This window comes from Lolium perenne, chromosome 2 (genome assembly GCF_019359855.2).
Source record: "Lolium perenne isolate Kyuss_39 chromosome 2, Kyuss_2.0, whole genome shotgun sequence".
In the NCBI taxonomy this organism is placed as follows: Eukaryota; Viridiplantae; Streptophyta; class Magnoliopsida; order Poales; family Poaceae; genus Lolium; species Lolium perenne.
Genome location: NC_067245.2, coordinates 245,960,856 through 246,032,944, shown reverse-complemented (window position 1 = coordinate 246,032,944; position 72,089 = coordinate 245,960,856). Strand labels below are relative to the sequence as shown.

Sequence of the window (72,089 nt, the reverse complement as noted above, 5' to 3'; positions counted from 1 at the left end):
AGAACGAAGTTTGCCATCACCAATTATGATTTCCTATGCACCTTTATTTGTGATTTCCCTTTACTTGTTTCAAGTTGAGTTATATGAGGAAGTTGTTTACTAGAATGTCTTGTGTGAATTAATAAATGTGATGCTTCTTGTCCGTATTTTATTTATCGACTCTTCACTCCGTAAACATGTGGTCTTGTTTACTAAGTTCAGTTTCGCTTGGGGACAAGCGAGGTCTAAGCTTGGGGGGAGTTGATACGTCCATTTTGCATCACTATTTTATATCATAATTTACTGTTATTCATTGATATATTTCATATTTAGAGATGATACTTATGTTATTTCACCTATTTTGCATGTTTCATGATTATTGGAGAATTACTCACCGGAGTCAGGATTCTGCTGGAAAAAGCACCGTCAGGATACAATATTTCTGAAGATCAACAATTGACGGAAAATATACCGAAGCTCCTATTTTTCCAAATGACGGAGCCAGCCAGAAGGGGAGGCCGAGGAGGGCCGCCATGGGCCCTCCCCATAGGCTGGCGCGGCCACCAAGGCCGGCGCACCGCCACGTGGGGAGGGGGCCCACGACCCTCTCGACCATCGCCCTTTCGTGTACTTCATCTCCCAGAAACCCTAAGGTGCGGGGGGACATCGAGGATAGACACCGCCGCCTCCTCGAGGCGGAAAACACTAGAGAGAAAAGAGCTCTCCGGCAGGAAGAAATTTGCCGGTGAAATTCCCTCCCGGAGGGGGGAAATCGTCGCCATCGTCACCGTCATCGAGCTGGACTTCATTGGGATCATCATCATCATCTCCACCACCGACACCGTCATCTCCACCGCTGCACCTCGTCTCTGCTGTAACATCTAGGGTTGAATCTTGAGTATTTCATAGGGGAAACTCTCCCGGTGTTAATTACTCCTTGTTATTGATGCTATTGAGTGAAACCGTTGAATCAAGGTTTATGTTCAGATTGTTATCCATCATCATATCACCTCTGATCATGTTCCATATGATGTCTTGTGAGTAGTTCGTTTAGTTCTTGAGGACATGGGTGAAGTCTAAATGTTAGTAGTGAACTATGTTGAGTAATATTTAATGGTTTGATATTTAAGTTGTGGTGTTATTCTTCTAGTGGTGTCATGTGAACGTCGACTACATGATACTTCACCTTTATGGGCCTAGGGGAATGCATCTTGTATTCGTTTGCTAATTGTGGGGTTGCCGGAGTGACAGCAACCTAAACCCCCATTGGTATATCGATGCATGAGGGATAGCAGGATCTCAGAGTTTAAGACTGTGGTTAGATTTATCTTAATTACTTTCTTGTATTTGCGTATGCTTGCAAGGGGTTTAATCACAAGTATGTATTAGTCCTAGGAAGGGCGGTGCATTAGCATAGGTTCACCCACACAACACTTATCAAAACAATGAAGATTAATCAACTATATGAAGCGAAAGCACTAGACTAAATTCCCGTGTGTCCTCAAGAACGTTTGGTCATCATAAGTAAACAAACCGGCTTGTCCTTTGTGCTAAAAAGGATTGGGCCACTTGCTGAAATTATTATTCTCGCATTTTACTTACTTGTATTCTATTTATGGGATTTCTATTTTCGTGCCCCTGGTTCATTAGTTGTACTCAGTTTTCCCCAGCCCCTTAGTTTTTCCTCAGTTTTCCCCTCCCTCTAGTTTTAAACCCGTCGCAGACGCTCAGACGGGAGGGTTGCCGTCTGGTCAGAGGCCTTCACCGTTACCGGTGACGGCTAGGGAGCCGCGTTGGTGTTGAATTGACCGTTTCTTTCGAACTGTGTTGACTGTTGACTGGAGGAGCTCACCCAAAGCTTTCCACTCCGCCCGATACTGGAGGAGCTCACACACCGCCCCTCCGCCGCCACGCCGTCCTGCCCTCCTACCTTATGGCGTCGTCCGCCGCCGAGCCGCCCCCGCCCCCACCACCACCACCGGGAGGCGGAGAGGGCTCCGCCTCCACCAGATCTAGATCTACCCCTTTCGCGGAGTTTGTATGTCCATCTGGTGTGCCAAATGTTTGCGTCAGCCGCGGAGAAGATTGGGAATCGGAGGGATCTAACGCATGGATTCCATCTGGGTAAGCATCGTCTGCCTATGTGAATTAACAGTAGGCAGTTTTTGAGCGCCAATCGTTGTTGCTCAACTAACTGCGTTGCTTTTCGAATAGGATTGATCCAGCGCTGGCTTTTCGGCTGGTGGTTAGGCTGGATTCTAGCTTTACACGTGATTCTAAACGCTATAAGAATGGGTTTTTCTTCCCTGTGGTGGTTGCAACCACCATCTCGTTGAGGAATTTGAAAGCTAACATCTGCGCTCAGTACAGCTGGAGCTCTGACGACGCAGTTCATTTCGAATATTTGCACAACAAGGAGGGAAGATTTGTTCCACTAATTTCCGACGACGATCTGGGAGTTCTTTTCTGCTTTGAATGCTTCTTGCCGGTTCGGTAAAATTCGTATCCATGTGGACAGGGGCCGGGCATCATCTCTCTCTGGTGCTGGGGCATCATCAGGTGGTTGGGCATCATGTCTCTCTACTGCTGCTGCCTCTTCTAACAGTGTGCGCTGTGGCGCTCCTTGTAGGTCCACAGCAGCACCATCTGTCCCCAGTGCTAGTGGTAGCCAGATCGTTCGTACGGTCGATGTGGAGGACGATGCAGAAATTGAGGATCAGTCTCCTCAAGATGATGAGGATGAGTTGATGTTTCCTGAATTGGTAGATCGATGCGAAGGTGCAATGGAGGATCAATACATGGAAGATATTGCTTTTGGTGCCAGATTTGATGACACTGATGATGAAGAGAAGAATGAGAATGATGACAGCCTCGTTTTAGCCGATTACGAAGGTGAAGACTTGCCAACAATTGAGTGGAACAGGGAGGATCCCCAGCTTGTAGAAGGCACCGTGTTTCAAACGATGATGGACTGCCGTAATGCAATTACTACATATCACATTCTCACTAAGAATAATTTTGAGGTTGTTAAAAGTGAGCCAGGTAGGTTCACAATTAAATGCCCATACCTAAGGGGTAGGTTTAGGCTGCATGCATCCACAATGCGCAGAAGCAGCTTGGTTCAGGTACTACGCCAACCAGTTGTGTATTTAGATCACGGTGTAAAATTTGTTATCTATTACTGACATCCCTTATCATTATGTTTCAGATAAAGAAGAATAAGGAGATCCATAGGTGTCCACCTCTAGGGGGAGAGCCAGAGCTGAAAACAAAGCTAGCGAAGACTAGGTGGTTGGCAGATATAATCGTAGATTGGCTGAGAGAAGATCCTTCACTTGGTCCAACAGCACTCGTAAAAAAGGTGGTTGAGAAGTATAAAATGAAAGTACCTTACATGAGGATGTTCTATGCAAAGGAAATGGCTCTTGACAAGATCAATGGTCCATGGAATGAAAGCTTTCAGTTGCTTTACACTTTCAAAGCTGAAGTGGAGATGGCTAGTCCAGGCAGTGTTGTAGTGATAGACAAGCATACAGTTCCCTACAAATTGAAAAGCGGGAAGGTAATGCACAAGGAATGTTTCAGAAGGGCTTTTGTTTGTTTCAAAGCTTGCTGGAAAGGCTTTTTGGACGGTTGCAGACCTTATTTGGCCGTGGATGCATCAGCTCTTCATGGCAGGTTTAAAGGACAGCTAGTTGCTGCTACTGCAGTTGATGGACATAATTGGATGTTCCCTGTTGCTTATGGGGTTTTGGAGGTTGAGTCACAGGAAAGTTGGACTTGGTTTCTGCAGAATTTGCGCGACCTTATAGGTCATCCACCAGGACTTGTTATCCACACAGACGCTTGCAAAGGTTTGGAGATCACAGAGAAGCAGTATTCCCTGGAGTGGAACATAGGGAATGTATGCGACACTTGGTACAGAATTTTACAAAGAAATTCAAGGGTAATTTTTTTACTGACAACCTATGGCCAGCTTCATACACATGCAGCTCTAGGAAGCATCTGTTTCATTTGGATGTGTTGTATAAACAAAAACCTGGGGTGAAGGAGTACTTGGATGAACATCATGGTAGGGTGTGGTCAAGAAGCCAATTCAATGAAATTTGCAAGGTAGACTATGTAACAAGTAACCTTGCGGAGAGTTTCAATTCAAAGGTCAAGTCATTGAAAGGGCTTATGCTGTGGCAAATATTTGATAAGATTAGGCAGATGATCATGATAAAGATCGATCTGCATCAAAGAATTGCATCCACAAATTATGTTGGCCATCTCATGCTCCCATCTTTGATTAAGTCTTTGCATGAGAGGGCAAAACAATTGAGGATGCAATGCATCAGAAAAGGAATGGAGGCTGAGGTAACCTACACTGACAGTAAAAACAGGCAGTGGAGGTATCCAGTGAGTTTGGTTGATAGGACATGCCATTGTAGGGGATGGCAGATCCGTGGGATACCCTTCATACACGCATTGTTTTTCATGAGTGTTATAGGGGGTGAAGATGGTGAAGTTGATCAGTATGTGTCAGAGTATTTCTCTGTTGCCAAATTTAGGGCTGCATATGCTATGAATGTTCCTACCTTGTTGGGAAAAGACCAATGGATGAAAGTCGATCCAGGCTTCAAACTGTACTCTCCAGTATTGACTCGACCGGCAGGTAGGCGGAGGAAGAATAGGATCGTAGCTAGTGCGAGAGGGTGGTGCACCGATTCGAAACGTAAGTGCAAACGTTGTGGAATCCCTGGACACATTGCTAGGCTTTGTAAAAATGGAGTTGACCCAGCTTTTGGAATGGAAGATCAGGCGGGAGCAGAAAATGCAGAGGAGAATGAAGCAGCAATTCAACTTGAGATTGAAGCAGCAGTTCAACATGAGGAGATTGAAGCAGCAAATGCAGAGGAGATTGAAGCAGCAGTTCAACATGAGGAGATTGAAGCAGCAAATGCAGAGGAGATTGAAGCAGCAATTGAACATGAGGAGATTGAACCGATGGATCGAGAGCGGAGGGAACAGATGGATGTAGAGCTGCTTGAACCGATGGATCGAGAGCGGAGGGAACAGATGGATGTAGAATGGCTTCAACCGATGAGTCTAGAGGAGAGGGAACAGTATAGTCGAGAATGCCTCGAAAGTAGTAAGGCCATGATAGAAGCTAACTTCGAAGAGTACATGGCAGAAGAAAAAGCACAAGCTTTGCAGAAGAAGAAGAACAAGAAAGAGGGCAAAAGGAAGGTAGACACCGGTAATATCCCTGGTAGGGTTACCCGGAGTAAGGTGGTGGCCCCGGCGAGTCACACCAGGAGCAAGAGAAAGATTTTATTCTGAACAACTAATTTGAATTTGTATGAACAATTTGTATTGGGGTTCCCTTTGTATTGGGGTTCCCTTTGTATTGAGGATGCCTTTGTGTTGAACAATTTGTATTGGGGTTCCCCTTGTGTTGGGGATGCCTTTGTGTTGAACAATTTGAATTTGTATGAACAATTTGAATTTGCATGAACAATTTGTATGCCACATTTAAGCCACATTTATCATTTTCTCTAGGGTTTAGGGTTTTAGGGTTTAGGGTTTTAGGGTTCAATTCAAAATAATTCAAAACATGGTGGAACCTTCCCATGGAGCCTTGTTATGTTACCTACAACCTAGAGAAATAATAATGGAAAAGGAAATATAGAGATATGAAGTTTTTATGCCAAAAGCTTCAAAACCACTTCCTAGTCCATGAGCTACTAGATATGAAGATGCAGGGCTTTCTGCTCAATACACCTCCCAAATACCCACTATGCTTACAAACTTTGTCCAAATGAGCCCAAATTCGTCACACTTGTGTATCTTTGAGTTGCAAACAATATCTAGTCGGCCAAAATGTAATATATTGTTCAAATAACACAATTTTACAATTTTTATGCCAAAAGCTTCAATTTCCCTTAGTCCCTTTATTATTTGGGTGCCCCTATTTTACTTAGTGTTACTCAGTTTTCCCCCTCCGGGCCCACTTGTTTTACTCAGTCCTACTCAGTTTTGCCCTTCCGATAAACATTTCCTCACATTTCCCCCTCTTAGTTCTACTCAGTTTTCCTAACTTGTACTCACTGGCTGATCTCTGATTGGTCGAGATGTATGTCACACGGATCTTGGTTGGTTGAAAGCTCAACGAACGCTTGCACCGTTCGATCATTTATGATCGGACGGCACTGTATCTCTCTCTACCACGATGGACGCATACGGAGACAAGAGCAGAGCACATACCTACCAACCCTGGCAGTCGCATATTCCAGTCGCATCCTCCTCTCTCGTATTTCCTCTCTTACTACGGCGGTCGCGGCGGCGCGGATCTAACCGTGCGGCGGCGTGCGGCGGCGCGGATCTAACCGTGCTTGCGGTGGCGTGCGGCGGTGCGGATCTAACCGTGCGTGCGGCGGCGTGCGGCGGTGCGGATCTAACCGTGCGTGCGGCGGCGTGCGGCGGCGCGGATCTAACCGTGCGTGCGCCGTGGATCTAAGAGTGCCGGTGAGGATCTAACCGTCAGAAATAGTTGAAATGTCTCTCTCTGTCTCACTTTCGATTCTATTCTCAGATCTGTTGAATGATGAAGAACACCAAGACGGCGGCCGTGCCGACAGTGGTCATCGATGCCACGAACATTGAAGCCATCGCCTACAACATCGCTTCGACGGCGCAGACCCAGCCTTCAATGTCGGAGCCTGTTGATGTCTCACTTCCGGTGCCGAGAGTGCGAATCGATGCCAAGACGATTGAAGCCATCGTCTACAACCACGCTGCAAAGCCGCCGATCCAGCCCTCCGCAGATCCGTCGCTGATGAAGTACACCAAGATAGCGGTGGTTCCGACACTGGTCATCGATGCCACGAACATTGAAGCCATCGCCGATAACATCGCTTCAACGTTTGATGGCGCAGATGACCACCCCTCAGCCGCCCGTCGTCCCGGCCTTTCTTGCCCATCGCTGCGCGGCCGTGTTCGACGCCGCAAATTGGGATAAATTATGATAAATTTGTATTTTTCAATTTCCAATTGGGATAAAATTGTTCGAACTACTACCTCCGTCTCAAAAAAAGCTTCTCCACGTTCTTGATGTGTCCATGTACATCCGTATGTATGATTTGAATTCTATCCCAACTTGATTGGGAAGATATTGATATGTATTTGATCCGGAGGCTGGTACATGCTTTCACTTTTGGGATCCCTTCACTTTTATAAAATGTTCATGCATGCTAAAATTATCGTGCGCATTACTTAGCACAAGTAGGAAATTGTACACCAAAATACAGTGCTTAGAGCCACAACAAAATACAGTGGTTAGAGCCATCTACTGAATAACAATTCTATACTAAATCGTCTACCAGAACCACATAACTGCTAGGACAGGGATGACACCTAATAAAACTGCACAGATGAATCTACTTTTCTCCTCTCCCATCACTTTAAGTTCATGTTCTAGATTTTCTACCACTTGATCAAATACGGCAAGATCTGTCTCAACTCTCAACTTCTCCTTGCGAATAAGCTCTGAATTCTTCTTTTCTTCCTCCACAATATGCTTCAGCTCGAATATCATCAGGTTTTTACGGGCCAATTCATCACCTAAATTGGCCACCTTCTCCTCCAAATCCATCCTCTGGCTACACCACTGGGTTGATTCATCTTGGTATGCAATGTACCATGGATCATCGGCTTGCCTGGCTAACTGTAACAATAATGGAAAAAAGAACAACTGAAATCACCCCAATAGGCCATGGTGGAACTTCAAATTCAACGGTAGTACAGAGAGCTGAAGCTAGATACCTGCACTTCCGACGAGGTAGGAGAAGTAGAACGTGGCCACGACATGATCGAATCCCCACCCTCGCCGGTGTACCCGCTACGACCAGACATTGAGGACTATTTCGTACCTGCAAACTCCAATAAATTACGGGAACCGAATCGATTAGGGGGCGGGGGAGGCAGAAGCGGAGGTCTTACCAAGCTATACCAATTGGTGCGCGGAACAAATCCCGGTCGTCGTGGGCGGCGGATCTGCTTGCGGCGGACTTTCCTGCGGTGGGTACAATGCGTGCGGACAAAACAAGTGCTGGAGCCGTGGTTGACGTGCAGCGCCGCAGTTCGTCCGACGCCGCCGGGGGACAGAGCCGGCGGCGCGACGAGGCGCCGGTGATGGCTGCTCCGTCCGACTGTGGGGAACGAGCTGCCAGCGGTTCTCCGGTCTAGCTTAAGAATAATTAATTAGCGAACTTGTTGCTTCTCTCTATGATATTCTCTAAAGACATATATCAGAGCGGCAATATGTGAGTTTTCCTGAAAAATAGACGACCCACTGGTCATTGGCTGCGCAGGCCCCACAGAGCGGCAATATATGATTTTTTCGCTCTAAATAAATAGACGATCCCACTGGTCATTGGCCGCGGCAGCCACACAGAGCGGCAATATGTGTCTTTTCCTGAAAAATAGACGACCCCACTGGTCATTGGCTGTGGAGGCCCCACAGAGCGGCAATATATGATTTTCTCTAAATAAATAGACGACCCCACTGGTCATTGGCTGCGGCAGCCCCACAGAGCGGCAATATATGTCTTTTCCTGAAAAATAGACGACCCCACTGGTCATTGGCTGCGGAGGCCCCACAGAGCGGCAATATATGAATTTCTCTAAATAAATAGACGACCCCACTGGTCATTGGCTGCGGCAGCCCCACAGAGCGGCAATATATGTCTTTTCCTGAAAAATATACGACCCCACTGGTCATTGGCTGCGGCAGCCCTCTAGAGCGGCCCCATTTGTCATTGGCAGCACCGCGTATAAAATCATGAAATAAAACGGCCCACACGTCAGCGATAGATGGATGGCTGCTCCGACGTGTCTCATGACCCTACCCGTCAGCACGAGACGGTCAGGGAGGAGCTGCCCCTGTGCGGCCCCACCCGGTCAGACTAACGGTCAAGGCCTCTGAACTGACGGCTACCGGCCGTTCCAGCACTTGTGCGTGTTTTAAACTAGAGGAGGGGAAAACTGAGGAAAAACTAAGAGACTGGGGAAAACTGAGTACAACTAACGAACCAGGGGCACAAAAATAGAAATCCCTTTATTTATCTGCTATATCAAAACCTCCTGAAAACTTGTCTGTGAGCAGTTACAGTGAATCCTTCATCGAAACTGCTTGTCAACACCTTCTGCTCCTCGTTGGGTTCGACACTCTTATTTATCGAAAGTACTACGATACACCCCCTATACTTGTGGGTCATCACTCCACCGCCGTCGCAGACAAGATCTGGGGGACAGAAATATCTGTTCCGACATGCTGCCGGGATGGGGAATTTCCCCCGGAGCCATCTCCATCGAATCCACCGCCATCTTCATCACCATTGCTGACACCCGTGATGAGGATTGAGTAGTTTTCCCCTGAGGCTGAGGGCTTTACCGGTAGCTATGTGGTCTATCTGTCTCTCCATGTATGATCTTTACGTGATCATGAGCTTTGTAATGTACTTGAATATGTAGATGTTATTCTTCAACTATTTTGCTACTCAAGTGGTTTTATTATGTGATCTTCGGGGACATGTTGTCCAACAGTGTGAAGGTGACAGTGTGCACACCGTGTTTGTTTCTTAAGCTTAATTTACAGAAATACTTATGAATTGTGGTGTCTAGTTAGTACCATCTTTGTATGCTCAAAGTGACAACATGAGGTGTCCATAGATTGGGAATGCGAACTTTGAGAAATGCTTATGCAGACCTATACAGTGAATTTCTGTTTATTATCAAACCGAAGAGTGGTTCATAGTAGCATAGTGAAGTGATAATATCTATGTACTCAATTATGCTATCATTGTTAAGAGTGTCCACTAGTGAAAGTATGATTCCTAGGCCTTGTTTCCAAGCATTAAAACACCATTTACAACTAGTTCTGCTACATGTTTGCTTTCTGCCATTTTTGTTTCAGATTGCAATTACTACTTATAAATTATAATTATCCATATTACTTGTATTTCACTATCTTTTCGCCGAACAAGTGTACCTATACACCTGACAAGTGTATTGGGTGTGTTGTCGACACAAGAGACTTATTGTATCGTAATTGCAAGGTTGTTTGAGAGGGATGTGTTTGACCTCTACCTCCCTGAATTCGATAAGCGTTGAGTGATCCACTTAAGGGAAACTTACTGGTGTTGTACAAACCTCTGCACTTGGAGGCCCAACACTGTCTATAAGAATAGAAGTGTGTGTAGGCATCAAGCTCTTTTCTGGCGCCACTGCCGGGGAGGTAAGGTAAAAGGTACTCACATCCTCTGACTTCTAAGTCTTTTAGTTGTTGATGAGTGCTCGAAGTTATTTCCTTTATATTCTTCAATTATATCTTTTTGTTTCTTGTTTTTATTTTCACTAGTTAGGCTTAATGAAAAATAACAACAAAAATTAGAGAGCTTTACAGTATTTATCTTGAGTTAGGACATGAGGTGTTTGAAGAGAAAATTAAAAATCCTATGGAACTTTACTTGCATGCTAGTAGCAATGTTATTAGTATGAATATTTGAACACCATTGTTGCTAATGTTATGGAAAAGTCTAAGCTTGGGGAAGCTAGTTTTTATTAAAATGATATTTTTAGTTCCCCAACTTTAGAGGAGGAAATTTGCTATGATGATACTATGCTTCCAATATATGATGATTACAATGATGATTATGTTATTGTCAGTCCACCTACTATTGAGGAGAAAGTTAATTATGATTACAATATGCCTCCTATATTTGATGATTATGGTGATGAGAATAATAATGATAGCTATTTTGTTGAATTTACTCCCACTATAATTAAGAAGAATGGCTATGCTTATGTGGGGAGTAATAATTATTTTATTCATGTGGCTCATGATAAGAATGTTTTATGTGATATTTATATTGTTGAGTTTGTTCATTATTCTAGTGAAAATTATTATGAGAGAGGAAAATATGGTTGTTGGAATTTTTGTGTTAGTAAAACACCTCTCTATATGTTGAAAGTTTTGAAGTTGCTCTTGTTTTATCTTCCTATGCTTATCACTTTGTTCTTTGTGGATTTATTTGTGTACAAGATTCTTATGAATAGGAAGTTGGTTAGACTTAAATTTGTTTTATATTTTCTTCTTGATGTTCTCTTTTACCTCAATTCATATTTCTTATGTGAGCATCTTTTCAAATTACTGAGCCTATCTGAAAGGCGTTAAAAGAAAAGCACTCTTGGGAGATAACCCATGTTTTATTTCTGTAATTTTTCTTTTGTTGAGTCTTGGAAGTTATTACCTCTTTAATAACTTCTCCTTATTATTTTTATTTTTTTTATGCGAAAAATAGCCTCTAATAGGAATAAGGTAAGATTTGGGGAAGTTGTTGTCCTGAAAACAGATTTTGTGCTGTCACCATAAAAATTCGTATTAACAGCCAGAGCGGAATTTTGAGCTACCAATTTTTTTGCATATGTCCCAGGTTATTATCTAACTTTCGTTCGTTGTACACTTTTCAATATGAGCAACGGAAGATTTTCGAAAAAAATCGATCTTTACCTATTGTTCCATTTTGACAGATTTCTGCTACTATTTGCATTTGCCTCTTAATCTCTTTCCTTTTGAGTTATTTTGAGAGAAAGAGCTGTTTGAAGAAGTTGCTACAGTATCTAATATTTTAATGGATGTTTGATATATGATAGAACTGAACCCAAGCGGATTTGTTATTTTGATTGTACTAATACTGCTAATAAGAATTGTTTGAAGTTTTATATGAAGGAAGGTTTCAAGTGTAGGGAGAAAAGAATGATGTAATGAGATGAAGAATGGACAAAATATCAAGCTTGGGGATGCCCCTGCATCCCAAGAAATATTCAAGAGGTACACGCGACAAAGCTGGCATCCCCTCTTTATCAACAAAGCAACAGGTCATCTCTCTATGCGCTATATTTTATTGCTTCATACGCTATGTGTTGTTCTTGGAGCGTCTTTATTTTTTTCTTTGTTTTGTTTTATTTGCTGTATCATATGGTTGGATTTCAGCATATTTGTTTTGGACAAAACACGCTCCTTTTTAATTGCATAGAATGCTCTAGTTTTCGCTCTTATTGTTCTGCGAATGTTCTAGTTTTCTAATACTGCGTTTAGCTCTTGGTTTTCGATTCTAATTTTATTCAGAGCTCGTTAGTATTCTTTATTTATGTATGATTTGCTCTCTGGTCCATATTGATTTTCATCTCTGAGAGTTATTTCAAATAATTTGATTATTGTTGGAGACGAGTAAAATGTTTCATGCTTATAGTGATGCAAAAGTAAGCTTATCTAGAGTCTAGATAGTGACATAGACTTTGGCATGTCATGTTAGATGTTATTCTTGTCATATGCTTAGTATTTATTGTTGTAGCATGACTTGTCTCAAATAGCCGAGAGTGCATAATGTGTTATTGAAAAAATCATGTGTTGTTTCCATCATAAAAGCATAATATTGTGGTATTCTCCTATGATGCTTTATTGGGTTGACTTGGCACATGCTTATACCATGTTATGACTATTACCAGTCAACTAAAGCCTCTATGATCATTTAGTTTTTGACTTGTAATATCACTTTATGCTTTGATTGATAATGTTTTGTCGCTATGCATGATTATGGCCATTATTGCTCTCTTACTTGGTCGCTCCCAGTCTTTTGCTAGCGTTTGCCTGTACTGAGTATGAGATCTACTCGTGCATCCAACTACCAAAAACCAAAGTTTTCCAATTGTGTCCACCATATCTACCTACTAGCATTATTGCTATTCCAAGTAAATTCATCATGCTTTTATTTATCTTCCAAATTAAATTTTGGCATGAGAAAATTAGTCAGTAAAGCTCTCACGAACTTGATGGCACATTTACTTTCTTGCACTTAATAAACTTGGTCATTATGACTATCTTATGAAGTTTATATGTTTGTAAATTGCGAGTTGGGTGTTAGCATAACCATGCTTTCATGGGGAACGCTTTCAACATTGCACTTATTCATGATTTAGTTGATGTCATGTTCTTATGCTTATGGATGCCTAGCGGTGCAAAATAAAATAGAAACTTGTAAGTCCATGAAGTTTTTATACGAGTTAGAGATACGCCTGGGCCGCTAATATAAGCCATGCATATAGCTCATATTTGCCAAGCATATAACTCATATTTTCCATCACATAAACTTTAACCATTCAAGATGCTTATTATAGGGTCAATGAGAGCTCAAAGCTAATGAGTACCATACTTTTTGGAAGGTTTATAAAACTTGTTTATCTTGCTTACTCTGCGCAGGGTCTTTTTTTTACTTTTATGTTGAGTCTTCATCTTCTTACTTTATGCACCAATTAAGAGAGCATAGTTGTCATTCTTAGTATAATGTGCATAGTCCTAAAATTTATTATTAATTGCTTCATGATTATGCTATTGCTTGTTCTTAAATTACTTGTATCTAGTCACCCTTTGAGCTTAGAAGGTGTCCTAGCATTTATGTTTTGCTACTTCATAAAGGACAAGCTGAGTACCACTTTGCTATGTTTTCTCTATGCTCATAAACAAACAGTTGCTTTTAATACACAATTATTCATGATCCTTTGTTTGAGTTACTTCTCAGGTTATAATATATTTGCTAAGTTATATTATTAGAATTATATTTATCATGCCTATGTTTAGATACTTTGATCCCAGCTTACAATGCTTTGCAATGCTTGATCAAGATTGTGTTGGCTTGATGTCACCTCAAAAGTTATTTTATTATCACTTACCTACTCGATGACGAGCAGGAGTTAAGATTGGGGATGCTTGATACGTCTCAAACGTATCTAATTTTTTTGATGATCCATGCTTGTTTTACACCAATTTATATATGTTTTCCTCATACTTCGTTGCACTTTTGTACATTTTCCGGCACTAACCTATTAACAAGATGCCCTAGTGCCAGTTGCATGTTTTCTGCTGTTTTGTATTGCAGAAAAGTTGTACATGAAATATTCTCGAAATTGGACGAAACAAAAGCCGAAGTCAATATTTTTCCTTAACGAAGACAGAGTCCAGAGGGAAGTCGAAGAAGTGGCGCAGGGCGGCCAGACCACACCTAGGCGCGGCCTGGCCTTGGCCCGTGCCTAGGGGTGGTGTTGGGCCCCCTGGCTTCCACCGACCTTGCCCTTCCGCCTATAAATGACTCCCGACGCGTGAACCCTAAATCAACCAGCCTCCGCCCACGAAAAGTTTCGTAGCTCCGCCGCCGTCGCAGACAAGATTCGGGGGACAGAAGTCTCTGTTTCGGCACGCTGCCGGGACGGGGAATTGCCCCCGGAGCCATCTCCATCGACTACACCGCCATTTTCATCACCATTGCTGACTCCCGTGATGAGGAGTGAGTAGTTCTCCCCCGAGGCAGAGGGCTTTATCGGTAGCTATGTGGTCTATCTATCTCTCCATGTATGATCTTTATGTGATCATGAGCTTTGTAATCTAGTTGAATAAGTAGATGCTATTCTTCAACTATGTGCTACTCAAGTGGTTTTATTATGTGATCTCTGAGGACACCTTGTCCAACGGTGTGAAGGTGATAGTATGCACACTGTATTTGTATCTTAAGCATAATTTACAAAAATACTTATGAACTGTGGTGTTTAATTAGTACCATCTTTGTATGCTCAAAGTGACAGCATGGGGTGTCCATAGATTGGGAATGCAAACTTTAAGGAATGCTTATGCAGACCTACACAGTGAATTTGTGGTTATTATCAAACCGGAGAGTGGTTCAGAGTAGCATAGTGAAGTGATAATATCTATGTATTAAATTATGGTATCATTGTTGAGAGTGTCCACTAGTGGAAGTATGATCCCTAGGCCTTGTTTCCTAGCATTGAAACACCATTTACAACTAGTTCTGCACATGTTTGCTTGCTGCCATTTTTATTTCAGATTGCAATTACTACTTATAATCATCCATATTACTTGTATTCCACTATCTCTTCGCCGAACTAGTGCACCTATACACCTGACAAGTGTATTGGGTGTGTTGGGGACACACGAGACTTCTTGTATCGTAATTGCAGGGTTGCTTGAGAGGGATATCTTTGACCTCAACCTCCTTGAGTTCCATAAACCTTGGGTGATCCACTTAAGGAAAACTTGTTGCTGTTCTACAAACCTCTGCACTTGGAGGCCCAACACTGTCTACAAGAATTGAAGCGTGCGTAGACATGACAGCTCACAAGATCTAAACATGAAACATAAATTGGAGAAGACAACCATCTAGCTACTGCTATGGACCCGTAGTCCAGAGATGAAGTACTCACGCATCAGTTCGGAGGAAGGCATGGCGATGTAGAGGCCTCTGGTGAGGATCTCACTCTCCGGCAGGGTGCCGGGAAGAGCTTCAGAACCCTCCCGAGCTAGGGTCGGTGATGGTAGCCTCGATGGAACTTTTCGTGGATGGAGGCTCGGGTATTTAGGTTTTTCCTAATCAGATTAACAAATAGGAGGAAGGGCGAGGTCGGTGGGTGATACGTCTCAAACGTATCTATAATTTCTTATGTTCCATGCTACTTTTATGATGATACTCACATGTTCTATACACACTTTATGTCATTATTATGCATTTTCCGGCACTAACCTATTGACGAGATGCCGAAGAGCCAGTTGCTGTTTTCTGCTGTTTTTGGTTTCAGAAATCCTACAAAGGAAATATTCTCGGAATTGGACGAAATCAACGCCCATGGTCTTATTTTTCCACGAAGCTTCCAGAAGACCGAAGGGGATACGAAGTGGGGCGACGAGGCGCCGACACCATAGGGCCGCGCGGCCTGGGTGGGGCCCGCGCCGCCCTATGGTGTGGGTCCCTTGTGCCGCCTCCAACCCTACCCTTCCGCCTACTTAAAGCCTTCGTCACGAAACCCCCTGTACCGAGAGCCACGATACGAAAAACCTTCCAGAGACGCAGCCGCCGCCAATCCCATCTCGGGGGATTCAGGAGATCGCCTCCGGCACCCTACCGGAGAGGGGAATCATCTCGCGGAGGACTCTTCATCGCCATGATCGCCTCCGGATTGATGTGTGAGTAGTTCACCCCTGGACTATGGGTCCATAGCAGTAGCTAGATGGTTGTCTTCTCCTCATTGTGCTATCATGTTAGATCTTGTGAGCTGCCTATCATGATCAAGATCATCTATTTGTAATGCTACATGTTGTGTTTGTTGGCATCCGATGAATATGGAATACTATGTCAAGTTGATTATCAATCTATCATATGTGTTGTTTATGTTCTTGCATGCTCTCCGTTGCTAGTAGAGGCTCTGGCCAAGTTGATACTTGTAACTCCAAGAGGGAGTATTTATGCTCGATAGTGGGTTCATGCCTCCATTGAATCTGGGACAGTGACAGAAAGTTCTAAGGTTGTGGATGTGCTGTTGCCACTAGGGATAAAACATCAATGCTTTGTCTAAGGATATTTATGTTGATTACATTACGCACCATACTTAATGCAATTGTCTGTTGTTTGCAACTTAATACTGGAAGGGGTGCGGATGCTAACCCGAAGGTGGACTTTTTAGGCATAGATGCATGCTGGATAGCGGTCTATGTACTTTGTCGTAATGCCCTGATTAAATCTCATAGTAGTCATCGTGATATGTATGTGCATTGTTATGCCCTCTCTATTTGTCAATTGCCCAACTGTAATTTGTTCACCCAACATGCTATTTATGGGAGAGACACCACTAGTGAACTGTGGACCCCGGTCCATTCTTTTACATCTGAAATACAATCTACTGCAATACTTGTTCTTTACTGTTCTTCGCAAACAAACATTATTTTCCACACCATACGGTTAATCCTTTGTTTACAGCAAGCCGGTGAGATTGACAACCTCACTGTTTCGTTGGGTCAAAGTACTTTGATTGTGTTGTGCAGGTTCCACGTTGGCGCCGGAATCCCTGGTGTTGCGCCGCACTACACTCCGTCACCAACAACCTTCACGTGTTCCTTGACTCCTACTGGTTTGATAACCTTGGTTTCATACTGAGGGAAAACTTTCTGCTGTACGCATCACACCTTCCTCTTGGGGTTCCCAACGGACGTGTGTCAACTGCACGCATCAAGGATTTTTTCTGGCGCCGTTGCCGGGGAGATCAAGACACGCTGCAAGGGGAGTCTCCCACATCCAATCTCTTTACTTTGTTTTTGTCTTGCTTTACTTTACTTTATTTACTGCTTTGTTTGTTCTCTATATCAAAAATACAAAAAAATAGTTACTAGTTTTACTTTATTTACTGTCTTGTTTGCGTTCTCTATATTAAAAACACAAAAAAATTAGTTACTTGCATTTACTTTATTTAGTTTGCTTTAGTTGTTACTGCTAAAAATGAGTAATCCTGAAGTTGAAGTTCGTTCGTTTAAGCAACAAGGTGGAGAAAGTTTTAAATATGCTTGGTATAGAATTAGTGATGCTCATCATAGGTGCACTAAGAAACACTCCACTATTATCCTACTTAGGAACTTTTATGTTGGTATATCTAGCTGGAATAGGTATGTTCTTGATACTCTTTCGGGGGATAATTTCCTAGGTACTCCTGCTTTAGAAGCTAGTTGCATCATTGAGAGCCTAGTTGGAATACCACCTATTAATGAAACTAAAATTGAAATCTCTCTTGAGGATGTCATGAAAAAGTTGGAGGCCATAGAGAAAAATCTTCCAAGTGTAGAGACTAAATTGGGTATATTACTTAATAACACTGATAAACTTGATAAAACTCTAAGTGGAATCAATGAGAGAATTGCCGTGTTAGAAACTTGTGCTGCTCATGATAATCGAACCCATAGGATTAGTGAACTTGAAGAAGCTATGGGAACCTTGGGTTCAACTTTTTCCTCTCTTAAGTTTAAGGAGAAAGCTTATGTGGGTAAGGAGCAAAAGTTCATGTCTCTAAGGTGCCTAAGCCAAAAAACTATTATAAGCCTAAAATTGACGAAGCCCTTAGTACCACTATAGATAATGGAGCATCTAAGATACCTAATGTGACAAATTGTGAAAATTATGATGTCAATGCTTCATCTCTTGATGTTACTTGATTCACACTTTCTGCGCCTAGCTGAAAGGCGTTAAAGAAAAGCGCTTATGGGAGACAACCCATTATTTTACTACAGCACTTTTGTTTTATATTTGAGTCTTGGAAGTTGTTACTACTGTAGCAACCTCTCCTTATCTTTATTTTATTGCATTGTTGTGCCAAGTAAAGTCTTTGATAGTAATGTTGATACTAGATTTGGATTACTGCGCAGAAACAGATTTCTTGCTGTCACGAAATTTAGCAGCCCCGTCTGTAGGTAACTCAGAAAATTCTGCCAATTTATGTGCGTGATCCTCAGATATGTACGCAACTTTCATTAAATTTGAGCTTTTTCATCTGAGCAAGTGAAGTGCCCCAGAAAAATTCGTCTTTACGGACTGTTCTGTTTTGACAGATTCTGCCTTTTATTTCGCATTGCCTGTTTTACTATGCTTGATGGATTTCTTTGTTCCATTAACTTTCAGTAGCTTTGTGCAATATCCAGAAGTGTTAATAATGATTATGTCACCTCTGAATATATGAATTTTAAATTATGCACTAACCCTCTAATGAGTTTGTTTCGAGTTTGGTGTGGAGGAAGTTTTCAAGGGTCAAGAGAGGAGGATGATACAATATGATCAAGAAGAGTGAAAAGTATAAGATTGGGGATGCCCCCGTGGTTCATCCCTGCATATTTCAAGAAGACTCAAGCATCTAAGCTTGGGGATGCCCAAGGCATCCACTTCTTCATCGACAACTTATCAGGTCACCTCTAGTGAAACTATATTTTTATTCAGTCACATCTTATGTGCTTTACTTGGAGCGTCTGTTTGCTTTTATTTTTGTTTTTATTTGAATAAAATCGGATCCTAGCATTCTTTGTATGGGAGAGAGACACGCTCCGCTGTTGCATATGAACACATGTGTTCTTAGTGCTACTTTTAATGTTCATGGCGAAGGTTGAAAACTGCTTCGTTCATTGTTATATGGTTGGAAATAGAAAATGCTTCATGTGGTAATTGGTATAATGTCTTGAATAATTTGATACTTGGAAATTGTTGTGCTCATATAGATTATGTTTAAGCTCTTGCATCATGTACTTTGCACCTATTAATGAAGAACTACATAGAGCTTGTTAAAATTTGGTTTGCATGATTGGTCTCTCTAAGTCTAGATATTTTCTGGTTAAGGTGTTTGAACAACAAGGAAGACAGTGTAGAGTCTTATAATGCTTGCAATATGTTCTTATGTAAGTTTTGCTGTACCGGTTTATACTTGAGTTTGCTTCAAACAACCTTGCTAGCCTAAGCCTTGTACTGAGAGGAAATACCTCTCGTGCATCCAAATCCTTGAGCCAAAAACTACACCATTTGTGTCCACCATACCTACCTACTACATGGTATTTCTCCGCCATTCCAAAGTACATTACTTGAGTGCTACCTTTAAAATTCTATTCTTTGTCTTCGCAATACATAGCTCATGGGAAAATAGCCTTAAAAACTATTGTGGTATTGAATATGTTGCTATGTATCTTATTTCTTATAAGTTGCTTGTTGAGCGGTAACCATGTTTCTGGGGACGCCATCAACTATTACACCTTTGTTGAATATCATGTGAGTTGCTATGCATGTTCGTCTTGTCTGAAGTAAGGGTGATTTTCATGATCAAATGGTTTGAGTATGCATATTGTTAGAGAAGAACATTGGGCCGCTAACTAAAGCCATGAATCATGGTGGAAGTTTCAGTTTGGACACAAATCCTCAATCTCTTATGAAAATATTATCTGTCGATTGAATGCTTAAGCATTAAAAAAGGAGTCCATTATCTGTTGTCTATGTTGTCCCGGTATGGATGTCTAAGTTGAGAATAATCAAAAGCGAGAAATCCAATGCGAACTTTCTCCTTAGACCTCTGTACATGCGGCATAGAGGTACCCCTTTGTGACACTTGGTTGAAACATATGTTATGCAATGATAATCCATATTAATCCAAGCTAATTAGGACAAGGTGCGGGCACTATTGGTATTCTATGCATGAGGCTTGCAACTTATAGCATGTCTTATACATAACACATATGAATTATTACTACCGTTGATAAAATTGTTTCTATGTTTTCAAAATGAAAAGCTCTAGCACAAAAATAGTAATCCATGCTTCCCTCTGCGAAGGGCCACTCTTTTACTTTATGTTGAGTCAGTTTACCTACTTCTTTCTATCTTAGAAGCAAACACTTGTGTCAACTGTGTGCATTGATTCTTACATGTTTACCTATTGCACTTGTTATATTGCTTTATGTTGACAATTATCCATGAGATATACATGTTGAAGTTGAAAGCAACCGCTGAAACTTATATCTTCCTTTGTGTTGCTTCAAAGCTTTCTATTAAGAATTTATTGCTTTATGAGTTAACTCTTATGCAAGACTTATTGATGCTTGTCTTGAAAGTACTATTCATGAAAAGTCTTTGCTATATGATTCAGTTGTTTAATCATTGTCTTTACCATTGCTTCGAATCGCTGCATTCATCTTATATGCTTTACAATAGTATTGATCAAGATTATGATAGCATGTCACTTCAGAAATTATCCTTGTTATCGTTTACCTACTCGAGGGTGAATAGGAACTAAGCTTGGGGATGCTTGATACGTCTCAAACGTATCTATAATTTCTTATGTTCCATGCTACTTTTATGATGATACTCACATGTTCTATACACACTTTATGTCATTATTATGCATTTTCCGGCACTAACCTATTGACGAGATGCCGAAGAGCCAGTTGCTATTTTCTGCTGTTTTTGGTTTCAGAAATCCTACAAAGGAAATATTCTCGAAATTGGACGAAATCAACGCCCAGGGTCTTATTTTTCCACGAAGCTTCCAGAAGACCGAAGGGGATACGAAGTGGGGCGACGAGGCGCCGACACCACAGGGCCGCGCGGCCTAGGTGGGGCCCGCGCCGCCCTATGGTGTGGGTCCCCCGTGCCGCCTCCAACCCTACCCTTCCGCCTACTTAAAGCCTTCGTCACGAAACCCCCTGTACCGAGAGCCACGATACGGAAAACCTTCCAGAGACGCAGCCGCCGCCAATCCATCTCGGGGGACTCAGGAGATCGCCTCCGGCACCCTGCCGGAGAGGGGAATCATCTCCCGGAGGACTCTTCATCGCCATGATCGCCTCCAGATTGATGTGTGAGTAGTTCACCCCTGGACTATGGGTCCATAGCAGTAGCTAGATGGTTGTCTTCTCCTCATTGTGCTATCATGTTAGATCTTGTGAGCTGCCTATCATGATCAAGATCATCTATTTGTAATGCTACATGTTGTGTTTGTTGGCATCCGATGAATATGGAATACTATGTCAAGTTGATTATCAATCTATCATATGTGTTGTTTATGTTCTTGCATGCTCTCCGTTGCTAGTAGAGGCTCTGGCCAAGTTGATACTTGTAACTCCAAGAGGGAGTATTTATGCTCGATAGTGGGTTCATGCCTCCATTGAATGCAGGACAAGTGATGTAAAGTTCTAAGGTTGTGGATGTGCTGTTGCCACTAGGTATAAAACATCAATGCTTTGTCTAAGGATATTTGTGTTGATTACATTACGCACCATACTTAATGCAATTGTCTGTTGTTTGCAGCTTAATACTGGAAGGGGTGCGGATGCTAACCCGAAGGTGGACTTTTTAGGCATAGATGCATGCTGGATAGCGGTCTATGTACTTTGTCGTAATGCCTGATTAAATCTCATAGTAGTCATCGTGATATGTATGTGCATTGTTATGCCCTCTCTATTTGTCAATTGCCCAACTGTAATTTGTTCACCCAACATGCTATTTATGGGAGAGACACCACTAGTGAACTGTGGACCCCGGTCCATTCTTTTACATCTGAAATACAATCTACTGCAATACTTGTTCTTTACTGTTCTTCGCAAACAAACATTATTTTCCACACCATACGGTTAATCCTTTGTTTACAGCAAGCCGGTGAGATTGACAACCTCACTGTTTCGTTGGGGCAAAGTACTTTGATTGTGTTGTGCAGGTTCCACGTTGGCGCCGGAATCCCTGGTGTTGCGCCGCACTACACTCCGTCACCAACAACCTTCACGTGTTCCTTAACTCCTACTGGTTCGATAACCTTGGTTTCATACTGAGGGAAAACTTTCTGCTGTACGCATCACACCTTCCTCTTGGGGTTCCCAACGGACGTGTGTCAACTGCACGCATCAGTGGGCGCCCGAGGGGCCCACACCATGCCTAGGCATGGCCAGGGGCTCGGCCGCGCCTAGGGGTGGTGTGGCCACCTCCTGGCTCGGCTCCGTCTGTCCTCTGGACTCCTTCTTCGTTATAGTAAAATAGAAACCTCGGCTTTTTTTCGTCCAATTCCGAGAATATTTCCTGTACAACTTTTCTGGAATACAAAATAGCAGAAAACAGGGAACTGTCACTGTGGCATCTTGTCACTAGGTTAGTTACATAAAATGCATAAAAGTGCAATGAAGTGTAAACAAAACATATAGAAATTGGTGTAAAACAAGCATGGAGCATCAAAAATTATAGATACGTTTGCAACGTATCAACATCCCCAAGCTTAACTCCTGCTCGTCCGTAAGTAGGTAAGTGATAACAAAAATAATTTTTGAGGTGACATGAAGCCAACACAATCTTGATCAAGTTATTGTAAAAGCTTTGTGAGCTGGGATCAAAGTACTCTAAACATATGCATGGTAGATATAATTATAACAATAGAATTTAGCAACTATGTTATAACATGAGAAGTAACTCAAACAAAAGATCATGAATAATAGTGCACTGAAAGCAACTGTTTGATTTTGACCATAGAGAAAACATAGCAAAGTGGTACTCAGCTTGTCCTTTATGAAGTAGCAAAACATAAATGATAGGACACATTTAAAGTTCAAAGGGTGACTAGATACAAGTAATTTTAGAACAAGCAATAACATAATCATGAATCAATCAATAATAAATTTTGGGACTATGCACATTTTACTCAGAATGACAACTATGCTCTCTTAATTGGTGCGTAAAGTAAGAAGATGAAGACTCAACATAAAAGTAAAAGAAAGACCCTACGCAGAGGGAAGCATGATTACTCATGTTCTAGAGCTTTTTATTTTTCATAAAGTAGAGGTGTTGAAAAATATATTTTGAGAGGTATGTATGTCTATGTCAACGAATTGCATCAAATGATCAATCATCCTTTCATGTTTAATGGCTTCACGAGCGGCTCCCATAGAGTGAACAATAAAGTTCCTCTTCTCCTTGGTTTAAACAAGCTAAGTTCATGATTTCTCAAGTACATAGTGTTAGGAGATTTAGATTATTGGCTCAATTTATATTTAGTGGGCAGGCACCCGCGCCTGCTCTTTTGCAATATTAAGGACTAGCACATTGTGCATGCTAGTCAAAGTGTGAAGCCATAATAAACGTGAAAGAGATGATAAAGCATTCAACACTTCCTCATGAGCTAAAACAAAACATAAAAAGGTAATAATTTTTGAAGGTTTAAAGGTAGCACACAAGCAATTCACTTTGGAGTGGCGGTGAAATACCGCATATAGGTAGGTATTGTGGACACAATTGGAAAATTTTGGTTTTTGGGAGTTGGATGCACGAGTAGAGCTCATACTCAGTACATGTGAAGGCTAGCAAAAGACTGGAAGCGACCAACTAAGAGAGCAATAATGGCCATAATCATGCATAGCGACAAAACATTACTAATCAAAGCACAAAGTGACATTACAAGTCAAAAACTAAATTATCATAGAGGATTTAGGTGACTGGTTTGTAATCATAACCTGATGTAAGCATGTGTCAAGTCAACCCAATAAAGCATCAAAGCAGAATACCACAATATTATGCTTTTATGATGGAAATAACACATGATTCTTTCAATGGCACATTAAGCACTCTCAACTATTTGAGACAAGTCATTCTGCAACAATAACAACTAAGACTATGATTAAAATAACATCCAACACAACATGCCAAAGTCTATGCCACAATCTAAACAAGCTTCCTTTTGCATCACTACAAGCATGAAACATTTTACTCGTCTCCAACACCAATCAATTTATTTGAAACAACCCGCATAGATAATAACCAATAAAGACAAGAGAGCTAATCATACCTAACTAAAGAAAACTAACAAGCTCTGAACAAAATACGAGTGGAAAACCAGAGCTAAATGCAGTACTAGCAAAAGAGAACACTCGTAGAACAATAGGAGTGAAAAGTAGAGTGTTCTATGCAACTAAAACAGAGTGTGTCATTCTCGAAAACAAATATGCTGTGATCCGACCATATTCTATAGCAAAAAAAAGTAAAACTAAAAACAAAAATAAAGATGCTCCAAGAACAACATATAGCATATGAAGCAATAAAAATATAGCGTCTTGAAAGATGACCTGATACTTTGTTGATGAAGAAGGGGATGCCCAAAGGCATCCCCAAGCTTTGACGCTTGTACCTCTTGGATATTTCTTGGGGTGACATGGGCATCCCCAAGCTTGAGCTTTTGTCCATAATTCATCTCATTACATCATTCTTCTCTCCCTACACCTGAAAACTTCCCTCATACAAAATTTCACACAATTCTCATTAGATGCATTATTGCAATCAAAATAACAAATCCATTTGGTTCAGTTCTAACATATGTCAAACATCCATTAAAATATTAACTGTAGCTACTTCTTTAAAAAGCTTTTTCTCTCAAAAGAACTCAAAAAGAAAAAGATTAAGAGGCAAATGCAAATAGTGGTAGAAATCTGTCAAAACAGAACAACATGTAAAGATCGATTTTTTCGAAAATCCTTTGTTGCTCAAATCAAAAAGTGAAAAACTAAAGAAAGTTATATAACAACCAGGGGCATATGCTTAAAAATTATCAGCTCACAATTACGTTCTGGCTGGAAATACAATTTTTTTTTGGTGATAGCACAAAATCTGTTTTAGGACAGCAACTTCCCCAAATCTTACTTTCTTCCTATTAGAGGCTACTCTTGGCACAAAAACAAAATAAAAAGGATAAGGAGATGTTATTACAGAGTTAATAACTTCAAAGGCTCAACAAAAGAAAAATTACAGATATAAATCATGGGTTATCTCCCAATAGTGCTTTTCTTTAACGCCTTTCAGCTAGGCGCAGAAAAAGAGCTCGCATCAAGTATTTTCAAGTGAAAAAGCATCAACATTATTAATGGCAGAAGCCTTACGTCTACATTTCTTACCTTTACTATTTTCTTAGGGCAAGAATGAAAACCGCCTCGTGAGGAAGTGAGAGTCATGACGCCTTTCCCCACATCTATTTTTGCTCACATGAGTTTTAGCAGAGATCGTCCTAGTGTGATTTGTCACTTTTCTACACATTAAATGACAAGATAATCAGTAGATACCATTGTTCCTAGGATTCTTGTATGCACTCCTTCAGCTACTCCAATGGGTAACATAATGATATTATTGGTAAGAGATATTCCTTCACCATCCTCAGAAAGTTTCGAAAGACTTAAAGACTCATACATATCTTTAGGCATAAGACAAAACTCATACATAATATCGCAATGAGAATAAAAAAATTCACCATTTATATCAATTTTTACCGTAGGGGGGCAACTTGAGGGTTCAGAATTTATTGAAACATAATCATAATTTTCACGAAGCAGATTATAACATTCTTTTAAGTAAGTTGTACTTGTATCAAGAGTATTTAATCTAGCATACATGCTCACAGGGGATGAATCAAAATTACTAGGTGAGCTATATGTTGCATTCAACGTTTTTATGGCATTAAAAGCTTGATCTCCATCACAATGAAGGAAATCTCCTCCTAGTACAGTGTCCAAAGCATATCTATAACAAATTATAATACCAAATTAAAAGCTACTAAGAAGCAGGCCTAGAGTCATTTTAGGTTCAGTTTTATCATAAGAATTATTAATTCTAGACCAAACTTCTTTAAAACTCTCCTCACTCCCTTGTTTGAAAGTGAAGATCATTTCCTCAGGTGACATAGTAACAGGACTAGACATAGAAGCAACTTAAAATAGGAACTAATTCTTTGTGTTTTTGATATAAAGAAGCAAACAAGACAAAGTAAAATAAACTAAGCAAAATAACAACAAAGTAAAGAGATTGGAGATGAGAGACTCCCTTGCAGAAATCCTCTTTCTCCCCGGCAACAGCGCAAGAAAAAGCTTGATGTTGTGCAAGGCACACCGTTGGAGAACCCCAAGAGGAAGGTATGATGAGCACAGTAGAAAGTTCCCTCAGTAAGAAACCAAGGTTTAATCGACCAGTAGGAGAAAGAAATCACTTCTAAAGGTGTTGCTAGCTGACTTTTGGCAGGGCGCACTACCAGCGTCAGCAACAACGTGGAACCTGCACACAACACAACCAAAATACTTTGCTACAACTTACAGTGAGGTTGTCAATCTCACCGGTTTTGCTGAAAACAAAGGAATAACCGTATAGTGTGTAAAGAGATGTTTGCTTGCAGAAATAAAAGAGAAGAATCCTTGCAGTAAGTAAATAGAACAGGTGTTTGCAGTAGAGAACAATGCTTGCAGTAAGTAAACAAAACAGGTGTTTGCAGTAGATGAATTTATCAGTGTAAAAGAAAGGACCGGGGTCCACAGTTTACTAGAGGTGTCTCTCCATAAAGATAAATAACATGTTGGGTGAATAAATTACAACCGGGCAATTGACAGAATAAATACCATACATGACAAGATGATTACTATGATATTCATTTGGGAATTACAACATAATACATAGACCGTAATCCAACTGCATCTATGACTAATAATCCACCTTCCGGTTAGCGTCCGCACACCTTTTAGTATTAAGTTGCAAGCAACAGATTATCGCATTAAGCAAAGTGTGTAAAGTAAACAATAGAACTATCCTTAGACAAAGCATTGTTGTTTTCTCCCTAGTAGCAACAACACATCTACAACCTTAATTAGAAGTTATTGTCACTCTCCCAGATTACTAGAGGCATGAACCCACTATCGAGCATAAATACTCCCTCTTGGAGTCACAAGCACATACTTGGCCAGAGCTTCTACTAGCAACGGAGAGCATGCAAGATCACAAATAACACATGACAAGTATATAATCAATCTCAGCCATAGTATTCAATATTTATCGTATCCCAGCAAACACAACATGTACCATTACATAAAAATGATCTTGATCATGATAGGCAGCTCACAAGATCTAAACATGAAGCATAAATTGGAGAAGACAACCATCTAGCTACTGCTATGGACCCATAGTCCAGAGATGAACTATTCACACATCACTTCGGAGGCATGCATGGCGATGTAGAGGCCTCCGGTGCGATCTCCCTCTCCGCCAGGGTGCTGGGAAGAGCTTTAGAACCCTCCCGAGGTAGGTTCGATGATGGCGGCCGCGACGAGACTTTTCGTGGATGGAGGCTTGGGTATTTAGGTTTTTCTCGATCAGATGAATAAATGGGCGGAAGGGCGAGGTCGGTGGACGCCCGAGGGTCCCACACCATGCCTAGGCGCGGCCAGGGGCTGGGCCGCACCTAGGGGTGGTGGGCCACCTCCTGGCTCGGCTCCTTCTCTCATCTGGACTCCGCCTTCGTTACAGTAAAATAGGAACTTTGGCTTTTGTTTCGTCCAATTCCGAGAATATTTCCTGAACAACTTTTCTGACATACAAAACAGCAGAAAATAGGGAACTGGCACCCTGGCATCTTGTCAATAGGTTAGTTCTAGAAAATGCATAAAAGTGCAACGAAGTGTAAACAAAACATATAGAAATTGGTGTAAAACAAGCATGGAGCATCAAAAATTATAGATACGTTTGCAATGTATCAAGGGCCTATCTTTTACTTTTATGTTGAGTCAGTAAACCTATTCCCCTCTATCTCAAGCAAGCATTTGAGTTTTTGTGATCCAACCATTTATGTGTGTGGATGTATTCAATCATATCTTTTACCCTTCCTTATGTAGCACAATGCTTTTATCTGAATGAATATAACTTTGAAAGTTATCAATTACTGTAAAGAGATTGTAATGATTGAGCATGTGATTTCTGCAATATAAACTCTAATATAAAGACTCTTCTCGAAAGATAAGTACAATCTGTTAATTGTTCTCTGACCAAGAACAAAAGTTTGCCATCACCAATAATGATTTTCTCTGTGCACCTCTATTAGTGACTCCCTTACTCATTGCAAGTTTATTATATAAGAGGAAGTTGCTGTCTAATGATTTCTGTATTGGTAAGTGTGATGCTTCTTTCCGTATTTTGTTTATCGACACTTCACTCCATAAACCCGTGGTCTGGTTTACTAAGTTCAGTTTTCGCTTGTGGACAAGCGAGGTCTAAGCTTGGGGGCAGTTGATACGTCCAAATTGTATCACTATTTTATATCATAGTTTACTGTAATTCACTCATATATTTCATATTTAGAGATGATACTTATGTTATTTTATCTATTTTGCATGTTTGATGATTATTGGAGAATTAACTACTGGAGTCAGAATTCTGCTGGAAAAAGGACCGTCAAGATACCATATTTCTGAAAGATCAGCAATTCCCGGAAAATACCCTGAAGTTCCTATTTTCCCAGATGCCAGAGGAAGCCAAAACGGGAGCCTGAGGTGGGCCAGGAGGGGCCCACACCACCCCTAGGCGCGGTCCACCCCCTAGCCGTGCCTAGGCGTGGTGTGGTGGCCCTGGCCCACCTCTGGCAGCGTCCCTTCGCGTATTTCATCTCCAGAGAACCCTAAGACGGGGGGAACCATCATAGAAATATTCCGCCACCGCGACGGGGCGGAAAACCATAGAGCGAGAAAAGCTCTCCGACAGGCAGAAATCAGCTGGGGAAATTCCTTCCTGGAGAGGGGAAATCGTCGCCATCGTCACCGTCATCGAGCTGGACTTCATCGGGATCATCATCATCTCTATCACTAGCACGATCATCTCCACCATCTCCACTCCGTCCTGCTGTAACATCTTGGGTTTGATCTTATCTAGTTCATAAGGGAAATTTTCTTGGTGTTAATTACTCCTTGTAGTTGATGCTATTGAGTGAAACCACTAGATTAAGGTTTATGTCCAGATTGTTATACATCATTATATCACCTCTGATTATGATCCATATGATGTCTTGTGAGTAGTTCGTTTAGTTCTTGAGGACATAGGAGAAGTTAAGATGTTAGTAGTGGAATTATGTTGAGTAATATTTAATGGTTTTATATTTAAGTTGTGGTGCTATTCTTCTAGTGGTGGCATATGAACATCGACTACCTTATACTTCACCTTTATGGACCTAGTAGAATGCATCGTGTATTTGGCTACTAATTGTGGGGTTGCTGGAGTGACAGAAACCTAAACCCCTATTGGGAAACTAGTGCATGAGGGAGTGTAGGACCTCAAAGTTTAAGGTTGTGTTAGATTTATCTTAATTACTTTCTTATAGTTGCGGATGCTTGCAAGGAGTATAACCACAAGTATGCATTAGTCCAAGTGGGGATAGTGCATTAGCATAGGTTCACCCACACAACACTTACCAAACTGATAAAGATTATTCAGCTGTGTGAAGCGAAAGCACTTGACGAAATTCCCGTGTGTACTCAGGAACATTTAGACATCATAAGTAAAACAACCAGCTTGTCCTTTGCTCTAGAACGGATTGGGCCACTCGCTGCAATTATTATTACTGTCTTTTATTTACTCGTACTTTATTTATTTGCAATATCAAAAACCCCTGAAAGTCTGTTTGCTAGTATTTACAGTGAATCCTTGATCAAAACTGCTTTTCAATATATACCTTCTGCTTCTCGTTGGGTTCGACACTCTTATTTATCGAAAGTACTACGATACACCCCTATACTTGTGGATCATCAGCTGACGGCTGTGAAGGAGCCATGTGTGTCAAGCAAGCGGCGGTAACAAGGGGACAAGAGGGACACAGTGAGGGGAAGCAAAATTTGGGGTTTGGATGGAGCTGCGCTGAGAGAGGTGGCATTGGTAACGATAAAGGAGCGATAGGAGCGGCGTGTTGAAGGATATCAAGGGGAGGCATGTGGAAGGAGATCGAGAGGGCGTTGTCTCCTATGTCGTGCATGATTGAGAGAGTGGGACAAAGAAGGGAGGAGGGAGACTGGTGGCACCGTGCGTGTATACGAGCGATCACTGGAGCTTCGCGCGGTTAGGGTTGTGGAGGTTACGGGGCTGGATGTATACATGGGCTTCCATTGGGGTAGCTCGGCTGGGCCTCTAGGCCGACTGGTCTAGTGGAGGTCTAACTTTTTTCCCTTCAAAACATTTCTTTTTTATTTTAAATTTGAAAACCAGAGTTGTGGTACCACAAGTATATAGGGTTTACCTTTATTTCCTACATGTACATGATACTTGGTAGTTTTACATAACGACGATGCATATAAAGAAGACTAAAAATTTGGTGTTGATTTTTATTTCTATTTTGAGAGGATTGATGCACACTGAATCAAGGGAACTAAATCCATTTTGAAACCTAAAATGATTCGAATGGTACAAACAAAAAAACAAAGTTAAATATAAGATTTTAGAGATCTAGAAACTGCATCATATTGCTTTCGAGGTTTCTGAGCACATGTTGAATTATTTTAGGACCATTGCAACACAGATGCACTTTACTGTGGAATATGGGCTCTGAAAAGAATCTGAACGTTGCAGCCAAGTTCCATATATACCCCAAGAGCGTATCAGATTGATTGTTCGTTGTGTGAATTGGGTTCGTTCGATCAAGGATCAGAACAGTCTCGTTGTTCCTAGTGCGATGCTACAACATGCAACTAATTCTCAAGAAACCCGAAGAACAAGATGGCGGTGCCAACAGGTTAGAAAAATTATAATTCCCACCGATTTTTTTATTTTTATTTTTCTTGAGAAATATTTATCATTTGCTAACCCGCTTTAATGTATGGGCATGATGATAGTGTTTTATATGTTCGCAAAACAATTTAGCACAAATAACAAGCATAACTTAAGCATGTCCATACACAACTTAACAAGTCCACGGCAAATAGTTTACACAACTAGTACCAAAAGCAGACTCCTAGCTGAATATGCTGCAGCACCTAAGGCAACTAGGCAAGCAAACCTACTTGCCATACATGTTATAAAATGGATACAAATCCAGCAGAACAAACAAAAATGGCACTCCATAGCCAAAATCTATACTAGAACATCCAGGACAAGAAGATATATACAAACATAGAGTGAAGAGATACTCACAGATCTGCGAGGGCGGCCATCGGGTAAGAGCAAGGCTGCGCGAGCGAGCAGATCTTCGCGCGGGAGAAGCGTACGGGACCGGCAACAACATTGAAGGGTCTGGTTCTGCATAGTAGACCTACTCTCCTTCAGGACTCTAAAGAAAGGGAATAAAATAATAAATTAGGTACATTAGTGTACTCAACAAATTCAATGGTGGATGTTGGATCAGGAGAATTTGGTCACGTGCAGGTTTTCGAAACGGGTTTTTAGAACATGTAAGTTTTAAACAATAGAAACTATGTATGTCAGTTTCCACGGGCTTTTACACAAAAACATGGACTTTCCCATCCCATTCCAAGATCTGTGACCAGCGCTGCCTGTACGGCTCTAGAATGACTACTTGTTAAATCTTAATGTTTTTGTTTGTACAACATCCCGTGGCTCGCTTGTGGTTTTCTGAAAAAGGACCCAACAGCCCAACGTGGAGCATCAATCTAAGTGTCTCGGTGACCGGGAAAAGTTGAAGCTTACTAGGATCTAGGAGTATCAAAGTTCGATCCGCGTGATTCCTCTAGCCGGTTGACACAATCATGGCAACCTGCGGAAAGTTGGTTCGACCAAAATTATTTTTCCCAGGTGCGAACATTGGAAACAAGATGGAGATCATGCACGCATGTGTGCCTTGTGTTTCCACGAACATGTCGTCACTTACGCATCAAACGGAGACGAGTCATACGTTGCCGTTTTGCTAAGCAGATCGTGAAATTGGTGTGCCAGAGCAGAAGAGCAAAGGGTGCTTTCTTAACGGAAACACTAGCAAGGAAGTGTATCTGCCCTACCGTGAGGGATCAGGATCATCATGTGATGCCTGTTTTCTTGAAAGCCTTTTTTTCTATGGAGATTCTTTTGTTTTGTTTAACGCCCTTCTTCTGTCGTAGGCTCCAGCCCATCACCTGGAACGCAACCCAGCCCACGTCGCTTGTAGTGCGGTTGCAGCAAGTATCCATAGCCCGGCAATGGAATTTTTAGACAAACCCAAAAGGGCTAATGCACGCGACTTTGAGCCGGCCCGTTTTCTTCATTTTCCGTAGTTTTTTTTTTCTTGAGTTTCTTCTCGTTGCGGGTTTTCGTGGTTTTTCTTATTTCTATGGTTCCTTCGTTCTGGCGATCTCTACAGTTTTTCTGTTTTCAATTTTTTTGTGTTTTCATTTTTCATCTGTTTACTTTAAAAAATTCAAATTTTAAAATTATTCACTATTTAAAAATATGCAGTTTTGAATTTTTTTACTTTACAATTCCTTCAAAAAAGGACACTCAAGCTTGTGTGCATGCACTAATGCTGCACACATTGAGGGAGGAATTGCACCCCAACTATTGTAGGCAATCCTAAATGAAACTTGAGGATAACAAGCCCAAAATGAACGAGCATCTTACTACGAAGGAGCACTTCAGACGGAAATCCAATTTGCCTCGTGCCGCAAGATGCTTCCATTGTGAAAAAATGCATATTTTAAACTGGTAAATAAATTGAAATTAAATGTAGGCTATACAATCACATATTTTGTATGCACAAATAAAGTTTCATTACAAATTTATTTTCTGCAACTTGTGTAAAAAAGATAGCTTTTGGCGCCACAAAATGGCTTTTGATGAGACATTCTTTTGCTATGTTTGCCTGCGACAATTTATAGTGTGTAAGAAGAAGATGTACTAACGTTTTTTTGAAGAATTCAGAAGTTGAAGCATGGATGAAGACACAATATTATTTTTATACTTTTGACTCAATTATGAACAACCATACTATTAAAAGCATGTCTGATTCGTAGGATTCTTCGAACACAAGAATAGACAAATCGTAGGATGAGAATATCATGTCCACTTGAATTCTACAAGGTTTGAAACCTACATGAAATAACGTTTGACTCATAGGAAAAACAAAGTAATTGTAACATGATGTTTGATTTGAGTGGATAGAAATTTTCTCCAAAGAATAGTGTAATGCAATCCTAGAAAAAAATTGCATATGCCTTCCCATGGGTTCCAATCCTACAAATCAAAGGCGCACATAGAAAAAAAAACAAAATTCCTATGAAATTCTTTTGAATAGAAAGAACCCTAAGGGGAGTTAGACCTTGAAGCTGCAAAATGCAACTTGATGTGTGCTCAATCTTACTGAAAACATTTCCAAATAATACATTGAAAATCTTAATGTGGCTGAAAAGGTGGATCCCTAGTTTGAACACAGGGTTGAAGTGGCCGTGGCCCTAGTAGAACCTGGGGCGCTGAGCCTATTGCTTGACCGATGAAACCTGATTCCGACGAACTTCATGGTTGTGCTGTGGGGTATGCAACCTTTTTTATTTTATTGTTCATTATCTTTGTATTTGGTTCACCCTTAGGCCTCGTTTGGTCGGAGTGGGTTCCCGTGTTTGTTAGTGTATTATCGAGCGAGTTTTGGGTGTACACCCGATACCCTTCTTCAGCCCAAGAATAGCTGAGTGTAAAAAACGCGAGCCCCACCTCGTGTCTGAAAAACGAGTCAACCCGACGTGTTTCCATGGGTTTACCTAGGTATACACGCCTAGAATCTGGGCTGCCAAACGGCTATAAGGTGTATTTTCGTGTAACTGCTTGAGCTGGTATAATACAAGTGTATCCACTAAAAACACGGCTGCCAAACAAGGCCTTATGGCAAACTTTGAACTTGAAAATTTTGAAGTTGAAAAGCGGTTGAAATGTATATGATGTGAACCTACAAATTTGAAAACATTCCGTGTTGCTTTCATATTTTAAATGGAGCTTGTATGATCAATCATATTCCTCTGACATGCTTTGGTGCATAGATACATGTGAATTTAGATAGATTTGAGTAATTAATTTTGAACAGAGAGCACGAGAAATGCAGAAGAAAAAAATATAACTTTGCACACAGCTTGCAGAGTCAGTAATTTGGCCATGTAAACCGTTTTTAAGGGTTCAAAATTCAGGGCAGTTGCTAGAGTCGCTGGCGTGTATGTGGGAGCACTCCACGGATAATAAAGAAAACTCTGTAGAATGAGATAATTCAAGGGTTTAGAACATGGTAGAGTAGCTCAATTTATTCATTTATTGTCAAGTCGACGACGCAACTAACTCAAACGCCTCGTATAATTGCCACTGACAGCGATCTGGCAGAAGACCCAGGCTGGTCTTCTTCGTGGCAAGTTATTGCTCGCAGCTGCGCGGCCACACCACCGTACCGTCCCTGGCTCTTCCCTGACCAATGTGCTTCTGCAGTGACTAATCTTCAGTTCCAGTAATGGGGGCGGGGTGATCTGCGGTATCCTTTCTTCAGCTTTGAGATGGGTCTGTGCGTGCGTTCCACTAGCCCGTCACTCCCGAGGGATACTCAACGGCTAGGAATATCACAGATCAGTGGTATGTCTGCGCAACCTCTCGTGCACCACATCTCTTTCGGGTGAGAAAGCTTTCAGAGAAGTACAGTAGTAGCTTTTGTTTAACTGAACTTTGTTCGAAAGATAAAAGTTAACATAGCTATATATGTCAGTAGCTTTTGTTAAACTGAACTTTTGTTCGAAAGATGAAAGTTAACTTGAGCTACATGTCGCCGACGGCGTCAAGCGCACCGACCGTCGTTGACGGACAAGAAAACAAATGAACGTTGGCTAAAGAAAATGATAACAAATGATAATTTTGTCTGAAGGAGAAACGATAACAAATGATGATCGAAAGGTTGTTGTTCATCGTGAAGAGCTCGCCAAACATACATGATGATCATAATGAGTATTAAACTAACCCTGTCGTTCGAAGACGTAGGAGCATAAACAGTTCTGCGGTATCCTTTCACCTCATTGTAGTAGACGGAGATCTTCTTGTCCTCCTTCTTGCACTTCTGGAGAGCACCACGAATCTGCATGGAGCGAGAGACAGTCTGCGAGGTAAAGCTGGCCTCAAGAGTGCTCCACGCATCAGCAGAGGAGGTGGCAAACAAGATGATTCCCTGGATGTCTTCAGTCGAGGTGGTCATAATCGCCGAGAGTAACGCTGCATCCTGCTGGTGCCAGGCGGTAAACGCCGGGTTGTACATCAGCGGAGGAGCCTTGTCATCCGTCGCCAATGCAGGGTTGGCGATCGACTCGGATGGACATGGGAAGGTTCCATCGACGAACCCAATAAGGAGGTGACTGCGGAGCACGTTGAGAACCTGTGCCCGCCAGTAGAGGTAGTTGCCACCATTGAGGCGTATGGTGACGTAGGGGGCGAAATTAAACGGCCCCGACGAGCCGCCGGTGGAGGAGCCACTCCCGCCGCCACCAAAGTTGAGGACGGGATCAGAGAGCTTGGGCGCAGATGCGGACACGGTTTTTGAACTGACCGAGCCCGCGGAAGACAGCGAGGACATCGCCATCGATTTGCAGCGGAAGAGGAGTCGCCGGCGTGAAACCGATCTAGGTCAGCCGCCGGGCTCTGATACCATGAACGAAAGTAGGGTAGAAGTGTTTGGTAGGGTAAGAGCCGTACCTCATACGGGCGGCCAGGTATCCATTATATATAGGGTAGCACATTACAAATACATGATACAATACGTACATACGTATACAACCTATACAGGGTAGTTTAACACAGATAATGATAGATGCAGCATCAGGATGAGATGTTGTTTCTTAAAGATTAGGATGACGTGATTGGCTGAATCTGACGGCAACCAAAACCGCGCGAATGAATTGCTTAAAAGCGATGTTTGGACGCCTTGTACGAAAATTCCTATGCCATGACCCCTGGAGTATGATACAAACGTCTCACAGAGATATTTCTTGTGATAGATTCCTAGAGGCCTGAACACTTTTGCTTGTCGATCGATCGATCTAATCAACAGTAGCCTCTTCCCTCCCCATTGAGGCAAGCTGAAGCATGAATCACGAGGCAAAATCCGATGAATATTTGAATTTGAGCAATGCGATCAAAGGCGAGAAAACTTCCAAACTTCTTTTTTCTATAGAGGATAACTCCAAATAATTCACCACGAACAAGCAACCTACAAGAAGCTGCACTCATGGGTCACTACCAGCGACTAAATTTTGGTACGTAGTATACTAACTAAACAATCAGCACGCGCTCTCATTGCGTCGCTTGCCCTACCATATGAATATGATCTGTCTATAACAGGGCCGGTGAGACTTGGCGAGGACGAGACGCTGCATCCGCCCATCCAAAGCTTCCAGCAGCAATGGTGGCCGTCTTCAACAAGGAAGTCCTGAGCTGGTACCTCATCACGCTTAAGATCAAGGAGACCGTCGACGCGAACCTCAGGAAATCCCCGTCGCCGCAGTGGCAGTCGCTCCCCTACAAACTGCGGCTCGCGAACGGCACTACATCGGGAGGAGAAGGAGAGGCATTGCCCCGCCAAACTCAGGCGCCCCGGCTGTCCCCGATCCGGGCGCAGTCGCCGGCGCACAGCCCGAAGCCGCAGGACTCGGAATGGGTGGTGACCATCCGCGGGAAGCTGGCGCAGGCGCGCGCGGAGGAGGCGGCGTGCCCGTGGGCGCGCCTCTCCGTGTACCGCGTGCCCAAGACCCTCCGCGAGGGCGACGAGCGCGCCTACATGCCGCAGGTGGTCTCCATCGGCCCGCTCCACGCCGGCAAGCGGAGGCTGCGCGAGATGGAGCACCACAAGTGGCGCGCGCTGCACCACGTCCTCAAGCGCACGGGCCACGACGTCACCAACTACCTCGACGCGCTGCGGCCCATGGAGGACCGCGTGCGCGGCTGCTACGACGGCCGCGTCGCCTGGATGCCCAGCAACGAGTTCGTCCAGTGCCTGGTGCTGGACGGCACCTTCGTGCTCGAGCTCTTCCGTGGCGCGCTGGACGGCGCCAAGGGGTTCTCAGACGACCTGGGCTACTCGCGGCACGACCCCGTCTTCGCCATGCGCGGCGCGATGCACGCAGTGCGCAACGACATGATCCTGCTGGAGAACCAGATACCGCTCTTCGTGCTGGACCTCCTGCTCGGGATCCAGCTCGGCCACCCAGAGCAGACGGGCGCCGTGGCGAGCCTCGCCGTGCGCTTCTTCGACCCGCTCATGCCGACCGACACGCCGATGCACCGCAAGGACCGGTGCAGGCTGGAGTCCTCCGTGAACGCCGGCGCCGAGGCGGCGGCGTCGTTCGACCCGCTGTCCGACCCGATGCTCCACTGCCTCGACGTGTTCCGGCGCAGCCTCCTCCGCGCCGGGCTGCAGCCCACCCCGCCCCCTGCGGCGCGGCTGTGGCTCAAGAAGTGGTCCGGGCAGCGCCGTGTGGCGGACAAGCGCCGGCAGCAGTTCGTGCACTGCGTGTCGGAGCTCCGGGAGGCCGGAATCACGTGCCGGCGGCGGAACACTGACCGGTTCTGGGACATCCGGTTCGACAAGGGGGTGCTCCACATCCCGCGGATCCTCATCCACGACTCCACCAAGTCGCTCTTCCTCAACCTCATCGCCTTCGAGCAGTGCCACATGGACATCGCCACGCCGGGCGGCAACAACATCACCTCCTACGCCATCTTCATGGACAACCTCATCAACTCCGCCGACGACGTCAAGTACCTGCACGACCGCGGCATCATCGAGCACTGGCTCGGCAGCGACGCCGAGGTCGCCGAGCTCTTCAACCGCCTCTGCCTCGAGGTCGTCTTCGACATCAACGACAGCTACTTGTCCGGGCTGTCGGACCAGGTGAACAGGTACTACGACTACAAGTGGAGCACCTGGGTCGCCAGCCTGCAGCATAACTACTTCACCAACCCGTGGGCCATCGTCTCCGTCGTCGCCGGCGTCTTCCTCCTCCTCCTCACCACGATGCAGACATTCTACAGCGCATACAGCTACTACCGACCGCCAACCTAGCTCATCGCCGCCGGATCGGCAACGGAGTCAGATTCTCCAAAATCTGACCATTTTTTCTTGGCTTGCATTACAGTTTTGATTGGTTATTTCATCAGGGGAAGAATCAGTATATCCCCATTTGAGTTGCATTGTTAATATATATATACTAGACTAGATCCTGCTGTAGGAAGAAGGATTTGATCACAAATTCATCTTCTAATTTGTACATTTAAGGGACTTCGATGTTCAGATGGCTGAGGACTTCAAACTCTATCAGTGAAAATTCTAATTTAGAACGCGGCACATTTTCTGTACCTGAGATTTGAGAATACAAGCCAGTTCTTGGGATAGTACTGTTGGAGATGCTAACAAGAAGAATGGCAGCATCTTAATTCTTGCAGGAAGCATCGGAGCTACGGGGATTCCTTTTCACCCAAGTCTGCATCTCTATCCATTTGGTGTCGATTCCTTTTCAATGTGTGTACTTGGGAAAATGGTGATCCTTTTCAGGCTACGGCCCAAGCAGGGGATGCTCATCCGGCACAAACTCTTGGTCAGAGAGCTATAAGGCTAGCTATAGTGCTACTATCATAGCTAGTATCATGCACATTGGTCCCACAAAAATGCTGATGTGGCAGCTAATTAAGGAGGAGAGAGGAGATTAGAGTAACATAGGTAGATACTGTATCATAGCGCATGTGACGAGAAAAGTTAATGCCAAACAAATCTAGTGCACAAATTTGCATTGAGATTCTAAAAAGCAATAAATATAGCGTATTTATGATCTTTCTTCACGATACTTAGCAATTTATAGAGATAGTATCATACACAAGTATCATATGCATGATACTACTACATGATACTTACCACTATGACTAGCCTAAACCTATAGTCGAGGTTCTCGTCGACAGAGTTCTCGGGTTCAGCTTCTGATTCTGACTCCTCGTCTTCGGAGTAGTACTTTCTCTTGTTTGGTGGCGTCGAGGTTCTCGTCGACAGAGTTCTCGGGTTCAGCTTCTGATTCTGACTCCTCGTCTTCGGAGTAGTACTTTCTCTTGTTTGGTGGCGGGGTCCCTGAGGAAACAGGGTCAACACTTCCAGGTTTTTGGTGTTGGCGAACAGGACCGTGACGGTCTCGGCGACATGATCGGCACCCAGGAACACTTGAGGACTAGCTGGCTGCTGAGGGCGAGGGCTGTGAACTCGCTGCTGAAGTGTGCCATTGATGGGCGCAGGGCGGGGTAAAGGTATGTCAGCTTTGTGCACCGGCCGATGAGCCCCGTGAGTGAAGCACAGCTTCCTTATTTTCTTTGCCAGTGAGGTCCTCGCAGATCCTGATGGTCACCGCCGCCACCTCTCGCGGAGAAGCCTGTATCTCTATCCATTAGGTGTCGATTCTTGTAGTAGTCAGCAACATCATGCTCCTACCGTAGTGCCATAGCATCAGTTTACAATGGGCCCAAACATGAGCAAATCCCTTGTTTCAGTACTGACATCAGTTGGTGGTTCCAGAGAAGCTATTTCCGGGCAAATATAGTTTTATTTTTAGTCAGTAAAAATGGCCAAACTACAGAGCACTTTTGAATGCATATGCTTGTCATGAATACAGTGAACACTCCATTCATATTTTTTTCAAAAGATCGAGCACTTCAGAGGCTAGGAATGAACTCACATGACAATGAAGTACCATGTTTTATTCCAATTATACAGCTACTGTAGAAGAATAAAAGCTCCAATCCAATTACATGCTTCATAGCATCTGGCATGGAAAAATAATAATCATACTACTTAACATTCACTTCAAGACATATAGGATATGTAGATTGCGTTCAATTCTGTAGCGGCTTCTCGCATATTCATTCGCTGATTTGGGGACTCGCTTGCGCAAGAAAGAGCCACTTTCAGCAGTGACATCAGGCAAAGGTGGACTTCGTTTTCTTCTTCCAGGTTAGCTCGAGAACAGTCCTGGCATTCCTCCACGAGATAAGCGTCAAGGATACCAAGTACCTGATCGGGAAAGTTCCCTTCTGACGAAGTTGACGATACTAAGCCCGTCGCAGAACATAGGATCGGTTGGCCTTTTTCCTGTTAGCATCTCCAGAAGTACTATCCCGAAGCTGTACACGTCTCCAGATGTTGATAGGTAGCTACCTCCGGCGTACTCTGAACACCGGGTAAAATGTGCAACATAAGTTATTGTTCACAGCCCCATAATCAAACTGCGAGGTAGGTGAGAGCAGAGCCAGGTAAGAGCTTCCCCGCCGCCGCGCCGGCCCTTCGCCGGCGCCCTTCCTCCCTCCCTTCCCCTCCTTTCCGGCGCTGCCATGGAGTCTTCCGCTTCGCGCCCCCCAGGTTTCTCCCAGAGGTGGGTGGAGCCGGCGAGCCCGGAGTCGGTTTCATCGGCTCGGAACGACCATGTGTCAGGCCTGGGTATCTCATCGTCTTCGTCGGGGCACAGCGTCGATGCTCCGCGTGCGGCGGTTGCGGAGCCGGCCCCGGCGGCGGTGCGTGGTCGTGTGCAAGATCGGCTCCGGTGGGAGCAACCAAGACCTTCGAAGAAATCGATGTGGCGCCGTCGCGTGGAGGCGAGAAACGACACTGTGGCGGGCCGGGGCGCGGTCGCGCCGGAGATGGAAGGGCTCTGCTTCCGATGCTACGAGCCAGGCCATCGGAAGCGAGACTGCACCAATGAGGAGGTCTGTGTCCGTTGCTGGCTCCGGGGTCATCCGGCGAGGGAGTGCAAGCGACCCCGTAGCCCGTCTTCTGAGGAGGAGCTCCGCACCTTGGCGCTGGCCAAGCTCGCGCGCCGCCGCTCGCCGGCTCGGGATGAGCCTGTCGGTGCCCGGAGGGGCCCTGGCAGGGAACTGCACGCGCGGCTGCACCGGTGTCACCCCCGCGGCCGCCAACGCCACCACCGGCGCCTGTTCCACCCCCACCTCCTCCTCTGCCGGCCTCGGTCGCGCCTGTCGCTCCCCTTCTCCTGAGCCTCCCTCCCTTGGGGGCGTGGCCGCCGTTGTGTGTGGAGCCGGAGGCGCCGCCGGTGGATTCGCGTGTGCATGAGGCGCCGGCGTTGTGCGTCGTGAGAAGGACCGCAGCCATGTGTGATTTGGAGCGGAGGCTCCGCTTCGCCATGGTGGCCTCTGTCGGAGGACGGAGGCCGGCGGTCTCTACGGAGCAAGTGGCGGCGGCCCTGAGGTGGCGCAGGATCCCGGCATCCGCGTTCTCTGTGCACTTGCACGCGCCCGAGGATTTCCTGGTGGTGCTGGAGTCTGCTGAGTTGCGGAGGCATGTTGCGGGCCTCCCGTCCGTGCTCGTCGCCGGTGCCCCCCTCGTTTTCCGGCCCTGGAACCGTCAAGCCCAGGCTAGGCAGGTTCCGCTGAGGACTAGGGGGTTCTTGGTCCTGGAGGGTATCCCGCCGCATGCGTGGGACGTGGGCGTGGTGGAGGACCTGCTCGGCAAGTCGTGCGCCGTTGAGGAGGTGGCGCCGGAGACACGCTCGCGTGAGGACCTGTCGCTCTTCAAGTTGACAGCTTGGACGTCTGAGGTGGACGCCATTCCGGTGGCGCGCATGCTCGCTGTCCCTGAGCCGGTGCGTGAGTTGGAGAGGCCGCTGCCGCCGGCGAGGGAGCTCCCGGAGGCAGTGGGGACGCAGGCGCCGCCCGCGGCAGTGTCTAACGAGGCCTAGGTCATTCAGACGCTGCAATACCGCGTGCTTATCCACCTGGTTGCTGTCGAGGAGGTTCTCTCTGAGGATTCCGGTGTTCGTGGAGCTCTTGGTGGCGATCGCGCGGGGCATCAGGGAGCTGGGCCGCAGGACGGCAATGGTGGCGGCGGCGGCGAGTTTGGTCGTCGCCGGGGAAGAACGCTTCCTTGGAAGAGAGGAGTCGCGGACCAGCGAGGTGGGGCCACGTCCTTTGCCTCCAACAGGCAGCTTCGGACAGCTGGTGGCACGCCAGAGGTGGAAGGACGTTCGTGGGGCCTACCTCCTTTGGCCTCAACTGGTCCCTGGGCGGTTCAAACTGGCCAGTCCTGGAGCGTGCCGGTGTCACCCTCTGTCCGTTCTGTCGGGGCGCAGTTGGAAAGGGAGAGTCAAGGGTCAGAGCTGCATGCGCAGGGAGCCGTTGGATCGAACGTTGCTGCGCCATCGGGTGCTGAGGAGGTGCCCGTTGCTCAGGAGGTGGCGCCACGCGCGGAGATCGTGCCAAGTGTGGGGCCGGAGATGTGGACAGAGCCTGCAGCGCATGCACCGCTTTGGCAGGATGCCCTGGAGACCCTGCCCCCTGTTGCAGCGGATCCCGAGGTGGACCATGGTCGGCCGCATTTGGAGACCCTGGCCTCTGTCGCAGCGGATCCCGAGGAGGTTCGCGGTCGGCCGCGTCTGGAGGCTTCCTCTCGTGCAAAGGGTGGGTCCCGCGGGGGCCTGGAGAGGGAAGTTGGGCCTGTACTGGTTGGGCTGTGCCAGGAAGTCTCTGCTGGGCCGCCTGATGGGTCCAAGTTGGAGCCCAAGGGAGCTGGCGAGTTGGCTCTGGAGGAGGTCTCATCGCATAGGGGTGCTCGAGGCTTTCAGCGCTGCGATACGCCACATATGATGAGTGCTGACACGCCACTGGTAACAACCTCTGCCACGTCTCTGAGCTCTTCCGTGGCTGGATATGAGGAGGGGGAATACATCCAGATCTCTGTGAGTGGGCATGAGAGGGCCTTGGAGTTGGAGGAGGGCTCAGATGCGAGGATGTCTGGAGATTGTTTGGAGTGCTCGTTGAGTGACCCTAGTGGCTCCCCATGCATGTCATATACGGGGCCAAATAGCGACTTCCAGTTGGTACCACGCCGCACAAGGAAGGAGCCTGTTCTGGAGGAGTCTTCACCAGAGGATGCTGGTGAAAGGATCGTATGCTGCACCTAGAGGGGGGGGGGGGTGAATAGGTGCAAACCAATTTTTAGTTCTTTTTCAATTTAGGCTTGACACAAAAGGTAAATTCTCTAGATATGCAACTAAGTGAATTTACCTATATGACAAGGATAACAACTAAGCAAGATATAGAGAAAGAATAGGATAGAGGTAACCGAGAGTGGAGCACGCGATGACACGGAGATGATTCCCGTAGTTCCCTTCCTTTGCAAGAAGGTACGTCTACGTTTGGAGGAGTGTGGTTGCTACGAAAGCCAAACCAACAGCCACGAAGGCTTCACTCAGATCTCCGGTGAGCAACGCCACGAAGGCCTAGCCCACTTCCACTAAGGGATTTCCTCGAGGCGGAAACCAGGCCTTTACAAGGTTCTTGGGGCACACATCCACAACCTAATTGGAGGCTCCCAAATCTGTTACAACACAACAATCAACAACAATACATCAACACAAATCAACTAGGGAACCAAATAGGAACACTAGCATGAGATCCCTCAAACAAGAGAGGGGGAAATGAAGAACGCTTCGGTGAGGATGTAGATCGGTGTCTTCTCCTTCGAATCTCCAAAGATCAAGAGATTTGGTTGGGGGAGGAAGGAGATCTTGTGAATCTTGACTTTCTTGAGGTGGCTCTAATGGAGGTGGCTTGGCAGAATTCTTGTGCAATGATTGAGCAAGCAACCAAGGAGGAAGAAGGGGGGTATTTATACCCCCTCTCAAAAAGGAGCCGTTGTCTTTGTTTTAGGGGCCGGATAATCCGGCCTAAGTAAGGGCCGGATAATCCGCCCCCCCCCCCCCCCCGGATAATCCGGTCTTCGGGGCAAAAGTGTGACATTGTCCGGCCAAATGTCCGGTCCATAGCCAGAGAAGCATTTCTTCCAGTCCTTAGCCAAAAATGGGGGGGCCGGATATTTCCAAAATATCCGGCCCGGATAATCCGGCCCTGGTACAATACCGGGACATTATCCGGGCAAATGTCCGGCCCCCATACAGAGCCGCATTTCCTCGAAGACTTAGCCAAAACCAGGGGGCCGGATATTTCAACAATATCCGGCCCGGATTATCCGGCCTGGCCAACTTTTTCTGAATCTTTTTGACAGACGATCAAATCCAACACACATGAATAAATATCTATGTAATCTCTGTACCACTTAAACAAACATTAGTGTAACATATATATTGACATCAAACACACAAAACATAATGTGAGAGATGTTCTTTCAATCTCCCCCTTTTTGGTGTTTGATGACAATATACGGATTTGCAAGAGAATCACTATAGAGACAAGCATGATGGCAAAACATAGAGGCACTCCCCCTACATGTGTGCATATAAGTAATTTGCATTTGAATACAAATACACAACACATAAGAGTATGGTGCCTCAACACAAGTAATATCCAACATGAGCTCTAACAAAAGACATTGACACATATGAAGTTGAGATAGGATGTAAGAAGTCATACCCATGTGTAGATATATAATACGGAGATATAGCATCACACATAATGTAATATCCTTGATCTCAACTAATAGAAATCCGAAAACCATACCAATGTCTCACACCACATAGCACATAGTTTTGAACGGCACACAAACAAACCAAATAGTTCAAATAAGCGGGAACACAAGCAATATAAGAATGATAAACGCATATGCTTGTGCCCAAACCATGCAAATCCCCGAGAATCCTAATAGAACACTTCTCCCCCTTTGGCATCGAGACGCCAAAAAGGGGACAAGCGCGATGCTACACGTCCCATGGGAATCACTCGGAGGCATAATCATCATCGGACTCTTGGGCCTCTTCTTCTTCTTCTTCTTCCTCAGTGTCAGGAGCATCCGGAGAACGACGAGAGGTGTTGGACCTGTGAAGGCAATCATCAAGATCACTCCATGGAACCTGTGCAGAGTGCCATCCACTGTAACCCTGGTGAGCTGGAGGCTGAGGCGGGGGACCTTGATCACCACTAAGCTTGTGTAGAATAACCGCCTGAGTATGCTTGATCTCAGAACGCTCACGGCTAGCTGCATAGTTCTCCTTGTGAATCTCAATGTTCATGCACAGGATGTGACGCTGAAACCAACTAAGCCGAGTCACTTCCTTCCTCATAGCCGGGACATCAGGATGACGAGCAGGAGCAACACCACTAGAACAAGCATCATGCATGAAAGAGTCAGGTGCGTACAAAAGAGACCGGCTTAAGCTTGTAGGCCTTCTTGACATGGTGCTTCACCAACGGATACCCACTCAAATCTTCACTCACGTACACGTAGTTGTTGATGAGAAGCTGGATGTAGGGGGCATAAGGTATGGTGGTCCGGGAGACCATGGCATCACGGATCTCATGGAAGATAAAGTCCATGATATCAAGAGTGTAGTCCCGCTCCTCATTACCATCACGAGCACACTTAAAGCTGAGGTGCATAAGATCCACAAGGACTCCCCGGATAGCATCATTATTACCACCACTTGGGCAAATGGTTGCCCGAAAGAACCGGAGCAACTGACTGTATATGAGGAGCAGCCCCTTAGTATAACCAATCCTTCCTGCTGAGGTATAGAGATTCGCAAGAGCATTCTTGTCAGTCTGTTGTGGTCCATGAAGACGACGACCCTCATCAATAGGAACTCCAAGAATACCAGCAAAGCGGCGCAGAGTGGCAGTGCAGTGAGTGGAGCCAGACATCCATTCCATAGTGCGTTCCTCATCGGTCATGATTGCCAAAGTGGCAAAGAATTGCTTCACCAACTCTGGGCTATAGTCACATTGAATCTTCATGATATCTTTCAAGCCCATTCTTCCAGCAACCCAGATAGCATCTTCAAAGTGGTTGTTCTCAGCCAGGATGTCCACATTGATAGCTTGCATGGGTCTCAGATTCTTCATAGGCTCATAGATGTCCTTGTAGATGAACACTTGCTCCATGCACCAGAACCTCCTGCCCTCTATCTCTTCATCCCTTGGAACATCTTCATACCAGTTCTTCAAGCGAATAGCAGAATAAGACACTGGATCCATGGTCTTGTAGTTCTCCCTCACTTCCTTGTTCTTCCTCCTTGAGGTGACGGACTTGCGAGGTGCATTGGGTGCAAATTCGTCACTAGATCGGTCATGCCTTTGGCGTCTCCGACCACCCCGAGAAGCACCACCTGTGAGAAGCAAAGGCGGGAAGCAAAGAGAAGGTAATGCTCATAAGTCATGTAAGATATAGTAAAATACTCGAGAAGCATGCTATAAGTTGGTACAAGTCTAGACATGATAGATTGAAGCAAAACTGCAGCGGCGTTGAAGCTCCAGGCCGGATAATCCGGTGTCCCCTGGGGGCGGATAATCCGGCCCGGCCGGATAATCCGGCCTGCTCGGGGGGCGGATAATCCGGCCCTGCGAGATGTGCAGATTTCCAATCAAAAACTTGTCTAAGACTAGATCGGCCTCATAGCATGCAAGAGGAGTACACTACTCGTGATTTGGAACAACTAGACACCAATTCCACCAAGAAAATAGCACATATAAAACACAACATCTAGGGTTAGAGATTGTGAATCATACCCACATCCATTGTGGAAACCGCTTGGAGGAGAAGGTAGCTAGGGAGGAGATGCACCCGATCCACCCAAGAACTCCGAGAGGGGGCGGACGGAGCGTCTCCGGTGAGGAGGAGGAGATCCGGCGGCCTTGAGAGGAGAAAGAGGAGAGAGGCGCGTGGGGGGGAAGGTCTGAACCGTTTTGCCCCCTGCGCCCTCGACTCAACCCTTTCAAGATCTGCCCAGGCCGGATAATCCGGCCCTATCTTAGGGCGGATAATCCGGCCGGGCCGGATATTCCGGGGTCGCCTGGGGCCGGATTATCCGGGGTTCTGAAAAATTCCAGAATCACCGGGAATCCGGCCCATCTTTCGTTGGTTATTTGCAACACCCATATATGATGTAATAAAGTATCACGTCACATATAAGGTGCAAATTTACCAATAAGATGGAGCACCCTAGATCATCCGACCGAGAAACCTCAAACTCCAAGTTTTTACCAAACATGACAAATGAGCAAGATGGAAATGGCTTATAGGAGAGGGTAGGCTTAGGTTTTAGAAGATACAAACTGTTAATGGTACATGATCACTCAAGTTTGCAAGATATGAGCAAATAAGGCCAAACTAGAGTGATTTCCCATAAGAACATGGAGATGTCAATAAAATCCAATGAAAAACCAAACAACTCCAACTCTTCACGAAGAAGAGTGTGGTGGCCTAGGCCACCATATATGAGTGTTGTGGTATGGCACCGCGAAGATATATCTTGGGTCCAAACCAATACTCATCATTTAAGCTCACATATCAACATATGATTTAACGAGAATGAAATCTTTAATGTTGGCATTATGGGGGAAGGGATAGCTCAATAATTTAAACCGCACTCCCCCTATTTCCATGCCCACATCTAAACCAAATAAAGTTTTGAGACGAAGGTGTGTTTGCAAGATGGTCAAGCTATACTCCTTGAATCGATGATATTTAGCTCATTCCTCAAATAAGTGAACCTTGCTTCATCAAGAGGCTTCGTGAATATATCGGCAAGTTGATCTTTGGTAGGAACATAGATAAGCTCAATATCACCACGGGCAACATGATCCCTAATGAAATGATTCCGGATCTCAATATGCTTCGTTCTTGAATGTTGCACCGGATTATAGGCAATCTTGATGGCACTTTCATTGTCACATAACAGAGGCACTTTGTCACAAATGACACCGTATTCCTTTAAAGTTTGCCTCATCCATAACAATTGAGTGCATCCACTTGCGGCGGCAACATATTCGGCTTCGGCGGTGGAGAGAGATATGCAATTTTGCTTCTTAGAAGACCAACACACCAAGGACCTACCAAGGAATTGGCAAGCCCCGGAAGTTGATTTCCTATCATCCTTGTCACCCGCCCAATCCGCATCGGTGTACCCATTGAGAATAAAACTTGAGCCTTTGGGGTACCAAATACCATATCTTGGAGTATCAACCAAATATCGAAAGATCCTTTTGAGAGCTATCATGTGGCTCTCCTTAGGAGAAGCTTGATACCTTGCACACACACCTACACTCAACACTATGTCCGGTCTAGATGCACAAAGGTAAAGCAAGGATCCAATCATGGAGCGATATACCTTTTGATCCACCTCTTTACCATTGGGATCAAGTGCAAGATGACATTTGGTAACCATAGGAGTGGCAACACCTTTCATCTCGGTCATCTTGAACCTCTTGAGCATGTCTTGGAGATATTTTGCTTGATTGATGAAGGTTCCTTCTCTCAATTGCTTGATCTCAAAACCAAGGAAAAACTTCATCTCTCCCATCATAGACATCTCAAACCTATCGGTCATAAGCTTTGAGAATTCATCATTGAAAGCTTTGTTAGTAGAGCCAAATATAATATCATCAACATATAATTGGCAAACAAAAAGCTCCCCATTGACCCTCTTAGTAAAAAGAGTGGGGTCGATTAGCCCAACATCAAACCCACGGTCTACCAACAATTCCTTAAGGTGCTCATACCAAGCTCTAGGAGCTTGTTTGAGACCATAAAGTGCTTTATCAAGCTTGTAGACATGGTTAGGAAAGTTGAGATCCTCGAACCCCGGGGGTTGCTTAACATACACCTCTTCATGCAAAGGACCATTAAGAAAAGCACTTTTCACATCCATTTGTTGTAACTTAAAGTTATGATGCGATGCATAAGCAAGAAGGATACGGATGGACTCAAGACGAGCCACGGGAGCATAGGTCTCTCCAAAGTCAATCCCTTCAACTTGAGAGAAACCTTGAGCCACCAATCTTGCCTTGTTCCTCACAATATTTCCAAACTCATCTTGCTTGTTCTTGAATATCCATTTAGTGCCTATAACATTGCGGCACTCCTTTGGCTTCTCTACTAAGGTCCACACTTTGTTGCGCTTGAAGTTGTTGAGTTCCTCATGCATAGCTTCCACCCAATCCGAATCTTCAAGGGCTTCAAACACTTTCTTGGGTTCCACTACGGAGATATAGGCATGATGATTGCTAAAGTTAGCCAATTGCCTTCTTGTGGAGACTTTTGCTCGAACATCACCGAGGACCTTATCATGAGTGTGTCCACGAATTTCAAGGGTCCTATCTCTTCTTGCCAAACGACGGGCCTCGATCTCCTCCTTGGTTCTTCTTGGCCTTGGAGGTGTCACTTGATCAACTTGATCATTTGGGTCCCCGTCTTGACCTTCAATTTGAGCTTCCTCAATTACTTGAGGTTGCTCATCCTCATGTGCTTGATCTTGGACATTATCCGGTGAGAGAAGAATGTTGAAAGGATATTCATCGGATCCATCATGAATCCGTGGTTGATCTTGTCCTTGATCTTGTCCTTGATCTTGCACACAAGGGGGAGGGTTTTGTTCTTGTTCTTGGGTTGGTGCATCATTTGCTTCACTTGATGGGGTTTGTTGATGTTGAGAAGATGAGGGCTCCACCGTGGTAGAGCATAGTCCTTCCCGAGACGCCACACCGTGTCCCTCAATGGGGCGGAAAAATCCCACACCCATTCTTACTATGGCATCTTGAGGTATTTCATCACCTGCACAAACATCAACTTGCCCCACTTGGGAGCCATCATTTTCTTCGAACTTCACACTACAAGATTCAATGATAATCCCGGAGGATACATCAAAGATTCTATAAGTGTGAGATTCAAAGACCGTAACCAACAAATATACCCTCCAAAGCTTTAGGAGCAAATTTAGACAAACGAACCCCTTTGATTTTGTAGAAACACTTACACCCGAACACCTTGAAGTATGAGATATTAGGCTTGTTCCCGGTGAGTATTTCATATGGAGTCTTGTTCAAGCCCTTGCGGAGATAGAGCCGGTTGGAGGAGTGACAAGCGGTGGAGATGGCTTCGGCCCAAAAGTTATAGCGGGATTTATACTCCGCCATCATAGACCTTGCCATATCCATAAGAGTCCGGTTCTTCCTCTCCGCAACACCATTTTGTTGAGGGGTGTAAGCAGCGGAATATTGATGACGAATCCCCTCATCACTAAGAAAATCATTGAGTGTGTAGTTCTTGAACTCGGAGCCGTTGTCACTTCTTATTGCCATAATGAGAAGGTTGTGTTGGCGTTGCACCTCGGTAGCAAAATCAATGAATACTTGTTGAGTCTCATCTTTCGTCTTGAGAAAATAAACCCAAGTGTATCTTGAGTAGTCATCGACAATCACCAAGCAATGTTTCTTCGCACCAAGACTTGCATGAGTAACGGGACCAAAGAGATCCACATGAAGGAGCTCCAAGATCCTCTTGGAAGAGATGATGGTCTTGCTTGGATGCGGAGAGTCATGCATTTTGCCTTCAACACAAGCCCTACAAACACGATCTTTGGCAAAAGACACATTTTCCATTAGTCCCACAATATGGTTCCCCTTGTGAAGACTTTGCAAAGTTCTCATGTTGACATGGGCTAGGCGGCGATGCCACAACCAACCCACGTCCGCCTTTCCGAATAGGCACATCGCACTTGACGTGGTGGTCCCCGAAAAGTCCACCACATACAAGTTGTGTTCGCGATACCCAACGAATGCGACTTTTAGAGTCTTGCTCCACAAGAGGACCACAATATCATTATCAATAAAGACGGCGAAACCCATCTTGCCAAGGGTGGAAACGGAAAGCAAATTGTAACCAAGGGTTTTGACAAGCATGACATCCACAAGAGTAATGTTGTGTGCAACCACAACCTTGCCAAAACCCAATACCTCGGATGTAGAATTATCGCCAAAGGAGATGGTGATATCATTTATGTTAGGTCTCAACTCCTTGACGAGGTTCTTGCCGCCGGTCATATGACTTGTACATCCACTATCAAGTACCCATTTTGAACCTCCGGCGGCATAGTCCTACATGAGATCAATTCTTGGATTTAGGTACCCATTTTTCAATGGGTCCTCTTTTGTTAGCAACAAGGGTCTTTGGGACCCAAATAGACCAAGCAACATAACCATCATATGGACCAACATACTTAGCATAAACATCACCATAATAATCTTTAAAGAGAACATAGTGAGGATTATCTATTCCCGCACCATCATCATTAATGGTGTTGCCCTTTCGGGGTTCACCATTAGCTTTCTCATGTTCGGGCATTGACATTTTCTTGTTTGCCTTTTTAGCCTTGGAATTAAAACCAAGTCCCTCCTTCCCATTGTTTGATCTTTGCTTACTCAAAAGATCATCCAAAGAAAGTTTACTTTGGGGAGAGGAGGTCCTAGCAAGTTCATCTTTCAACCTAGCATTTTCCTCAATAACATTTGCATGATCACATGAAGGAGTAGAGGAGCTAGGCACATCATAAGAGGCAAGCCTAATTTGAAGTTGCTCATAAGACTTGGATAAGAGAGTGAATTCACTCTTCAAAGCTTTGTGAGCTTTGTCTAGTTCATCTAGATTTTTCACAAGTTTCTCATGATCAACCTCAAATTGGGCCTTTTCCTTTTTAAGCACTTTGGACTTAGCCCTAGCAAGATCTCTAGCTTTAGTGAGCTTGTTAATTTTATCTTGAGGCTCTTCAAGAGTTTCTAGCCTCTCCTCAAGAGAGGCTATAGTTTCTTGACTTTCCTCAAGAGCATTTTTTAGAGCATGGATTTCAAGAGAGTCTTCTCTCTCTATTTGACCCTTTTTCTCAAGCATATCACTTTGTTGAGCTATACGAACCATGAGGCTAGAAACATGCTTCTTAGTGTTACCTTGTAGGTTAAGAATGAAATCATCAAACTCTAGCATTTCTTGTTTCACTTTTAGACTAGCATCATCAACCCCTAGATCACTAGATAAGTTAGGCATAGAGGGGATAGGGGATGATACCTCGGAGGATTTAGCCATAAGGCAACTTTCTTCCTCCACATGAATGACCTCATTGGGGGATTCACTTGGTGATGAAGAGTTGGTGGAGAGGGAGGCAAGAGCGACCAATCCATTAGAGGTTGCATCTTCTTCATCATCAACATCATCATCTCCGGAGGTATACTCTTCTTGAGTTGATAGCACAATAGGTGTGTCCAAGGAGGACCTTGCCATGAAGCAATGTGCATTCTTGATTTGAGGGTTCTCATTGGGAGATTCAAAGAGAGATTAAGAGGGTGTGTTGGTGGTGACGATGGCGGCTAATTCCTTTGAGCTTTCTTCATCTTCATCACCACTAGAACTTTCAACTTCACGGTAGAATATTCTTCCCTTGTTACTAGCACAACTCTTGAGGGCCTCTTGCCCTTCTTGGTCTTGTTGTTGTAGAACTTCTTGTTGAGGGGCTTTGAATATTTGCCCTTTGAGTCTTTGCTCTTGTCCTTGGGAATGAGCCTCCCATTATGAAGCTCTCTATTCTCATAGGGGCATTCGGCAATGAAGTGGTGCTTGTCATCACAATTGTAGCATGATCTTGTCTTTGGACCAAAGCTAGTGAACCCATTTTTGTTGTTCCTCTTGATGTTGTCTTCCTTGGCCTTGGAGGGATCAACCCAAAAGGATTTTGCATGGAAGGCCATGTGATCATGGTAGTGGCATTGCAAATCTTCCGGATAGGTCATACTCCAAGATGCTCTATAAGATTCTTGAGGAACCACTTCTTCAACGGAGTTGACCACCAAGGCAAGGTTGGAACCTTTTGCCATCCCAATAGCACGATTGCGAGAATCATGAGAGGTTTCCTCAAGCACCTTGAGAGCTTGCAACTCGTGCACGACTTGTTGAGAGGTGAGAGAGGAATAGCATTCCCTTCCCACAAGAGTCTTGACATCAATGGGTACAAATGGCATCATGCATTCAATGTACTTCTCCTTGATCCAAGAATCATTGATGTGGGTGGTACCAACAAGCCGGAAGGCATCGGCAACGGTGAGAAGTCTTCCATACATGTCTTCATGATCTTCATCCGGTAGCCTCATGAACCCTTCGGCTTTATTCTTGAGAGCATTATACTTGTTCCTCCTTGTGCTCTCACTTCCAATGCAACTCGAGATCAAACCCTCCCAAGCTTCCTTGGCGGTGGTGTAGTTCCGGACACGATGCAATTCCTTTGTCCCCACACTAGTTTGAATCATGTACAAGGCGGTGACGTTGAGTTGACTATCAACCGCTTCTCTTCTAGTCAACTTGTCGGGGTTGTATGGCTTGAAGCCCTCCATGATGATTCTCCATAATTCATTGGAGGCACTACAAACATGAGAGCGGAACTCAAATCGCCAAGTATCGAAATTTTCAATAGAAAACTTAGGTGGGTCGCCCCGAATGTTCAAATGAGGATGGGGAACCGGTATATCAGGTGATTGGAAAGGTGGAGGTACTCGATTGTAGCTCTCACTTTCACTAGTTCCCTTGGGAGATGCAATGGGGGATTTGGTAGTGTTCAAGTTATCACCTTCCACGGGTTTGGTAGATGAGGGTAAGTCCGAAGCCTCTCCCTCATCTAACACACCCGTGTCTTTTACCTCTACACTAGGAGCCTTGGGAAGGGCCGGAGCCAAAAGCTCGGCAATCATCTTTTTCATGCTTTCCATTTGGGCTTCCACGGAGGACTTCAACGAATTGAAGTCTTCCACGGAGACCATCTTGGCGGCCCCTTCCGAGGACTCCTCGTCCGGCATACTCTTAGGCGGTTAAGCCCGAAATAAGAGCCGAGGCTCTGATACCAATTGAAAGGATCGTATGCCGCACCTAGAGGGGGGGGGGGGGTGAATAGGTGCAAACCAATTTTTAGTTCTTTTTCAATTTAGGCTTGACACAAAAGGTAAATTCTCTAGATATGCAACTAAGTGAATTTACCTATATGACAAGGATAACAACTAAGCAAGATATAGAGAAAGAATAGGATAGAGGTAACCGAGAGTGGAGCACGCGATGACACGGAGATGATTCCCGTAGTTCCCTTCCTTTGCAAGAAGGTACGTCTACGTTTGGAGGAGTGTGGTTGCTATGAAAGCCAAACCAACATCCACGAAGGCTTCACTCAGATCTCCGGTGAGCAACGCCACGAAGGCCTAGCCCACTTCCACTAAGGGATTTCCTCGAGGCGGAAACCGGGCCTTTACAAGGTTCTTGGGGCACACATCCACAACCTAATTGGAGGCTCCCAAATCTGTTACAACACAACAATCAACAACAATACATCAACACAAATCAACTAGGGAACCAAATAGGAACACTAGCATGAGATCCCTCAAACAAGAGAGGGGGAAATGAAGAACGCTTCGGTGAGGATGTAGATCGGTGTCTTCTCCTTCGAATCTCCAAAGATCAAGAGATTTGGTTGGGGGAGGAAGGAGATCTTGTGAATCTTGACTTTCTTGAGGTGGTTCTAATGGAGGTGGCTTGGCAGAATTCTTGTGCAATGATTGAGCAAGCAACCAAGGAGGAAGAAGGGGGGTATTTATACCCCCTCTCAAAAAGGAGCCGTTGCTGTTTCCAGGGGGCCGGATAATCCGGCCTAAGTAAGGGCCGGATAATCCGCCCCCCCCGGATAATCCGGTCTTCGGGGCAAAAGTGTGACATTGTCCGGCCAAATGTCCGGCCCATAGCCAGAGAAGCATTTCTTCCAGTTCTTAGCCAAAAATGGGGGGGTCGGATATTTCCAAAATATCCGGCCCGGATAATCCGGCCCTGGTACAATACCGGGACATTATCCAGGCAAATGTCCGGCCCCCATACAGAGCCGCATTTCCTCGAAGACTTAGCCAAAACCAGGGGGCCGGATATTTCAACAATATCCGGCCCGGATTATCCGGCCTGGCCAACTTTTTCTGAATCTTTTTGACAGACGATCAAATCCAACACACATGAATAAATATCTATGTAATCTCTGTACCACTTAAACAAACATTAGTGTAACATATATATTGACATCAAACACACAAAACATAATGTGAGAGATGTTCTTTCAGCTGGGAGTCTGGATACGGAGAGACGGAAGTTGCAGCACGAGAAGCTTGCCCTCTGTCGTATTAGGATGTTCTGTTCCTCTATCCTCAAGAAGTTGGCACCACCGCTGCTTTGAGAGGTGGAGAGTTCGTCTGGCCTCTGTGCTGAGGCACAGCCATTCACGCCCAGACGTTTGACCAGGAGCACAGCGCTGGCGGCTCAGGAGAGAGGGAAGAAGGCGTCCAAGGCCTCGACGGCAGAGACGGTGTTACTGCGAGCGCTGGGCATCTGCCCTGAGGAGTTGTCAGTGGAGGAGGAGCACCTTGCGAGCTTCAACGAGATCTTCGATTCGCCGCTAGGTGAGCGACACGTGAGGGTCATGGCGTCTATCTTCGGCAAGATGGTGCCCACGAGCTTCGACCAGCAGGAGGGCTGCAGAGTGGCAGTAGCGGCGCATTAGGTGCGTTTTGGATTGGAGTTTTCTGTAGTTTTTTCTATGGATTGTAATCTAGAGATGCTTTTCTGGAACGTTCGAGGCACGAATGATCCAGCAAAAAGGAGTGCCATTAGGGAGTTCATTGCTAGCATGCATGTGAGTATTGTGTGTATTTCGGAATCGAAGGTTGCGGAGGTTGATGAGTATTACATCTCACAGTGCTTGGGACCGTCTTTTGATGGCTTTGTGTTTTGCCGGCGGATGAGACTAGAGGAGGGGTGGTGATGGCTTGGGACACCTCAGTGGTCCAGATTAACCATGTGAGTTTTGGTACCTACGCCATAACAGGGGAGGTTACGACGAGAGATGATTCCAGATGGTGGCTTACCACCGTTTATGGGCCCCAGCTGGTCGAGGAGAAAATCATGTTCCTACAGGAGCTGACGGAGAGGAGGACGCTTTGTCCTGGGCCGTGGATGGTGGCGGGAGATTTCAACATGATCCTAAATGCCTCAGAGAAGAACAACGAGAACATTGACAGAAACATGCTGCGGCGTTTCCGGGATTTTGTGCATGAGCATGAGCTCAAGGACCTATACATGCATGGCCGGACTTACACTTGGAGCAATGAGAGAGATAGAGCCACCCTTACACGCATAGATAGGGTGCTGGTCTCGGTGGATTGGGATCTGCAGCACTTTGATTCGGTCCTTCAAGGCCTTTCATCTTCGGTCTCGGACCATGCGCCGCTCCACCTGGCTCTCAATGCGGCGTTTCGGCCTATAAGAAGATTCAAATTTGAGAGCTTTTGGCTCAAGTTAGAGGGGTTCGATGAGGCGGTTAAGGAAGCTTGGGTTTGTGACCCAGCCATTGTAGACCCCTTTCGGAGGCTGGATACGCTTTTCAGGAATGCAGCTGAGCATCTGCAGTCCTGGGGGCAAAAGAGAGTGGGGAATGTAAAGCTGAACATTGCGATCGCCAACACCCTCATTTTACGCCTTGATGTGGCCCAGGAAAGGCGAGTTTTGACTCCCAGAGAGCTTTGGTTAAGGAGAATGCTCAAACAATCTGTGCTCGGCCTTGCGTCTTTAGAGCGGACTATGGCGAGACAAAGATCAAGAATCCGTTGGCTCAAGGAGGGGGACGCCAACACATCATTGTTTCCAGTGGCTAATGGGAGAAGAGTCAAGAATCACATTGCTGCGGTGAGGGTCGGAGATGAGCTTGTGACGGATAAAAAGCTGAAAGTGGAGGCTTTTACGGAGGCATATTTTCAGCTGCTTGGGAGAGCACAGCCGAGAGAACACTCTATAAACTTGGAGGAGCTTGATATCCCCATGGCTGAGTTGCACGACCTAGACGCCATGTTCACGGAGGAGGAGATCTGGGGGGTAGTCAAGGACCTGCCCCCGGACCGGGCGCCAGGACCAGACGGGTTCACAGGAGCCTTCTATCAGAGAGCATGGCCCATCATCAAGAGGGATATCCTTGCCGGCTTGTTCAAACTCTGCGTGGGAGATGGCCGTGGCTTTGCACGCCTGAACAGAGCCCTGATCACTTTGATCCCCAAGAAGTCGGATGCCATTGAGATTAAGGACTTCCGCCCTATTAGTCTGGTGCATAGCTTTGCAAAGCTGTTCTCCAAAGTGATGGCCAACAGGCTCCGTAGGAGACTGGGGGAGGTGGTGAGCACCAACCAGTCAGCTTTTGTCAGGGGACGGGCCCTACATGATAACTTCATCCTCGTGAGACAAGTGGCACGGAAGATAAACCAGCAGAGGCAATCAGGAGTGCTCCTCAAGCTGGACCTCACTAGAGCCTTCGATTCTATATCCTGGAGTTTCCTGTTTGAGGTGCTTCGGCGCATGGGGTTTGGGAACAGGTTCCTAAAGTGGGTCGCGCTGTTGTTGAACACGGCGAACACTAGAGTGCTGGTCAATGGAGTGCCTGGAGAGAGATTTGTACACGTGAGGGGACTTAGGCAAGGGGATCCCACCTCGCCTATGTTGTTTGTAGCGGCGATGGAGGTTTTGACGGCAGTCATCAAGAAGGCGGTAGAGGGGAATCTCTTCTCCAAGCTTGCAGGGATTTCGGAGCTGCAAAGAGTCTCGATTTATGCAGATGATGTGGTCATATTCTGTAAACCGCTAAGCACAGAACTGGAAGCAACTAAGGCTATTCTCCAGGTGTTTGGAGAGGCATCCGGGCTGCGTGTTAACTATAGAAAGACTTCAGCCACGCTGATCAAAGAGCTGGAGGGGGATGCTGAGAGGGTGGCGGAGACGCTGGGTTGCGAGGTGGTGGGGTTTCCACATCAAATACCTTGGCATGCAGCTAGCTTTGAGGCCCCTGACTAAAGCGGAATGGCAACCGCTGATTGACCAGGTTATACACTGTGTACCGGCATGGCAAAGAGGCATGATCCAGAAATCTGGGAGGCTTATTCTCATTAAATCAGTGATTGGCGCGCGGCCAATACACCAGCTCATGGTCGCAGAGGCCCCAGCTTGGGTGCATGAGGAGTTGGTAAAGTGGATGAGAGCTTTTTTCTGGGCCGGCAAGAAGGAGGTGAATGGTGGGCAATGCATGGTAGCTTGGGACACCATATGCAAGCCCATTCAGCTTGGAGGTCTCGGAGTAAAGGACCTGAGGTTGCAAGGTGAAAGATCGAGATGTCGCCTAGAGGGGGGGGGGGGGGGTGAATAGGCAATTACAAACTCTTGCGGATTTATCTTGTATGAATGCGGAATTAAACTATCGTTTAGTTTACAAGCACAAACCCTAAATATGCTAAGCTCAACTAAGTGTAACAATAGCAACTAGAGCTAAGCAAGATAGGCACAAGATATATGTAGCACAAGTGATAGCAAGATATATGTACTTCAAGCACGATGGCTATCACAAGGAAAGAGAGCTCGGGTATAGAAATAACCGAGACACACGGAGACGAGGATGTATTCCCGTGTTCCCTTGCTTTGCAACAAGGTACGTCACGTTTGGAGGAGTGGAGGTCCCACGAAGGATTCCCCGCGCCACGAAGGCTCACCCTATTCTCCGAACCACACCCACGAAGGATAATGGCCCTTTCCTTATGGTTAGCTTTTCCTCCGCTCCGGAGATGGCAAGCTCGACAACCACTTCACAAGCTCCACGAAGGAGAAGCCCGGGCCTCTTCACAATCTTCTTGAAGAGATCACCGGAGCACCAATCACCAAGCCAACTAGGAGGTCACCCTCCAAGAGTAACAAGCTCACGGTCTCTCACTCGAACAAATCGTGGTGGAGAGCTCAACACTATGCAATGATGCAAAGCAAGAACACCGGAGGTGTTCAAGTCCTTCACACTCAAATCCCACCAAAGCAACGAATGCTAGGATGAGATTGGAGAGGAAGAACAAGGGGGAAAGTCAACCAAAGACTCCAAGATCTAGATCCCAAGAGATTCCCTCACTTAGAGAAGAAATGGTTTGGTGGAAGTGTAGATCTAGATCTCCTCTCTCAAACCCTCAAATATGAGCAAGAATGGTTGGAGGAATCAAGGGGGAGAGCAAGTTCTTCAAATAGCAACAATGGAGGTGAGAGAATGGGAAGAACTAGTTTGGCTCAAGGTGGAAGAAGCCTATTTATAGCTAGGAGCAAATAAAACTGTTGGGGGGGAAAAGACAAGAAAAACGGGCAAAAAAACTAGCCAGAAAACGGCCCAGCCGGCTGCCAGGCCGGCCGACCGGATTTGGTGCTGAGGCGTCCGGTCGGCAGCCCGGTCGGGCCGGCCCAGCAGCCGGGCGGCAGCAGCGCGCGCGTGGCCAGCAGGTAGGCGCGGGGCGCGTGGGCGCGTGGGCGGCGCGAGCAGAGGCGGCCCACCGGGCGCCCGGTCGGGCCGGAGGAGGCTCCGGCAGGCCGGAGGCGACGGGCCCGAGACCGGCCGCGGGCCAAAAGGCCACCGGACACGGTCCGGATGGCACCGGTGCCCGGGCCGGTCACGACCGGGTGGGCTCAGCGCGTGGCCAGCCAGACCGGCCGGCCGACCGGCAGCCCCTCCCCCCTTTTTCTTTTTCCTTTTTATTCTTTTCCCCTTTTTCTTTTTCTTTAATAACAAATGCTCCCGAACTCCGATTTGCATGAAACCAATTTTGTTGGAAAGATAACGACGAATAGAACCCCAACAAAAACTGGAAATATGGAGACTCCTCACAGAACATTTTTAGATGATTTTAGAGAGGAAGTCTCCCACCGTCAAGAACCGGTGAAGACGTCCAAACTCGAAAACGCAATAGAAGATGCATGCGGATTCCGTTTTCGATGAACTTGGGCTTGTTGTAAAGCTAGCAACAAGCTCAAGAACCTCACACAGAGAAACACCAAGAAGCAATAAGGATATGCAAAGTATGCAAAGGATTGAGCTCCCTAAGACGATGTGATCGAGTTACTCAATCGAAAGCCCCTCTTAATAGTGCGGCTATCTATCCTATAATCCGGTCTCCCATCAACCACCTCGAGACCGGTAAAAGGAAAACCTATCAAGGTCATACCTTTGCCTTGCGCATCCCATCACTTGATCATTGTCGCTTCGCGTATACTCATAAATGCTCCCCCATACACTATGATGGGAAAGCTTCATTGATGCACATCTTCACATGTCCACTATCACCAAATGGACGGCAAGCTTCAAGCATGTGATCCACTCAAGATGCTCATCTTGAACTTGCCCAACTCAACCTTGTATCTTCTCATACTCACTTAAGATAGAGCATGGCTAATATTGAGTTCCACATAAGAACTCCATCTTCATTTCTTCTTCTTGATCATATCACATATATATCTTCATACTGATGATCTTGATGCCAATACACAAGGTATATCTTTATCTTCATGGCATCCATACTTGAATCCAACACATGGAGAGCAAGTAGTACCTATGGAATATTCCTTCATATAAACTCAATGAAAACATTAGTCCATAGGGGTTGTCATTGATTACCAAAACCACACATAGGGGCAATATACCCTTACACAAGGGTTAGCTCTCAGAGTGAGGTGGTGTTGGTTGCGTCGTACGGACCCCGCAAGGCCGTGGCAAGGGCTGCCCGCCATCAAGGACCCGGAAGCTAATGAGGTGTTCCAGAGCTTGGCAAAATTTGTTGTGGGTGATGGGGATACGATCTTATTCTGGAGAGACCGATGGATAAATGGGAGGAATGCGGAGGAAATTGCGCCAGACGTGGCTGCGCTGGTCCCAACTAGAAGGAAGAACATGAGGAAGGTGCGTGATGCTTTGTACGAGGATGCTTGGCTTTCTGATGTGGTGGGAGAGCTGTCCATTGATGGATGGATGCAATGTACTGTGCTCTGGGAAGAGATAGGAAAGGTGCCACGTCAGGAGAATAGTCCGGATGTCATTACTTGGAAAGGATCGGCGTCGGACAGATATTCCACAAAAGCGACATACAACATGCTCTGCGTGGGGAGGCTGCCTTGGAGCATGGCTAAGCCGATCTGGAAGTCCTTTGCCCCCCTTAAGTGCAAAATCTTCGGATGGCTAGCGCTAAGAAGGAGGCTGTGGACGTCGGACAGGAGGGCTCGACATGGGCTGCAGGACCACCCAGATGCCTGCGCCACATGCCTCCAAGAGGAGGATAATGTCGACCATATTCTGACACAGTGTCCGTACGCCAAGATGGTTTGGTTTGGGTGTCTCAGAAGACTGGGCTCACAGTTACTGGAGCCGCAAGGTAGCACCGACCTAGAGAGATGGTGGACGGAGGCAAGGAAGAGGCTTCGGAGGGAGGATAGGAAAGGCTTCGACACGCTGGTTCTGCTGATTGCTTGGACGCTCTAGAAGCAGAGGAATGCCCGAGTGTTTGGGAACTTGGACAGACAGTTCTCCACGGCGCAGATCATAGATAGGGTGCTTGAGGAGTTCAGCCTCTGGGGGGCTGCGAGGGGAGGAGAGCGGAGAGTCATGACGCGAGAGTAGGTGTGTTGTGTGGGTGGTGTGTGAGTGGGTCGGCCAAGGGCAGATGTTCGCATCCCCCTTCGGTCTCTTGTAATTGTTGTTGCTCCCTTCTATAAAGATTTGGCACGCTTTTCGCGTGCCCGCGAAAAAAAGTTATTGTTCACATAAATACCCATTTCGGTACCGCAAAAGAAAATTTGCAAGAAGAAACATATTTGTTACCTGGAGCAATATATCTAATAGTCCCCTTCATAGTTATTGTACCAATTGAACTCGAATCCCCAACAGGTGCTGACTTGGATTTCATGTAGAACCTTGCAATGCCAAAGTCTCCCAAATGAGCTGTCATATCGTAATCTAGGAGGATATTGCTGGGCTTCAAATCACAGTGAATAATAGGGCTCTCACTGTCATGGTGTATGTATTGCAATGCATCAGCCATATCAACAGCTATTTTCATTCTTCGAGATAGGTCTAGTTGATTTTGGGCATTTCTATCTCCTGTCAGGTGCAGCCAAGTATCCAAGTTGCCATTGGGCATGAACTCGTACACTAGAGCTTTGAAATCATTTCCTCGATTATCAACTGTTGAGCATGCGGTCAGAATTGAAAGAAGATTCCGGTGCCGAATGTTTCTCAGCGCTTTACATTCTGAGACGAAACTCTTATCCGCACCTTGCATGTCAAGGTCAAAAACTTTCACGGCCACAATCATGTGATCTTGGGTTAGCCTTCCTCTGTACACTAAATCGCAGCTTCCTCTCCCAATCAAATTAGACTGTGCAAAGTTTTCTGTAGCTTGTGCTAGATCCTTATAAGAAACTTTAAAGAATCGTTCATCGGAAGAAGGCAATGATAACTGCATCCTTAACATTCTCTTTCTGAAGAAGGTAAAATAGACCAGCAATATGAGTGATATGATGCCTAATACGGGGACCAATACTATGACCAAATAGTGTTGCCATCTAGATCTTCTCTGAAACAGTGGGGCATGAAGGCATATGTAGATCCACTACACCTCCACAAAGCCTCAGATTGCCTTTAAGCGAAATGGCTGACGTATTTTTGAATACTCCATTTATTGGTACTTCTCCTTCAAGATGATTGTCAGACAGATCCAACTGGGTGAGAAGTTGAAGTTCGCTTAGAACAATTGGGATAGAGCCTGAGAGGTTGTTATGTGAAAGGTTGAGCACAATCAAGCTGCTAAGACTGCCCAGAGATATGGGAATGCTTCCTGACAGAATGTTCCAGCCCATTTTGACGGCTTGCAATTGCTGGCATGTGCGCAAAGTAGGAGGAATTTCCCCGGTAAGTTTGTTGGATGAAAGATCTAGATAGTTGAGTTGTTGAAGATTACTGATGTACAGAATTTGGCCTTCTAGACTGTTGTGGGATAATGCACATTGAATAATTGTGCCTACTCTAAAAATCTCTTATGGTATATGGTTTTGAAGATTGTTATAACTGAGGTCTAATAATGATAGTTGCTGAAGGTTCTCAAAACTTGATGGTATGGGACCGTGGAACTGGTTATTTGCTAGGACCAGTTCCGACAACCGGGAGTTATTGCCAATTGAACTTGGAATCTGCCCTGTAAAGTTGTTCTGTTGAAGATACAACCCTTGTAAACTAGCAAGATTTGCAATCCACCCATCAATCGGACCAGTAAAATTGTTGTCTTCTAGTCCTAGTTTAGTTAGTCTATGGAGGTTTCCTATGCTTGATGGAACTAATCCATATAGCATGTTTCTAGCAAACACGAGATTGTCAAGATTAGAAGAAAGGTTGCCGACAGAATTTGGCAAGACTCCTTGTAGCCGATTTCCATAGATTGAAAGCATCTCTAGAAGAGTACAGTTGCTCAATGCGTCCAGGAATTCCCAGCTCCGACTGTCATTTGCTTCAAGACTATTTCCATCGAGACCTAGCCTATTGAGCTTCTGAAGTTTACCAAGAGAAGGTGGGATTTGTCCTCTAAACCCACTATTATATGCCAAGGATATGTGCTGTAGCTCAGATGCATTGCCTAATGAGTCTGGGATAAGACCATCCAGCATGTTACCGCCCAAGAAAAGAAGTTGAAGGTTAGGGAGAGCATCACCCATGTTAGATGGTAGAGAGCCAACTAACATATTCAACTCCAAGGCTATTTGATTCAGCAGAGAAAGATTAAAGACAGCCTCTGGGATTCTACCCGATAGCTTGTTTTCACCAAGGAGTAAGTTTGACATCTTGGATAATTTCCCAAACTCATCAGGAATGGTTCCCTCAAGGTGGTTATACATCAGAATAATATGTTCTAGAGAAGTGATATTACCAAGGCCTGGTGGGATGACCCCGGTAAGACCATTGTAGGGAAGCCACAAACGTGTCAGATTGGAGAGAAGGGCTATTTCTGCAGGGATTTCACCCACCAAGAAGTTCCTTGAGAGGTCCAACACCCTTAAGCTGGAGCAGTTTGTGAGTATCACTGGAATACTCCCATGCAGTGAGTTGTAACTCAGGTCAAGAAACATCAGCTCTTGCAGGCGGCCAAGATAAGGAATCTGACCAGAGAACTTACTTCCAGAGAGGTTAAGAGAAGCAAGATATGACATGTTTCCAAGGGAAGGAGAGATTTGCCCAACCAAACTCTGCTCAGGTAGGTCCAGCGCCTCAACACGATCAGGTTGTGTGAGGCTGCACTTCACGCCCTGCCAGTTGCAGAAGTGGGTACTGGTGTTCCATGAGCTTAAGGCTCCTTTCGGGTCGTCGGTGATGGCGCGCTTGAAATCAAGGAGCGACAGCATATCTGTATCGTTCCCAAGGAGGACAGTGCAAACACTGCTCCCAGCTCCATAAGACAATAGCAACAACGCCAATACTATGAGCACAGAGAGTTCCATGGCATATCTTTGTGGCTCACTGCTTTGTATGGCAAAATTGGAGTTTAACTCTGCATGATTCGCTTATAACAAGATCTGGAAGAAGCGAAGTAAGGTAAATGAAAGTTGAGGAAAGTATCCATGAAGAAGACAAGAAGCAGTGCACCTCACCCAGCCACATATTGTTGACTTCAGTGGAGATGAGTGTTGTCGTTCACACTTCAGCAAGTAATTAAGTAGCTCAGAGACTGAGTTGGCGTTACAGATCATCCACCATTTAATTTTCATGCTTACATTGACAGCTTTGACTCCTTCACAAATACTAGTATATTCTACTACGGTACTGCCGGCCAGCCTAATTTGTTTTAAGAAAACTCAGCCATGTATGCATGGTATATCCCCATCCCATGTCGCTTGTACACTTTGTTTGGAACACCACGAGCTTTGCAACAGTAAACCTTGATGATGTGATGCCGTATAGTTCAAAATAAGGGTTTATAACAAGATCTGAGAGAAGCAAAGTAAGGTAAATGAAAGTTGAGGAAAGTATTCATGAAGAAGAGAAGAAGCAGTGCACCTCACCCAGCCACATCTTATTGACTTCAGTGGAGATGAGTGTTGTCGTTCACACTTCAGCGAGTAATTAAGTAGCTCAGAGACTGAGTTGGCGTTACAGACCATCCACCGTTTAATTTTCATGCTTATATTGACAGCTTTGACTCCTTCACAAATACTAGTATATTCTACTACGGTACTGCCGGCCAGCCTAATTTGTTTTAAGAAAACTCAGCCATGTATGCATGGTATATCCCCATCCCATGTCGCTTGCACACTTTGTTTGGAACACCACGAGCTTTGCAACAGTAAACCTTGATGATGTGATGCTGTATAGTTCAAAATAAGGGTTTATAACAAGATCTGAGAGAAGCGAAGTAAGGTAAATGAAAGTTGAGGAAAGTATCCATGAAGAAGAGAAGAAGCAGTGCACCTCACCCAGCCACATCTTGTTGACTTCAGTGGAGATGAGTGTTGCCGTTCACACTTCGGCGAGTAATTAAGTAGCTCGGAGACTGAGTTGGCGTTACAGAGCATCCACCGTTTACTTTTCATGCTTACATTGGCAGCTTTAACTCCTTCACAAATATATTCTACTACTACGGTACTGCCGGCCAGTCTAATTTGTTTTAAGCAAACTAAGCCATGTATGCATGGTATATCCCCATCCCTTGTCGCTTATACACTTTGTTCGGAACACCACGAGCTTTGCAACAGTAAACCTTGATGATGTGATGCCGTATAGTTCAAAATAAGGGTTTATATAAGTGCACTATGCAGTACTTCTGAACATCTCAAGTACCGTATTTTAGTACTATATTTCTACTTATTTATATGATTCAGAATGCGTGTGGGCTGTGTACTGAAACTCGGCGCAAACTTCAGAGGCCAGGGGATCAATAAAATCTAAAACAAAACTTGTCCTAAATCCTAATATTGACCTCTTCAAGGGCTGAGGGTTTCTACGATGCGCACGCGTGGAGCCAGGATTCCCCAAGTTTCAACCTGAATTTAAGAAGCTCTCGGCCAATATAAAATCCATCACTTTCAACTCGATTTGTAGAAGAAAAAAATCGCACCTCGGATTTTATAGGGTGCGGCGCCATCACCAGCGACGGAGAAGAAGGCTGCAACGCCCTAACTGCCGACGGAGATGGAAATGGTCCTCGCCATCGGCGGCCAGATGCGTCGTCGCCGTCGTCAGGCCAGCGGGATGGGAGTTGGGGGTCGCAGGATTGGCGGGGCCGCTCTGCCGCCTGCTGACAACGCGTCTCGTCGAACACCTTGACGCTCGCATCTCTGTCGCCGAAATAGGAGAACACGAGCATGAAGCCGGCTTCGAGGCGATGGTAGCGCGCGAACTTCTCCCAGCTGATGTGGAGGTACATGTTGCCGCGCGTGCCGTAGATCACGTCGACGATCCACGGCAGCAGTGACAGCCATCCTCCCGCAGATGCAGCGAGCCCGGGCGCTCGTCGTCGGCGACGAAGTCGGCGAAGTCGTCCGGTAGCCTCTGGATGTCGTGTGGGTCGCCCTTGAGGACGACGATAAACTCGAACAACACGGGCCGCTCCTCGTTCTACCTGTCCGACGACGGCGTCGCAGGCGACGACGAGCGTGCAGCTCTGTCGCGGCCGCGGCCACGACCACGACCACGGCCGCGAGCTCAGCCTCCGCCTCTACCAGTCATGGCGTCGACTCTTGAGATGGTGGCGGCTAGGGTTGGGGAGAGAGGCGCTAGGGTTTGTGTGTGAGAGGGACAATGAGAGGCGGCCCTTTTTTATAGGCCGAAGGGAGGCGGGGGAGCGGTGGCGCTCATTAACGCCGGCACGCAGAGGTAGGCGGCGACGAGACGCTTCGCTGCGCCTCTGCGGGAACTGCACCGTCGCTGCGCGCCAATAACTTCCGTCGCGAGTTAGGCGACGATTAGGTTAAAATTCAATTGTGCCGCTGACGGGTCGGGCCCGCGTCGCTTCGCCTCGCTTTTCGGTGTGTCCCCTGTGGGGAGGGGACGGGCTCGGGGCGCCGGACACCGTATCGGGGCGCGCCGGACAAAAAAACGGCTTTGGAGGACGCGGCTGGGAACGTTTTTTTGTCCGGGGCGCCCCAAATCGCTTTCGGGGACGGTTTGGGGGGAGCGACTGGAGATGCTCTTAGAGCATTTGGGGGATGTGTTTTGTTTGTGCCGTGTTTGGGGGATGTCGCTCCCCAGCGCCCGTTTCCCAAACGCCACCCCCAAACACTAAAATACTCTTTTTTTGCATTTTTATTTCAATAAAGAGAAGAAATATTCCACAAACTAATACATAATTGGGTACGTGGTTTACATGAAGACATAATTTGGAACATGGTTTTCCACAAACTAATACAAAGTTTGAATCATGGTTGACACAAATATAAAATATTGCAAAAGAATTAAACCTAACTAGACCGGGCATCGAAGGTTTCGTGTGTTCGCTGCCAAAAAAGAACACTCGAGGGCACATCCAGTCACCCAAACTGGAAAATCCGGCTGGTGAGGGTGCCCCTGTTGGTTCTTCCGAGGAAGAACAACCAGAAACCTTCGTGTATGTATTTGCTACGAAGAAACAACACTCTTCAGTCGTCGTCCTCGTCGGTGATGTCGTCGTGGTAGTTCCGGCGGCAACGCGTTTCGTCGAACACATTGACTGATAAAGGAGCGACCCACTGGATCCTCCTTGGTTGATGCCCGATCTTTCACAACGAGAACCTGGGGTAGTAAATCCTCCCAACAACGCAATGAACGCAGCCTAGAGAAGATGGAACGAATCCAGCAAGCAACGGATCGGCGAACGATACGCCTCAAACCTGAGCTAGACAATCCTTGATGAACACAAGAACCTTCGCAGCGGATAATATAGATAAACGGCAGCGCCGTACCCCCGGAGGGATGATACACGTGAACAGACGCAATGGGGAAAACACTAATCTTTAGACTAAACTTGAACTATCCTAAACCCTAGCCATCCCACCTCCTTACATGAGGGGAAGTGGTCGGCCAGCCTTGCTAGGCTGGGGCGCCCCACATGGGCCCTGACCTGGTTTGGTTTGGACAGGCCCAAAACCAAACACAACACTAATTTAACCCTAATTGGCCCACCACATGACCTGGCTACATTATTTCCTAACATAGAATGAATGACACAACCTTAGACTTAATTATTACATGGCGTAGGTCGTCCTAGCGTGTCACTCCTGAATCCTCGATGGCGTACCACCTAGATTGGTGGAGTCCTGAAATTGGGCTCCACATAGGCCTCCGTGCCCATATCATCGACGCTCATGTCCCTGTCGCCAAAGTAGGAGAACAGGAGGACGAAGCCGGCTTCGAGGCGGTGGTAGTGCGCGAACTTCTCCCAGCCGTTGTGGAGGTACATCTTGCCGCGCGCGTCGTAGATCACGTCGACGATCCACCGGCAGCAGCCGCAACCATCCTCCCGCAGATGTAGCAAGCGCGGGCGCTCGTCGCCGGCGACGTAGTCGGCGAAGGAGTCCGGCAGCCTCTGGATGCTGTGCGGGTCGGCCTTGAGGACGACGATGAACTCGAACAGCACGGCCCCCTCCTCGTCCTGCATGTCCGACGATGAGGACGACGACGGTGTCGCAGGCGACGACGATCGTGTAGCTCTGCCGCGGCCATGACCACGACCACGGCCGCGAGCTCGGCCTCCTCCTCTACCAGCCATGGCGTCGACTCTTGAGATGGTGGCGGCTAGGGTTGCGGAGAGAGGCGCTAGGGTTTGTGTGTGAGAGGGACGATGAGAGGCGGCCCTTTTATAGGCCAGAGGGAGGCGGGGGAGCGGTGGCGCTCATTAACGCCGGCACGCAGAGCTAGGCGTGACGAGACGCTTCGCTACGCCTCTGCGGGAACTGCACCGTCGCTGCAAGCCAATAAGTTCCGTCGCGAGGCAGGCGACGGTTAGGTTAAAATTCAATGTGCCGCTCACGGGTCCGCCCCGCCACTCCCCGCCTCGCTTTTCGGTGTGTCCGGCGTCCCCGGTGCGTCCCCTGCGGGGCAGGGACGGGCTCGGGGCTCCGGACACCGTATCGGGACGCGCCGAACAAAAAACGACTTTGGGGATGCGGCTGGGAACGTTTTTTTTGTCCGGTGCACCCCAAATCCCTTTGCGGGGCGGTTTGGGGACGCGACTGGAGATGCTCTTAGGACGTTCAAAATATCCGCTTGTGTCCGTTTGCGTCGGTTCGTGGATGTCATGTGGCCCAAGATGACCGTTTACGTCGGGTATCCCAGCGGTGCGGACGCATTTTTTAGCGGAGACATCATCAAGGTCGTTAATGGCGGTTTAACGTCCCGTCGAGGCCTGCTGCCGGCGATTACCGGTCCCCGCGCAACGACGGTCGTTCCCATGCTTGCCCAACACATTGGCGTGTTTCTCCGGTGTTTCGCGCACGCGGGAAGCGACCTGCGCGACAACACAGTTTCCCGCCCCGCTGTGGCTATATATGGTGGACACCGGTGGAGTAACGGGCACACCTCAAGCTAAACCCTAGCATCCATCCATGGCCGAGCACAACTTTAGCTGGATCAGGTTGTTCAGATGTGTCGTTACCCTTCGGGTAACCCATATTATGTTACCTCTTACAGCCCAACCAGGGGTCAATGAAGATCATCCATGTGGGCCGCTACGTCGGTTCCGAAGAAAGATACTTGATGAACAAGGCAAGAAGACGAAGAACAAGGAAAGTTTAGACGTAGAACTCTTTGTAACCTAGTCAAACCCGGACAAGACTCTCGGGACCTGGCTCGCAATATAAGGGCCAGGAGAGGGTCTACCGAGGGACACACAATCAACTTATCCAGAATCACCGCAAGTCTACAGCTAAGTCGTAAGAAGTCTTAGCCTCTCGACGAGATCTTAGTCTTAGCCTTCGGCTACCCCATTGTAACCCGATAATTTCGATAATCAAGATCAGACAAGCATGAAGTAAGGGTTTTACCTCATCGAGGGCTCTGAACCTGGGTAAATCTCTCTCCCCATTTGTTTGGTATCCGATGTCTCGTGCCAGCTTGCAGGATTCCGTCAACCCTAAGCCCAAAAGGTGGGCATTGCTGAGGAGCACCCTCGACAATTGGCGCCGTCCGTGGTAAACCTGTTGGCGCAAGATTCGACATCGGCTGCTTCCGTCATGTCGTCCACGACTCCATCAACATCACCGATGCAATTGTCGGCCCCTTCATCACCAAGCTCTGGGAACTCGATTCGATTCGGGTCCTTCGAGTTTACTCCGCACAGCGACTCGTCTCGTCCGATCTTTTCGGACCTACAAGGCGGGTTGTGATAGGGATATGACCTAGGGGGTGTATCACCAGTCCCACTGGCCACGGAGTAAAGGGCCCAAGCAGGGCGCCAGTGGCCTGAGCGACTGGGTGACCGGGCCCTGCAGCGACTGGGCCAAAACCCTTGGGCGGGCCGACTGGACGCCATGCCCGTGCGACTGGAGGAGGAAGATTACTTGCAAGAGGAGCGACGAATCCCGGATTAGTAGCAACTGATATGTAAACCCTAGATCGGGGGTGCCTATATAAACCCCCGAGCTAGACCCTAGAAGGACACATTATCTGAGATCCAATCTCCCCTCATAGTCCTTGGCGTAGCCGCCGACTGAGCCCCCCCCCCCCCCCATTGTAATTCTCCACTGAGTAATAGATCTAGCAGGACGTAGGCCTTTTACTCTCCGGAGGGGCTGAACCTGGGTAAAACCTTGCGTCTTGTGCACCTCATTCCGCAGATGGCCATGTCTCCTTGCTCCCGCATCAACGAAGTGTTGCACCCTGTAGCACCTGCCATGGTCATACCCACGACAGTGGCGCCCACCGTGGGGCATGGGACATCTGGCTTCCGAGCTGCGGCGAGGCCCTACTCGCCTGTACGTCGGCCGGTCGCCTCCGGCAGGATGATCGCCACGTGCAGCTTCTTCCACATCTAGCCGAGCACCTACCGCCCGGCTTCATCGCCCCTCACCCATGCTTGGATGGTGCCAGTCGGCACGATCAACCTCTTCGTCGGGCTCGCCGGTGTTAGCGACCCCACCGAGGCCCGCCCGGATCGGCTACATGATCCCTACGCGTCGGGGCAGCTCCTCACCGCTACTCTCCCTCTCTCCGGCAAGGCGTTTCTCGGAGACAAGTCGGCCACGGAGGACGACGCCGACTTGGCGGCCGCGGCATCAGTCGCCGGTTCCATCGTCGCAGCGTCGCTCGGGGACTCCATCACCCTAGTCACCCACCCGAGCGACTTCGAGGACAACACCATCCTCCCTCTCTTCGACAGCGACTCCGAGTTCGACAGCCACATGGACATCGCCACGCCGGGCGGCAACAACATCACCTCCTATGCCATCTTCATGGACAACCTCATCAACTCCGCCGAAGACGTCAAGTACCTGCACGACCGCGGCATCATCGAGCACTGGCTCGGCAGCGACGCCGAGGTCGCCGAGCTCTTCAACCGCCTCTGCCTCGAGGTCGACTTCGACATCAACGACAGCTACCTCTCCGGCCTCTCCGACCATGTCAACCGCTACTACGACTACAAGTGGAGCACGTGGGTCGCCAGCCTGCAGCACAACTACTTCACCAATCCCTGGGCCATCGTCTCCGCCGTCGCCGGTGTCTTCCTACTCCTCCACACCACGCTGCAGACATTCTACAGCGCGTACAGCTACTACCGACCGCCAACCTAGCTCATCGCAGCCGAATCATCAACGGAGTCACTATGATGATCCCTTCAACAAGATTCTCCAAAATCTGACCATTTTTTCTTGGCTTGCATTACAGTTTTGATTGGTTATTTTGTCATATACTCTCATATCCCCTTTGAGTTGCAGTTGTTAATATCTATGGAAGAAGGATTTGATCACAAATTCATCTTCCAATTTGTACATTTAAGGGACTTTGATGTTCAGATGGGCTGGGCCAGCAAGATTTGTCATATACTCTCATATCCCCTTTGAGGACTTCAAACTCTATCAGCAGGGCTGGGCCGGCAAAATTGGGGGCCTGTGTGAAAACTTAAAATGGGCCCTCATATCATAAGAAAAATGAAACTAATGGACAATTATAGTGTATACCGGCTTAGACTGGCGTTTAAACTGAAGAACTGCTTTTACCACATGTAGATTCTATTGTAAAATTGTCTTAAAACCCATTTTAAGAGGAAACATATTTTAAAACTTGATCAGACTGACTACCGGTCTGACCGTGATTACCTACGTCTAATGGTTTTCATAGA

The 72,089-nt window shown here is 46.0% G+C and overlaps 1 protein-coding gene and 1 pseudogene across 1 annotated transcript; one reads left to right on the top strand and one right to left on the bottom strand.

Moving 5' to 3' along the window:
- The first annotated feature begins 36,422 nt into the window (after positions 1 to 36,422).
- On the top strand, positions 36,423 to 38,465 carry LOC127335492 (UPF0481 protein At3g47200-like). Its single transcript, XM_051362146.2, has one exon. The coding sequence runs from the start codon at positions 36,532 to 36,534 to the stop codon at positions 38,188 to 38,190; it is 1,659 nt and encodes a 552-aa protein (XP_051218106.1). The 5' UTR covers positions 36,423 to 36,531; the 3' UTR covers positions 38,191 to 38,465.
- Positions 38,466 to 40,048: 1,583 nt separating this feature from the next.
- Positions 40,049 to 65,936, bottom strand: LOC127335493 (uncharacterized; annotated as a pseudogene).
- Between the last annotated feature and the right edge of the window lie 6,153 nt (positions 65,937 to 72,089).

What these genes read in the sequence shown, in the direction of transcription:
- LOC127335492 (XM_051362146.2), top strand. Translation starts at nt 36,532, where the DNA reads ATGGTGGCCGTCTTCAACAAGGAAGTCCTGAGCTGGTACCTCATCACG.